We start from the raw sequence: 60,948 nt of genomic DNA on the forward strand, positions 1-60,948 counted from the left end.
ATTTCGGAAGCAGGTGCTACCAGGGCCGTAGCTAATGGGGTAAGAGGTGGGAAAGATTTCGGTGGCACACAGGTGCAGGGGGTCCACAACAATTCCAGTAGGATCATTAATAAAATGTATTTTACATCACAATAACAAATCATTAATCAACAAATTCTGCTGTATTTGATATGCTTTAATATTTCAACCCGTGGACACCCCACCCTGTCCAGAAATACGTATTCGCACATTCACAAACTGAATAGATGAGAGAAGTTCACACGGTTCGAAAAGAAATAATGACCTTACGAATCTATTCATATTAACTGGGAAAGATGAGTTACCATTCAGGTCACGGAAAGAATGGGTTTACCAAACAGATTCATACGTAGATTATTGTTCATTTGTAATTGAAAAACAACCAGGAAAAAACGGTTTAGACTGTGTCACTAAACACGACTTTGATAAAAAGTTTCTAATACAGTATAGAATCCATTGAAGCTTATAAATAACATGGAAACATACAATGTCATTCATTTCATATAAAAGTTTTCTTCAATGAACGAATACACTTAATTATCAATTTATAACATACTGCCACCAGTTCATCTTCATATCTACCAAATGTATTTATAATTAAGGTTACAATGCGAAATTACAAAACACCATTGAACCTTACATTCAATTTAGAAGGGTCATATCAACATTATAATATAACTAAAAAGATTCCGAGCTATAGACACACCCATGAAGAGTACAACATTTGACAGACCTGCCAACATTTCACTCTTTTTATTAATATTTATAAAGTTAGAATAGTGTTAGGCGGGCCAAGTCTCTGAATACCTTTGTTGACGTGAGACAAGTATGGGCGGTCATGTGTTAAAATTAATTCATAAGTCTGAGCTGTTTTGAGCTCTAAAAGTTGTGTTTTCATAGCACAATAAACTTTTTAATCTCCAAAAATCCAGAAAAATTTGATGTGATGATATGACCACTTTAAAGTTGCTCAAGTTATTCAGCTAAATGTATGGAATGGTTCCTCTTTTTCTAACATTGTTGTTGGATTAATGTTGCCTAGTTACACTGTTATGATCGTGGAAGGAGAACCCAAGTGCAGGCAGCGGATGCAAGGGGATTTTATTATATAAAACAGAACCGAAAACAAAAGCCCACAATGGGGTAAAAGAACCAAAGGAGGACTTAACTAAAACAGACTAGAGCTAACACTGACAAAGACTAACTAATACAAAACACTAAGACTAGACTGGACTTTACTAAACTATAGCAGGTTTTAGGTACAAGGTAACACGTACAACGAACCAGCACAAGACAATGAACACGAGGATGTTTTAAAGGGAGACAGACAAAGGATAATTAACAAGGGTCAGGTGCGGGTACTGAAACACTCAGGGAAGGTTAACGAGGAAACGAGATGGCGGGAAACACTGACGAGACACGAGAAAGCACATGTCTTTCTCACACAAAACCTAAGGCTATGCCATGACTCCGCTGCAAGACCAAAAATAAACATGACATGATAGCGGAATCATGACATAAGCCCCCCCTTAAATGAACACCTCCAGGTGTTCATCAAGGGGTAGACTAACAAGACAAGACAGACTGGGAACACGACAATACAAGGCAAAACAAAGAAAACAATATCAGGGGCAAACAAGCAAGCAAAATCACAGGGTTGGGGTGAGACAATAAAAATAATAAACATGGGAGGGGGGGTGGGAGAACAACAAAGTTCGCGGGAGGGTGTCCAAGAGGGTAGGGATAGGGTGGGACAGTCCTAGTTCCCGGGGGCGCTCGCGAGCGTGGAATCCCCGGGGACTTGATGGGAGAAGTCCTCGGGGGAACTGTTCTTGTTCCCGGCTTGAAGGCCGGCTGAGCCACAGGCTGGAAGGCCGGCTGAGCCGCCGGCTGAAAGGCCGGCAGGGCAGGACTGGGTGCAGGACTTGACGCCGGCTGGAAGGCCGGCAGGGCAGGACTGGGTGCAGGACTTGACGCCGGCTGGAAGGCCGGCAGGGCAGGACTGGGTGCAGGACTTGACGCCGGCTGGAAGGCCGGCAGGGCAGGACTGGGTGCAGGACTTGACGCCGGCTGGAAGGCCGGCAGGGCAGGACTGGGTGCAGGACTTGACGCCGGCTGGAAGGCCGGCAGGGCAGGACTGGGTGCAGGACTTGACGCCGGCTGGAAGGCCGGCAGGGCAGGACTGGGTGCAGGACTTGACGCCGGCTGGAAGGCCGGCAGGGCAGGACTGGGTGCAGGACTTGACGCCGGCTGGAAGGCCGGCAGGGCAGGACTGGGTGCAGGACTTGACGCCGGCTGGAAGGCCGGCAGGGCAGGACTGGGTGCAGGACTTGACGCTGGAGTGGACGCCTGGGCCGGACTTGGGACCACCGGACTTGGGACCACCGGACTTGGGACCACCGGACTTGGGACCACCGGACTTGGGACCACCGGACTTGGGACCACCGGACTTGGGACCACCGGACTTGGGACCACCGGACTTGGGACCACCGGACTTGGGACCACCGGACTTGGGACCACCGGACTTGGGACCACCGGACTTGGGACCACCGGACTTGGGACCACCGGACTTGGGACCACCGGACTTGACGGGACCACCGGACTTGACGGGACCACCGGACTTGACGGGACCACCGGACTTGACGGGACCACCGGACTTGACGGGACCACCGGACTTGGGACCTCAGGAGGCCCGCTGGACGATCGGGCCCTCCTGCTCGTATGGCGCCCCCCCAAAAAATATTTGGGCTGAGTCCCGGTCTCCTCCTCTGGCTGGAGCTTCGGCTTGGACATTACGCCCCTCCTCGGCTTCTTCTTCGACCGGCTCACGGTGGGTGTAGCCGGTTGTGGAGAAGCGGTGGGGAGCATGACTAGCTCCATGCTGGAGGAGTCGAAGGGTGCAGAGGGCGAGGAGAGGCCCACAGCCCCGATTCGCAGGGTACGGCCCTCGGGGATGGCGGCCAGCGGGGAGATCGGTTGGGGTGAGACCCCGGACTCAGAGCGAGCATTGACGTACCGCCACAGGTCGTCGAGTTCCGGAGGTCCCAATGACCTCATCTCCGCCCGCGAAAGTGGGTCCCTCAGACCGGCATTAAAGAGCACCGCCAGCTCCTCTTCTCCTATGTCCACATCAACTGCGACATCCAGGAATCTCCCAAAATAGTCCTGCAGGTTTGAGTTCCCTTGCTGGATGCCGCAGAGTAGACGAGGCTTCCGGGATCGTGCCGAGGTCATAGCTGCCTGCTGGGTTCAGTTCTGGCTGGTTCGTTCTGTTATGATTCTCGAGTGGTGAGACACGGAGAGAGGACCCAGGTGCAGACAGCGGGTAAGGGGTTAACAAATAATTTAATAAATAATAAAACAAAGACCCACGAGGGGGTAACAGAACAAAACATGGATACATAACATGACAGGACTAAGACTAACTACACTGAAACAAAACTTAAATTAACTCTTTGACATAAACTACACATGACTAAACTAACATAACACAGGAACTCACCACACAAACCACAATGAACCAGCACAAGACAGAAGACACAAGGGCATTAAATAAGGGAGCAAATCAAGAGGGAAACAGGTGTAGGCATTAATCAATAACGAGGTAACAAGAGGATGGGAACAATGACGAGACCGGAGAGAGTATGGAAGGCCATAAGAACAATAATGTCTCTCTCCACATTTAACATGAGGTTCTGTCATGATCCTGCCACTAAACCAAGAGAAACATGACATGATGCAGCAGAATCATGACATACACATTTTGTTATTATTGTACAGCAGGATAAACATGACTCTGGATTCCTCCAGAGACCACGTGCCGCCCATGTGCTCTCCACGGGTATGGGTAAACAAATTAAAAAAGGTCGGGATGCTTTGGTCATACAACCTTTGGTTTAGGCTATGACATCAGATTTCACCTAACTGGCAGACCTCATGTGGACAGGCCTTGATTTCACACCATCTGCTCTGAGATACGGTTATAGTTGTCGATAGAGGTGCCAGTGTTTCATTGTCTGACAAGCGTACAGCAAAGCGCTTGTTCTTCTGCCAGCAAACAAAACAAAACGCCAATAAATCTGACAACTGAATTTTTTGTCTCTTTTTAAAAATTTTGCGGGCCTGGTAACCGACTTTGCATTGATGTCCTCTGGCAAATCACATTATTCATAACGAGTGACTCATTATTCAAAATCATTACCACGCAGACAAGCAATTAAAATGCACCCCAGAGTTTTTTTTCAAATATGTCAATTCCAGGAACGGCTGTGCTACCAAAATGCATATTTCACAATTTCACACTACACAGATTTCAGTTTTAACATGAGTTTGACTTCTGTCACAGTTCTTCCATCGTGCAGTTCTTAATGTGCACATTCAGAGCATTCAAGATTCTCAATAAATAATCAGGGTAAGAATAGCAGTAACTAATCAACATTCAAGGTCTCAACTTGTTTTTTCTATTTTTATGGATTGCGCATCTTATCTTTCGTGCAAGCTGATGATGGAAGACTTTTTTTATGTAGTTTTATTTTGCTTTCACTTAACAATTATTTACAGTTAGTTTCACAATTTGAGGCAATTATACAGTACACTGGGTTGCTGGGTTATTTTCAATAGCATTGGGTCAAAAAAGGACAAAACAGTTAAGTTAAATTAACAGAGAAAATGTTTACATTAGACATAACAAAGTGTTAAAATTACCCAGCATTTTGGGTTGAAACAACCCAGCACATGTTAATTTACAATCCAACGGGTTGGGTTTGTCCCTTTAGACCCAATGCTATACAAATCGCTCATTCTAAGATAACAAAAACATAACGCCGCATTATGTAAGGTCTTTATACACCGCTGAAAACACAGTTATGTATATTATTTAACACGGCATTCTTAAATCTGATTGGCCAGTCGCCACATTTGCAGGTCCGTTATTCCCAAATAACAACCTCTCAAAACTAATAACACATGGTAACCCAGATGCAGCAAATCATTTTGACAGGTTTTTTGACAAATCAAATACAAATATGTCTTTTGATAACATATATGACATTCTATTTACAAATGATTAAACCAAATTGCCTGTTTGTGAGAGTTGAACGTCGTTTCTTACCTTAAAACCAAAAGTAAGACGCCTTTTTCTTGCGGAAGGTCTGCATTCAGTAAAAATGCAGTTTTCACGAAATCACATTTCATGTCCAGTTTTTTTTCATGTGGCAAGTCGCCGTGTAATAAGTGGGATAATGTACAAGCAGCCAGATGTTCCTGCGAAATAAGCCCTTTTTTAAGGCTGATACAAGACCCCCCGGCTGCCTGTACATCATCCCTTTCAAATAGCAAAAAATGACACACTGGACCTCTAAGTCGTTATTTATGTACAAAGCTACAGTAGCAGGTGTTTTTTTCTGAGGTTGTGAGCAAAAGAATCATTTCTTGGTGTATGAATATCATTAAAAACTAAACCTGACAGAAAGTGTTAATTCTTTTGTTAGACCCTTCTCTTTGATAGACGTCTAGCCTTTGTCATGTTTAACATTTTCCTCTCTTATAACACCTTTTATCAGGCATATGAATTAGACAGTTTAACAGTTTTAAATATCATTGCTCATGAACAGCAGTCAGCACAAATTTCTCTTTTCTGTAGAAAAACTAGTCTACTTAAAACTCTGTGTTTATGTAGCTGATTAATACAAATGCTTATTTACACCTTAACAGCAAGACATTTTCCACTCACTATCTTCTGCATTTGATTATCACTCTTTTGTCATGTCGGTTTGTTTTTCACAGTAATTATTTTATTATAATAAAACAGGTGTGAATTTAAGCAAACTGGCTGCGTTGGACCACTAGGGAATTGAAATCCATCTGGCAGCTCTTCACTTATTACTTTTGAAGAGTGTGACAGCAACAACTCTAACGCATCAACACAGTGCAGGCAAAAGAAACATTTTAAGCTCACTCTTCTGACATGAACAGTATTCTTTTCACCCTACAGTATAGGTGTAATGGTAGAGACTTGCCACCCCCACGAGTCCCCCTCAGCACTCGCTCTCACATGAAGCACTTTGATATAGTCTGCTTTAAATGATATCAGGCATACTACATTGGACAAAACCGCTTTAGCGAGGAAAGAGGGGTATAAGGAGGGCAGGAGAATAAGCAGGAACTTGAGAAATGGCTCTTTTATCAGCACTAAAGCGCCGGTTGATCGATGGGCTGAGATTAAAGACACTACGGTGCTGGCCACGCTTGAGAGAGACGTCAAGAGAACCTGCCAGGACGGGTTTCTCAGACGTGTGTTTGTGTGAGTAAGCTTATAACAGATTTGGTAACTGGGTTCAGTCAAGGACAGAATTGAATGAGGATCCGGGCCAGAACATTCCGTTGGAGAGAAGACGCTATCAAATTGGCCTGTGGGAAAAGAATGAGATTTTTGGAGGGTGCAGTCCTCAAAACGCTAGTAAACAATTTCAGAGCATTTGAGTTTGGTTCTCATTTGCATTTTGGGGCGAAACAAAATACCAGTTATGACCACAACTGGTAAATCAACAGCTTTTAAAGTCATATTGATGATTTTTATCCTACAAATGATTAAAAACAGCAAGTTTGAATGTCCGCCCATGAGCAAAGAAATGCACTTAAAGGATCCATTCTCACCTTCAAGAAGCATTCTGCACAGTTATGTGAATGAGTTGATAAATCACTGTTTCGCCTCCAAGAATTTGGCGTTTACCTGTAAGCCAGTGATTCATAAAGTATCACAGAGATGATGTATTTTTGTAGGCCAGCCCAGAAGTTAGTGGTGCACTGGTTCCCTCGACCAATAGCCTATGCATTTTATAGACTTTTGGAAGATCCGAATTAAATAAGATCTGTGATTAACATAAACAGACTACATCCATCATGGTCGCTCGACATCAACGTCACATACTTATTAAAAACGTGTTCCCTTGTAAGAAATTTTTTAGAGATGTGTACCCATATTGCATTATTTGTGAGATTTACATGCGCAATAATACTTCTAACATTAGCAACTAGTTCGCTTTTTAAAGATTTAAAAAATCACAAGCGGGTTATATCTCATGTCATGGATTATATCGTTAAATATTTAGTGATTTTGTTAATCACAGACCTTATATTTAGTAAATTTACCAAAAACCCATTGACTTTGGAACCAGATGGAACCAGAACTGCTATAATGCTAACTTACTTCCAGAGTTTGCAAAAATACGTCATCTCTGCAATTCTCTATTGAGAATTATACACACAGTCAGTGAGTTCCGATCCATTTTCAAACTCAACAACACATGTACATTATAGCAAGTATGCTTATATGGTGCTTTGACAAGAATCTAAACATCTAATATGAGTTCTTGGATAAGCAAGCACCCTGGCTACCATGAAACAATGACTTACCATCAACAAGACCACTATAGAAACCACATTGCAACACGCTAAAACAATTCTGAATGCTTTAGCATTAATTACTTATACTTTGGCAATAATAAAAATACTGTATTGTTAAGTTTTGCACAGGCAAGCAGCCCCCGCTGGAAATGAACATGTATTTTTTTCTGGACGAATCAACAATGATTTTGCGTTCCTTTTCTCAAAGTGGAAGTGCTAATAACATCAAGGTCAGGGGTGTGATTGCCAGGGAATGAAATACAAAGCTGCTAATCCATTTGAATAAAAGGTTTTGTCAAATGTAAATGTTTTCTGTAGATAAATTTCTCTAAATAAAACTGGATAATATACATATATATACATATAATATATATTCTGTATGTATGTACTGTACGTATATTATCAGTCACTAAAAACTGGATAGCAATCCACAGTAAATTCTCTGTACTTTGTGAAACAACAGAAATGTGACTGAGGGCCATTCTGTATAAGAGCTTCTCTTTCATACAATCTGTGCTTTGGGATCAAATGACAAACATATTCTGTTGGTGTGCTTTAATGGCATGGGTCATATGTCTTTTTACAGGCACCCACAGCTATAAGCTCCTCTATGCTACAGATCCCAGCATGAGTAAGTAATATCAGTGACTGACATCATTACTGCTATATTTGTGGACCTACTGTTTGTACCCTTTATCATGTTACAGTACTCCCGACAGAATATGCCACTTTATATAAGATGCAACTAAAATAATAAATGTTAACAATTATTTTCACATCACTCCCAAATTCTAAAAAGATTAAAGGTGTTATGAGTACAGCCTTCAGACAAACAGCTTTTGAAGAATCCAAACACAGCAGTATAAGTTCATAGTAATCATGAGCTGTCAAGCTTAATATGGAGAAAAAGTTCCTTCCTGCTTCAAACGCTCCACCATTATTCCCATCCTAAAGAAATCCAAAATCACTTAATGATTACAGGCCTATTGCCTTAACATCCGTTGCCATGAAGTAATTGTGAAGACAAGCTTACTAGAAAGACATCACGGTACCTTTACTGGATCCCCTGCAGTTTGCTTACCGAGCAAGCAGGTCTGTGGATGACGCAGTCAACATGGGACGGCATTATACCCTACAACATCTGGACCGACCAGGGAATTATGCAAGTATCCTGTTTGTGGACTTCAGTTCAGCCTTTAACACCATTGTCCCAACACTCCTCCAGACTAAACTTACCCAGCTCTCTGTTCCTAGCTCTGTCTGTCAATGGATCACCAGCTTTCTTACAGATTGTTAGAATTGGTAAATTCACATCCACTAGCCGTACCATCAGCACATTTTGATGTGTGCTCTCCCACTGCTCTTCTTTCTGTACACCAACGACTGCACCTCTACTGACCCCTCTGTCAAGATCCTGAAGTTCGCAGATGACACTACAGTTATAGGCGTCATCAAGGATGACGACGAGTCTGCTTACAGAAGTGAGGTTGAGCAGCTGGATGTAAGGTGCAGTCATAACATCCTGGAGATAAACACCTTAAAAACAGTGGATATGATAGTGGACTTTAGGAGAAACCCCCCTGACACTCCCCCCACTCATGAACAGCATTGTTGACGCAGGAGAGTCATTCAGGTTCCTTCAGGACCTGAAGTGGGACATTCACCTTGACTCTATTGTCAAAAAGGCCAAGCAGAGGCTGTACTTCTTTCGCTAGCTGAGGAAGTTCAACCTGCCACAGGAGCTGTTCTTACAGTTCCACTCAGCTGTCATTGAATCCATCCTCTGCACGTCCATAACTGTCTGGTTCGGCTCAGATGCAATAACTGACCTCCGAAGACTACAACGGATAGTCCGTACTGCTGAGCAGATCACTGGCAGAACCCTCCCCACTCTTGAAGAACTCATCCAGAGTGAGTAAAAGAGTAAAAGAACGCTATAGAGCACTGAGTACCAAAACAGCCAGACAAAGGAAAGTTTCTTCCCTTAGGCCATCTACCTCATGAACAGTTAAATGTTCTACTGTGCAATAAATACATGTGCAATACACAACTATAGTGTATATACTCATATTTATTACACATATTCAGTTATCCACATTCCCCTATATAACCTGTATATAACACAGTATAATTTGTATATAGCACAACTGTACATACAATATACTCCCTAAAGTCCTTTTGTCTAATATTGTCCTTTTTGTCAAATGTGTATTGTCTCCCACATATTTATTTTTACATTTTGTTACCTGTGCCTTGTCAATTTTTAAAGTGCACTGTAAGCTTTTGTCACTATAGGACTAATTCCTTGTCTGTCCAAGCACACATGGCAATAAAGCGCTTTCTGATAAGGGAGCCAATGTTCTTCTTTATTCAACAGAAGACAGAAATTCATGCAGGTTTGGAATGGCATGAGGATGAGTAAATAATGAAATAATTTCTATATTTGTGTGAACTATCCCTTTAAAGAGCTTTGCAATAATTTGCATGACTGGTTTTACTTATTTTATTACTTTTATCGCGCTTTCCTGATAACTGAATTTATTTGCAAAATTATTTGTCCCTTTACCTTTCTCAATATAAACAACTTACAGCATATAAATATTATTTTAAAATGCACAATATTATACAATAACATATTTGTTTATAAATATAATGTTTATATAATGCAAAAACAGTATAAATCCCTAGTCCCCTAAAGCTTTTTAATATCCAAGATCCAGTCCATGCAATCGTGAAATGTACAGAACCAACAGGAAAAGCAGAGGAGGACTAACCCGTTTACCAGTCATGCAGTGGTAGGGTTTTTTTTCTTAGCGGGCTGGACCCATAAAGAGTCAACACCGATAATGGTGACGGAGAGATCAAATGAAGTGGCTTTTTAATTGCAGGAGAGAAGCTATTAGCGATACACCCACATAGAATCAGCTCCACTCTTCCTGCGCTAGCACATTTCACTGCAAAAAAATCTATATAAATAATTAAACCGTTAGAAAAGTGGAGAGAGAAGAAGAACAGATGAGGAAAAAAACTGCAGGGAGATACAGTCACTTTCAGTGGACGTGATAAATACAGAAAAGGGCAAGATGAAATAAGAGCACAGGACGTGGTAAGGGTCAGACAAACAAACAAAGAGTCACCTTTACAAAGGTGAAGAAAGGTGAACAAGAAGCTGCTGAAGATGTGAGATTTATTTATGACTAAATTCATACAAAGATTTTTGAACAATTTTCCATCTTGCTGCCCAGAAACCCTTGCTAAACCATTTTATGAGTTGTCTGGAGATTTTCTGTAAATCTAAATGTGTAGTGTAAAGATTGCAGTAGGTTTTAACTGGGGGGATGTGCAGTACCATCTGTGCAGTGCATTTGAAGGTCATTGGCAGGCCCGCAAGAAGGCTCTGTCGATTCCCGCAGAATTGGAGCACCCATATCTCCATATATATTATGAAGTCTACATCTCCCCTGTCCCTTACATATTTGTTCATTTAATGTTTTGGTTTATCTTAGTACACTTTAACACTAACACATTGTACCATGTAATCCAAAATTATGCAGATCTTTTTCAAATACATTCAGAAAAGATAGAAAAAGTCAGCAGATTGTGTCATCTGCTTCTCATGTTGGAGACTTGATGTGTATTAACATTTGTGCACTTGGCAGACACTTTTCCCAAAATGTTGCATTAAAGGGATTGTTCACCCAAAAATGAAAATTCTATCATGAATCACCCTCTATTGTTCCAAACCTGTATATATCCTGTATATATACTGTATATATATATATATATATATATATATATATATATATATATATACATATATATATAATTTTGTTGTTGTTGTTATTGAACAAAACAAATATATTTGGAAGAATGTTAGGAACTGACAGTTCTGGAACATCATTGACTATCATAGAAGAAAAACTTAAAATAGTGATCAAAGGTGCCCTTGAACTGTTTGCTTTCCTAAATTCCTCAAAATATATTATTTTGTGTTTAAAAGCAGCCTTTGTGTGTTCCCTGGGACTTGATCTCATGATTTTTACACTGCTAACACAATATGTACAATGCCCTTTAATGGAGCTACAGGAACAACAGATTAGCTCTGAACCTTAATATTGGCCTACAACTGTATATGCATGAAAAACCTATGCGATCACAACAGAATCCTGAATTTCCATGATTAAAGTCATGATTTAATACTGGTCATAGCACACATGACCACCACAGACATCGCTGAAGAAAACTGCTTTAACCAGATCAAGTAAATCAAGAGAACTAGGCCATTTTAAGCCAGCTAAAATCTGCTAAGAGATTCTGTTGGCTGGTTGTTGTGTTTTAACAGCAGATGCAAAGCTAGATATGAATAATGTTTCCTATTCACTACCCACTACCTATTTGTCAGCCACAAACACCATATCCTCTAGTTACAAGTAACATAGTTTTTAATATTAAAAAGCATTACCTAAATAGAGCATATAAAAAACGTAAAATAGTGTGCGGTTTTATGTTTAATGCTTTTTAATATTATAAGTCATGTGTAATATTTGTCTGACTCAGAATGGTGAGGTCTAAATATGAGTCTGACTCTCACATGATGATATACGGTATGTGAAGATTACGGCAGAATGCTTCTGTGCCTGAAGACTTTAGTAATGTTGGGTCTAAAGGATGTCAAGAGGAGCGCTTTCTCAGGTCATTTAGTCACAACACCACCATCCCTGCAACCAGTAGGTAAGATATACACAAAAGTGACCCCCTGCCGGCATGCCGAGGTGTGGGGCGACACAGCAGCAGGGGGGCAGCTCGCAACCTTTAACGCCGGAGTAGATCATGTAAGCTCTCCTTGAAAGTCACGCTGTCAAAACTACTCTGGCCGATTCCAAATGTGAGTTGTTTGAGTTTTAAGTTCATAGCAATAGCCAATATGCGCAAATGTGAAGCTACAGCGGTTTAATACACAGGTAAAGATGATCATCTCTGAAATATAATTGAATGGTGTATTAGAACCTTTGATGTAGTTAGATTTAGAAGGATTAACAATGACGATTTATGCATCCGGTTTTACAGAGATTATTTTGTGAAGAATTTTTAATGCGCTTTGCGGTATTGATTATTAAGCTGTATTGATTCTGTTCACGATGATGTCATTATTATCAGGATGGATTACAATCTGCTGGAGGGCTCTGTGTAACCAATCACTCTTGGACAAGCTGTTAAAAAGAACCTGGAATAATTATACTAGTAGGAGACCATTATGTCACAAGGTTAAGTTATTATGTTTTTATCATTCGACACATATGCGCTTAATAGAAGCGCCCAAAGGAAAGAAATAAGTGAGTCACACATTCCTTAAATGTCTTAGTTATTTCACCTAGACAGCAATGAGAGTATATGGAGAAATATAGACTTTTGCTAAGATTTCTTGCTTTTCGTTTATCTCAGCCCAATGTCAGAAGTATGGGTGTCATGATATCAGATATTCACTACACGATTATTGTGGCCAAAGAAATTCAGTCTATATTATCACAATATCTTTTCAGGAATAATACCAATTAAATTCATCTATCATTTTTATTTTATTTATTCTTTTTTGGCCAATAAATCAGATTGTAAATATGAAGTTAGGGAAGTGGAGAAGGTCAGTGTATGAAATTAAGCAGCATCTATGCTTCTATAAGCATCACGGTGGCTGACACAGGACTAAGATGTTGTTGTGTATTTACGAAATGTGCTCTGTGCTCTGAGAGTTGTTTGTCCATTTAGAGCTACAGTAGAATCAACATGCCGAATTACATGTCAGGGCACCCACATGTAAGTAGAAATAGCTCATTCTACGATAATAAAAATATACCGCTTCATTATTTAAGGTCTTTATACACCAGTGAAGACATGTATATTATATTGCATTTCTTTCAATAAAACTTACACTATAAGGCAAAAATGTATATAGTTGCAATGAATAATACCTGATATTATCATACCTGTAGTATTAACAAAATATCAATTATCATGGTTTTCAATATCAAAGCATTTGTCAACATTGACATACAGTATTGCGACACAAGAGATTTCCATATGGATTCAAACACTCATAATACTTCCAAGACTGAATTATCAATCTTGGACAATTGTCCTTATTTGTAACACATTCTGAACATTTAATACAAACTTGACCCTTCAGTGAAGTCAAACTCAGAGCGCTCCAGAGCTACAGTATGAAAAAGTAACCTATAAGCCATTAAATGTTCATCTAGATAATTTCAAGGACACACAAACAATAATTAATTATGCCTCTTACAAAAACATTTTTCAAGATCTTCACTGTTTTTCACTAGCAATGAACATAACAATGAAGTGAAGATGTCCATTGGAACACTGTGTCTAGTGACAGACGCATTCATGCTGTGAGGAATTTATCACTATGGCTCCATTGCTCTCTGTCCAGCCAAGCTGCCAGTCTTTGGATGGGACCCCATTTGGCATGGGCCACTAGCTTTGATTTCAGACACACACAAGCCGAACCAACAGAGAGTGAAACCTGCAGTTAGTTTCTCACTAAAGGAAACTCTGAAGTCTTCGTGACTGTCTTATAGCAAGTATACAGTTAAATATATTTTAATGTATCCATATTTAGGAATTAATGAACCATGTCTTGCTAGCAAATGCCAACAACATACAATTATATAAAGACAATCAGAATGGAGATTTAAGCAGATTCTTTTCATTTTTAGCAATATTCATTGAACAGTTAAACGTTGGGTGTGCGTGTGCCATCTCAGGCAGAAAAGAGCTGCAGCTGATGATTTACCTAAACCTCATAAGCCGTACATAAACAAAATAAAAAATGTCCCTCATTTTACTAAAATGAAACCGTTTTCTTCTCTGCTAAACTTGGCCACCCTGGCTCCAGCACACCATGAGCTCTGACCCTTAATGAAAGCAGAGGCTATAGCTGGGTAAATGTGAAGTCAAACTGTGGGGTGTGCAGGCTCTTATTTCACCATATTCTGCATCTTTATTTCTACCTTTTCAGGAGCTGTTTTATCCTCGAGGCGAAAGTCATTTTTTCCTTCTGTGTCTGTGACCCTGAGGCATTGATTCCATTTAAGGAACTGAAAGTAATTAAGAGCTCTCGCTGTCTGCTTTCATGTGTTTGCTGTGAGGCACCAGCCTCTCCATGTGCCTTTCAGATTCATTAAGCACACATCCACACTCCGGAGCCTGGCGGGACAATGACAAGGTCAGTGAGATATGAAAAGGGATGGCAGTCACATGTGTATTTCATGAAAAGGCCTCAAACCCTGACTCCATGTGTGTCTGGGGCCCGGTCGTGTTTCATGCCTCAGGGTTGGAACATTGATATGTATCATTTAAGTTTTAAGACAGTAAATATACCACAGACGGCACATGACAGTGTTTCCATTTATGTGGTAACATTATTGAAACACATCTGAACGCATTAAAGTGAAAATTTTGACTTCAATTACTTCGAGGGATAGTTCACCCAGATATGAAAATCCTGTCATCATCTACTCAAGTATTTTCTGGGGCCAAGAAATCTCAGTTGCAAACATTCTTCCAAATATCTTTCTGTGTTCAACAGAACAAAGTAATTTATACAGATTTGGAACAACTTGAGGTTGAGTAATTCAAGACAGGATTTTCATTTTGGGTGAACTAACCCTTTTAGTTAATGCCATTCGAAACTTGTCGTGACTTTTTTTCTTTTGTGGAACTCAAGAGAAGAAACTTTTTAATAATGCTTATGCTGCTGTTTTTTTTACATACAATTAAATAAAAAATGATCCTGTTGGACTGCTGGAAAGTCTTCGAAAAATGTATGACAATGCCTGTATGACTGTTTTTGTTCTGCGGGACACAAAAGAAGATATTTTGAAGAACGCTGGTGACCAAGGAACATTGCCCCCAAGGCATGTTTCACAGAAGAACATCACTCTGATGAACATCACTCTGGTTCTGATGAACACAGAGAAAGATATTTCTATAGTAGGAAAAATTGCAATGGTAGTCAAAAGTTCCCCAAATGGTTTGCTTTCCTACATTCTTTAAAATACTTTCTTTTGTATTCAACAGAACCAAGAAATGTATATAAATATGGAACAACTCGAGGGGGAGTACCGATGACAGTATTGTCATTTTTGGGTGAACACTTTCTTTAAGGTTCATTCTTTCCATTCTCGCAGCTCACATGCTCAAGCACACCCAATGATACATTAGAGAGATTAAAGCTAATTGGGCATGTGTCACTTCAACCCAGGTCACTCAGGTAATCTCCAGTTACCTTTAGTCTCCGAGATTGCTACACTCAACCTTAAGCCTCTGCTCTTAAACCAAATCTGTGCCCACTATAAGCAGCACACACAGGTTAATCTCTACTCTAACAACAATCCTGCGTCTTTCCAGATAATGCTGGTCAGTTAGATCGACCAGAACCAGTTTTGCATGCATCTCATGAAATCTATGACAACATAACAATAAAGATGCCTTATTTATCGCAATAAATTCACCACAACTAATTTGAAATTAGATATCAAGTGTGTAAAATGCAAAGCAAGTCTAAAGGTTGTCTCTACAGAGCTTTCACATCTCCCTTTAGTAAAATATCCATGTATGCCCGCATGCATTTTTAAATGTTACTGTCTAATAAAAGGTAATATATTCTCCCGGAGACTGACAAAGAACGGCACTAATGGAAAATTACTTTCTTGTTATGCACAGGGCCTTTACCATAGCGAATGCATGGTTCACCGTGGAGATTTCAAGCATACATGTATATCATACATAAATCATGTTTTTTATTCCAGGGCTGCTTTCATATGTTTGTAGAACCATTATCCTTCAACGCTGGTCATTGCAATAGCTATAAAAAAGCTATCATTTAGCATTTGACTTGATTACAGCTTTAAGAGATAAACGCCTCATTAAGACTGCCATAAAATAATTAAATCAGAGAATAGAGAGGAAATGGAAGATGATGCCTTGATTTGCTGCTGTGGTGAATGAATATGGGTATTCTTGCCACGTGTCAAGGCTCAGCATTAATGTGCTTTAAGAGAACAGGATGTAATGTGATTTGCCAGTGCTTAGGCTCTGTGCTTAGCCACGAGCAGGAAGAGGTAATATAAGACGTAAGAATGTGGCTTAGTTTTTGAGAGCACATTTCGCAGGCAGGGGTTACGTTCGCATCCGTTTTAAGTTTTAACTTAACCAGCCATCCAATCTTACAAAACAGATTTGCTCTTTGAGACAGTAATGGACTTATTTTATTTATTATTTCTTTGCTTGATGTTACCACAGATACGTGCACAGGCCTGCAATTGAGATTTTACACCTGATCATAAATGGCTCATAATTAATGGCCATGTACACACCGCACCAGGACTGATAACAGGATTTAAGCGAAGGAACAATCCCCTATGCGTAGGGGATGCGTAGAATGCAGAAGTCATTCCTGATGTATCTGATAACTATGGTAATGTGTTGTCCTGCCTCTGAAATGACTTAAATAAACAGCTTTGGATCAATGTTGGCTACCAGGTAAGTATTATCAGCTGGCAGTCCCATAAGTAACTGCACTCTTAACTTTATGTTAAAGGTATAGTCCACCTTAAAATGAAAGTTCTCACTTTTTTGTGGTTTCAAACCGGTATGGCTTTCTTTCTTCTTTAGAACACAAAACATGATATTTTAAAGAATGTTGGTTCAATGGCGGTACCCATTCACTTCTATTGTATAGACACAAAGTCAATAGGTACCGGTATGTTCTGCAGAAGAAAGAAAGTCATGCAGGTTTGAAATAACAAGAGGGTAAGGAAATGATGACATATTTTTATTTTTTGGCAAACTATTGCTTTAAGCCCTCAGAAGTGGAGTGACTACCGTATTAAGCTGCACTGTGGGCAGCGACAGTGGCACAGAAAGCATCATGGGAAATGTTATTATGCCACACTGAAGAACCACACGTTGACCCGCCCAAGGACGCCCGGTCTTAAGGGGATGACAAGCACTGACAGATGCGCTGCCATTTCACACGATCCCTTTGAAATTTATCAGGATAATCTGTGGCACGTTTAGAACTTTGATTAAAAGTTAATGAACTCAGGGGACAAAGTATGTTAGGCATCTGCAGAATTCTGGAGACAAAATATTCTTCATGGTTCAGTAGAGAGAGTGTGCGCATGCTGTCACTGAGACACTTTGATGACAACATGTCAGTCGAAGTATGTGTTAAGTATCCACTCGGGCATTGTGTTGTGTGAGCGATTAACTTAGCAAAGTGGCTCCTGTGTGCCACACAAGGTCGATTAAATGGTTGGATATGAGCATGTGAGGGAACGTCTTTTAAATGTGTTATTGTAATGACCTTTATTGGGAGTCTACAGCTAAATAAATACATGGTTTTGTTTAATGGTATAATAAACTAGAACCATACATTTTCCAATTAGCTAAATTGTTGTTATTGAAGTTAAAAACTTAACTAACTTATCTATAAAACTGTATTGGTTTGCCCGTTTTTATTTTTAAAAGAGAAAGAGCAGTTGTGGAGGTTGGTAGAAAAGAGCGTTCTTCAGCATTCTCTCGGGTTTGAAATATCAGGAGAGGGAGACAAAGTGCGGTGGGCACTGTCATTGATCACATGTCTTTGACCTTCACAGTAGCTTAGTTAGGATATTTCCAAAGTCACCTCTGGTTGGTGGCAATTGACATTTCATTGTGAAATATGCTGCAAAGTGCTCTTTTCATACTTTTAGCTTAAAATCATGTTCAGGCGTTTCACTGCAGAAACCGAATAAAAGAAGGACCTCAACAGAGCTTTAGATCACTGCAGCAATGGAAAAAAAGTGCTTATGATTAAATAGGGCATCGGGATTATGTGTGAATATTTGTGGATCAGATTACATAGGCTGCATTGGGCCAGGTTGAGAGATGCTATTATGTTACAACGAGAGCAGCAGACAAATCACAAAGAACAGACCTCTGTGGAGACCTTGTGATGTAGATTTGACATCTTTCTCAATTCAAAATATGAAATTTTTAGTTAAAAGGTATGGTAATATGCCTGTTTTGTGTTTCTCGTATGCCAATGTTTTATTGAAACAAAATGTGATGGTCAAGAAAAACAGCGGTCACCACTTGCCATGACAACACATCTACCCCACCGTCTGTTTAGCAGCCACGATTGTATACAAGTTTGAGTTTCAAAGCGGTTTTACTGCTCATTTGTGTAGAAATCACATTTTTAATGCAAGTTTAAAAGCATTTGCACTTGCTCCGTTATAAATTATCTTGTGGGATTTCCTAAATTGACAAAGGACTGAACTGAGGACACTTTGTGGGATTTTTGTTACATTTACAGCAAAAGACAAATTGTTAATGTTAATTATAGATCATCTTTAAAAAATGATGAATTATAGCAGTTTAACAACAAGAATAAGTGAAGTCATTTGACTATTTTTAGGAAAAGTTGCATTCATTTTCATGAACTGAAAACAGATCTATACTATACCAAAACATAGACTGAGAATTATTCTGAGGTCCATCCTGCAATTGAATTAAATAATTGTCATTTTAGATAAGTTAGTGGTTGTTACATCACATATATGATAGCAGCCTACACTGCTATTAACCTAGTGACTATATCTAATAGGCAACATTCGGAATGCACGTCATACCACTGCCACACACAAACCCCTCACAAGAGAGGGCTGGCTTTATCTGGACCCAGCCGTCTGATTGGTTAAAGTATTTGCATCCAGTTGTCTGATAGGCCAAAATGCTTGTAAATCAATACGGTTCTTCGCCGACGTAAAAATGGGCGGGTGAAGGCAACGGAGGGCAGAAAAAAACAAAACAATCCGCCCGGGCGTCCATCTTGAATACAGTAAGCCATCGGTGACTGACAGCCACGGAAAGGCAAATTGCGATAAAGTGAGTTCAGACCGCCCTGTAAAGTCAAGCGACCGCGACAACCCGGCCAATGCACACCGAAGGATTATACATTTAACGACATTATCGATCAATTCCGTCTTGCTTTTTTGTCCTATTCCCGGCGGGGCTGATGAAGTTATTTCGGAGGTTGTGCGTGCTTAGGTTTATTCAACTGTCGACATTTGTTAGTTTATAAGGATCGTTTCTTATATCTACCTACCCTGGTTATTCTCGAGACTCTTTCTGCTGTTGTTCCGTGCAGCCACGACTCAATAAAATACGGCGGGAATGTGGATATAACACGTTTGTCCATATAGTCCTTCACTGTCAACTTGAGCTTGCGCGGAGCTCTTTTGCGTTCGCTGAATCGTGCGCGTGACCCCGTTTATTTCAGTTTATAAGCGATCTGTTATAGTACACAGATACTATATACTTCATATATATTCCGTCGAGTAACAATTATGTGGAAACTTAATCTGGGAGACGGCGATTCCGTGTTTAGAACCGCGAACGTGGATTCATTTGTTGTACTGCCTTAGACGTTTCAAATGGAGTGATTTGGAGCCATTGCTTTGATTGAAATATTAGCTCCATTGCACCACTAGGAATATATATTTTATGGCAGGTTTTATGCATAGGCTGGCCGGTCGTTCTGATCATTGGGGATGGGAGCTGGCCCACTTACTGAAAGAGCGTATCGAACGGGCTCTTTTATTCTGAGCGCGCGACGGTGCAACATTTTATAGATACAGTATTCTTACGCATTGGCATTTCGTCGTTAATGTTATGGTCCTTAAGCGGGACTGTATTTCGAAAATATCATCGACTTTGAATAAACTGTCACCAGTGGACACTTTGTTGCTGTTTTTCAATCACCGAACCTAAGGACTATAAAACTGACATTGGATTTGTGCATTGGCATATATCACTGAATCTGTGACATGGATGTGTTTCGCTGACTGTCGATCAATAGTGTTTTGAGGAAGACTTGAATGCAAACACGCTTGGATTTTGTGTCAAAAGGCAGTAGATTGAAAAAATGGGACCTGCAACAAAGCTGGCGTTTGGAGTGTTCCTCATCTCTTGCTCCTCAGGTGGGTATTCATGTGTGCGTGAATAAATGTCAAAACCCTTGCAACTTAAGTCCATGGCATCAAACAGGGCACGCAAAGTGCTTCTTGGTACCATGCAATGTATTTGTTATGCGTGTATGTGCCAACGGTGGATGTTTCTCGTGTTTCTCCGCATTGAGATCGAATTCTCTGGGTTCTCGTAAAATAGCCATACACCGCCGTCTGAATATAATCTGAGCATGCACGGGAGCAACAGTCATTTACTGTCAGGATTGTGCAATTCATTTTCACAATAACTGGTCTGACGAGTCCACAACACGAATCCCTGTTTTGTGGAGTTGTGAAAACACACTAGTGTGGAGCTTCTGTGTGTAATATTGACGGATTATTGTGCATTTGCATATATGCTTTATATGTTGCATGTAAACCCCCTCTACTGGTTGCTCTCTTTTATAGATTATTCATTTGTATGAGTACAAAACTGATGTTAAAAAGGTAAATCATTAAAAATCCATTTGGTGAGGCAGGCTGGACCAAAGGTCATATTTGCATGTTATAACATTAGATAAGATATCAGTACTGAAGTAACATGAGCATATTTGATATGCATCTTAATGATTATCTTTGTTCAAAAGCGTGCCCGATCAAGGAATAGAACAGACTGCAAGAATATTGGAGGATATTCCATGACAGACTTCATAAGATCAAAGTCTGAATTCTGCTTTTATTGAAGATGCATAAGAGGCACAGTTTGTGCCTGAACTCCATGTTCCCTTATACTGGATTGCACTTGCCCACACAGTTCTGCGCTCTTTTGGATACAGAGACAATCAATAAAATGTTATATTTAAGCACATTGGTTTGCAATTTATATCAGTATAAAGGAAAATGCATCCAGAACGGTTTATGGAACATTACCTTTTGGGTCACATTGCACATGCTCTCGGAGGATTCAGTGTTCACTAATGGGATGAGCTTTTAGACCTCTTGTAGATCTCAGCTTGAAGTAATGTGAGGAACGTTTTACCCATTTGATATTTGGATCTTGTGTGCTCCTCTAAGAGCATCAGTCGGACAGTTTTTAAGTTCAAAGCCACATGTAAGATTGCAGTCAGTAAGTTCTCCTGTACCAAGAAGTGCTTGTTACACAAAGGTGTTTCCATGAAACAGTGACTTACAGTATGTTGCTGGATGTCTTGTTTGGCCCAGATGGGTCACATATGTTACAGTAAATAAGTGAATGGTTTGCCTTATTTGAGCTTTATGGAAGCTTTCAAAGTAAATAGCTCAGCCAGGTTGTTATCTGAGTCGGAGAGAATTTAGTCTGAGCACTTGCCCAGTCAAAGGTAAATTATGCCTTAAACCTCACAACTTTTACAATGAATAGCATTGGCAACTGGTATCATCTAAACCATATAAAGAAAAACAGGAACCTTTCAAAGAAAACCCTGACAACATGACTCTGTTTGCCATATACACAGATTTTGATGTTAAGCTTTTCCAGGTACTTGTTTTTTAGACTAGTAAAACCGGTCGTTTGCATGTCCGAAATCTTGCTTCATCCCAAAACAGATAATAGTAGCAGACAACTGTTAATGTGAAGCCTTGATATTGGAAATTCTGCAATGGACTATAGGTTTCTCAATCCAGATTAATTATTGTTCTCGATTGGATTGCACAAGTTTAAACAGATCAACATTAATAGTGGGATTTTTCAGTTTCTAGTCTAATCCATTTAAACATCATGCGTCACTTCAGATTGTAGTGCATTAGATGAAATCAAAGCATTGCAGTTTAAAGCAAATGTTCTCTTCTAGTATTATTGTACAAAGCCACACTTGAGTTTTGGTGTTGAACAGATCACCTTATCAGTTTTCTTTATCCCTCGCGGTGCATGGTGGTGGGATTTTGAAGGTCAGATATGATATACATTAAATGATAAAAATTTAAAGGGTACTTAAAATTTAATAGGTGATGTAAGTAGATGTAAAATATCAAATTTTATTTGGTTAACAAATGTCAGTATGTCAAGCCCAACTATTTAGTTTAACCTTCCCAACGGCTGTAATTTAGTGACTCCTAGTATCTGCTTTTTGTCTTTAGTTTGATATTGGAAGTACAAACCAGTTTTAAGTTTAAAACAAGCACAACCAAGAGAGTGTGCATCCTCGTGCCAGGATTCTATACAATAATGCCTTTATGCTCTATGTTTTCTGTTCTTACGAGAGTGTTACAGTGTCGAGTAAACCATACTGTAAATTCATAATGGAAGTATTACTGTTTCCACTTGTGCTATTTTTTTCACTTAAACATTTCTTTCCATTTTTACACCCAAACAGCGTAGCAAGGGACTAGGTTTTTTATCCAGTGACCGCACCTCTACGACAAGTCCCCCAAAATAACGGTCTTCTGTGTCGGATAGAATTGCTGTAATTCCTCTTTTGTACAGGCATTTTAAGCTTGCTAATGGCCATTTTGAACTTTGGGCATTTACACCAGGAGTTTTTACTAGATGTGTCAAAATCAAGACCATTTCCAAAAATATGTTTTCTTCAGCACAATTCTCTTTTGTGTGTTTGAGGTGAGTGAATGTACTAGTACACAGCTAATTACTGTTTGTCATGAAAGTACAGAAAGGAAGTGACACAAACTACTCTGCCTTTATTTTTCTGTAGTTTTTTTTGAGATGCTGTGCTAATTAGTAATCTTTTTATATGGTAATTGGAAAGAAACAAACATAAATTAATGTCAGACATAACCCAGATGAAGCCTATTACACTACAGTACTTAATGTAACTTATCAGGTCCATGCTTTATTTGCATTTAAAAGGACTGTCTTCCAATAAATGAAAGTTCTGTCATCATTTACTCTAAATATCTTTGTTCTGATAAACACAGAGAAATATATTTGGAAGAATGTTAGTAACCAAACAGTTCTCAACCCTCATTGACTGCCATAGTATGGGAGTCAATGGGGAATGAGATCTGTTTGGTTACTGACATTCTTCCTAATATCTTCCTTTGTGTGTATCAGAACAAAGAAATGGCGACAGAGTTTTCATTTTTGGGTGAACTTTCCCTTTAATAATAAATACTGATTATGTAGATTAAATTCATATTTCTCAACTTTTTGAATGTTATTAATTCATATAAGGACTTTTATATATTGAACATCAAACTGGTGAAAGTGTTAATGTCGATCGTGAATATCGATACTGATTATTGGCTGATATATTGGTGCATCTCTATTCACAGTATGTTCATTGGGGACAGTCGTATTTTATGTATGCATTCTGGGTGCTTGAGGAGGAAAGCATGGGAAACAACTTTGTCTTAGTTTGACTTACTTTACTGAAAAAAAAAACACAACTAAACTATCTTTATCCAGATGCAATCAGTGTTCTCGGCTGCACCATGTTTCTTTAATGACAATTGGATGAATGTTTTTCGGCCCTTGTATCAGATGTCGATATGAACCCCTCCCGTGCGATGTCACACTGTTAAAATACAATATTTATTCATTTTAGTAAAAATCTGCCAATATTCAACCATAAGGCTAGACAGACAGGGATATAGAAGAAGGATGATTGTTCATAACCATTTTGCATATCTTCATAACCCTTCATAAAAGTCCTAAATTTAGGTTATTTCTGTGTTTAACAATGTCGATCATGCAAACACATTTCCATTTGATTCTTGTGTTTTCTTTTGTTTAAAGTGCCATTTTGTGATTGATAGCTTGACCTTCGGTTGCTTCGCAGTGTATTTCGATCCTCACCAACTGGACTTCCATGACATAGGCAGGTTGCAGCCACTGCTGCCCAAGATGCAGATGCCTTCTTGAATAATTTACAACCACAGTTGACCACTGCTGACGGAAGGGCTATTTGAAATCAAATGTGCTGCCTTTGTCCTCTAAAGGTTTGCTTTGACCTTTGGCGTAGTTTTCACATTTTCTTCGTGACAGATGATTGTGTGGATAAATCAGGAAAGAGTAAATATTGAGTTATGCCACGTATATTAAACGCAGAAATTCCTTACTGTAACAGTAGATGTATTGGAGGGTTTATATATCTGTTTTGTCCAAGTATACAGTATGAGAGGTTTTCAAAACCGATTACACCTGCCAGGACTAGATGTATTTTTAGTAGGTATTTAGTAGGGCTGTCAATAGATTAACATTTTTAATCTGCATGAATCGCACCCTTTTCGTGCAATTAATCGCACAGGTATTGTGAAATTAAACATACTGAATTTATTTTGTTTAACATGTATATTTTAGTAGTGTCAATAGATTACAAAAATTAACTAGATAACCATGCAGCTTTTTTTAATATACCTTTACATTCTAATAATTTCACATCTATCTCCAAATTATTGTAGAATGTATTTCTTTAACAGCATCATTTTATCAATGAAAGCCAACATTCCAATTTTGTGGGCTTTGCAACTGATGTCTTAAGTAAATAACACTTTACTGCGAAATACAGAAAAATCCTCATTAAAGCTAGATAATCACATTGATTTCTTATGTTCTTTTGTTCTTTGATTAACATTAGTGACAGGAGTCACATCAGCATGTATACTATTGCAGCACCTTTAAGAGCTACCACTCTAAACAGGTCTAATGCGCTTCCTATTTTCACTACTCTTTGCATTCGTTCAAGACTTCATTTAACTCGTTAAAGACCGCCGTCGCATTGCGTTGAGCTGTGTTCCACAGCCAGAAGCTTTGAATCTATACCTGACGTGTCAATACAATTATTTCAAATCACGCCAATATAGTTTAAAGGCCTTCATATGAATAAGAGCGTGATTATATAATGTCAATGATGACAGAAAAACGGATGTTGCGTTTAATGCCGTTAAATATTTTGAATGCGTTAATCTGAAAAAATATATTGCATGCATTAATGTGTTAACATTGACAGTCCTAACTTTTAGTCTTTAAAACAGGTTTGCAAATGTCTCCATAAATGTAGTTGTTCATTTAACAAGTCAAAAGGAGTCAAAGCCGATTATTAGGATTTACAGCATAAAACGTGTTAAACGCGATTGACTTCTGATTCACTGTTATACATCAATATTATATACATTGTTGGGACAGTTATGTGAATCATATTGCGTCTGAATGTTCTTCTTTAATCAAAAACATTTTAATTCAATAAAAAATCATACAGATAGTGACATGAATGAACACTTCTCATGTAATGACCTACTTTCTTTTTCGTTTTTTAAAAATTCTTGATTAAAAATATGATTTCAGCATGGTCTTGACATTGGTTTTATGTCCAGGACATCACTGTATAACAAAGAGATGAGTAAGTTAAGAGTTTTCCTTTTTGTATGATAATTACAATTAGGATAAAGTGGAGGGATCACTGTTAGTCATATTTGTCTCTTAAAAGTATGTCCGTCTTTAGTTTACTAGTTGAAAAGAGATGGTTTGATAAGGAACAGATTCAAATGTTTCCGGCACAATTAAATCTCTAATTTCCGGATCTGAAAAAAACTTCATAGATATGACTGGTACCATAATATGCAGTGAAAGGCTCTTTGAATGACTTTGTAGGACAGGCTATTTTTCGACGTTGCCATTCCATATGAGATTCAGATATATTTCTTTGTCTGTGGTGAGAACACAGGACATAACCAATTCATTATGAGACGTGGATAATGTCATCAAATGTGGAACATCACAGGTGCCAGTTGTGAGGCCGTTTTTCTTTATTATTAAAATACCCTCAAAGTAATTGGATAGATATCAAATTGCAATCCAGTTGTCCCAGACCACATAAAAGCACTCGGGTGTGTTAACATGGACAATTTATGCCTTTTGGACTAACAGAGTAGCAGTTCTATAATCTGATTGCTTAAACTTTTTATTGTCTAATATTACAAGGTCTTTTGTTGCCTGATGTGCTGTATGAGTTTAGCAGAGACACCATGATAAATATTTACAGTATGGTTAAGACTAATGGCCTCTTTACGCAGCAAAGGCAGCACAGAAACCATATCTGAAGCGGCATAAAACCACGAAAATGTGTATTTACACGGACCGATAATGCAGCTCTAAAGCAGTATAAATGCATTTACACAGGAATTAAAATTATGCTAAATAATGCTGAACACAACCGAAAAAAGCACAGTTCTAACAATATGTAAAAAAAATAATGTCTTTAATGAAACGATATAAAAAATACTGACAATAATTATAACAATTCATACTATAAAAGCAATATTTGGATATAAATGCAACATTTTAAATGAATTTCCTTACAAACGCTCCATAGACATTTGCTGTTATCAGGCACCTCACTGCATATTGAAAGACGCCAAAAGTTGTTTTAAAGAGCCAGAAAGTACTGTCAACCAGGTAAATAACCGGTTCCGGTGTTACAGCAAATGTTATCGTTGTCGTCTATCAAATATTGTCCTCAATGTGATGCGTTTGGAAATATAAAGAAAAAATCCTGGATCTCAATCCTAGCTCGATGAGACCTAAATCATTTAAGCTCCTAGGGCCGGGCATCTGTGCACAAGCGCTAACTGTTCTCACTTTACAGTCTGGACCAAAGCACATTTACATTATTATAATGCAACTGTTTTGAGGTGAACGGTAAGAACAGCACACACACTCATCACAAAATGATTTAATGATGTGATTTATTAAGTGTTCGACTTCATGCGCGTGTTGCGCAGACCCATCTGCTTTACACAAGAGCTATTCAAATAACTCCTGCTGTACTATGCAGCACTGCATCATTTCCGACAAACCTAAAATTTGAAGCAGTTTGATACTAGTTGACAGAGTAACAGAGGTCTGCATGTGATCATGTCACACGTAATGTTTTTTTCCTTACGAAGGAGAGGAGCTAAAGGAGGAATTTGAACAATTCATAACATGAGTTCAAATAAAAAAATCTGCATTCTGCGCCTGAGTCACCAACAATGATACTCCTAACATTTTTCTTAATTAACTTTAAAAAGAAAAGAAACTAAATAAATTGAATTTGATATTAAAAACTAATCGAAAGTATTTTAATAGCTGAAAACAGTCTCAAAATGTACATCATGCATTCAAACTGGACAGCCTGCCTGAGTAAACAGCCACAGCACAAACAAAAGTACTCCATACATTTTTCCTTATTAAATCATTATATGAAGAAATGAAAAGAAAATCGATGTTTTAATTTTTTTTTTAAATCTACGTTGTTATTATTAGCCTAAAACAAATGTCGTTGTTTGTTTTCACTCTCTGGCTTTCTGCTGACATGGCAGTGAAGTTTAGAGCGGATTTAATGCGCCTTCATTTACACTAAACCTGACCCGCACTAGAGTGGCCTTTGATACCAGGGTCTGAGGAGGGTCAGAACCGGCATATTGTAGATCGGCTTTCATGCGGCATTACATCTTTACACAGAAATGTAATCCGCCACAGAGACGCCTTAACTCGCCTGTGTAAAGACGCTATCAGGCCTTGGTTCCTGTGGTCTGCTTCTTGCACAATAGGGGTGATTCTGAATTATCCAGTTAACTGCACATTTGTAATACAAAGTATCTCATATTTAATAAGACTGAACATAAATGTTACATTTTGTAATTTTCCTTAATGGATGTGTGTGTGTGTGTGTGTGTGTGTGTGTGTGTGTGTGTGAGTGAGATGAATGAGAAACTGGTATAACATATATAACAAATAATGAACTAAAGAAATTGTGCTCACAGAGGTTTCTTTTACTTTCTATGACAAAAGTTGCAACAGTCGGATTGTGTGTATATAGATGTCTTTGTGTATTGCTGGTAGGGGTCTGACAAGACACTCATCCCACGAGAACGAAACAAGATTACATTTTTAAACTTTTTTAAAGAAATCCTCAATGATGAAACATATAGGGAAAAAGTATTTTATATATATATATATATATATATATATATAATTTTCACCTTAAAAACACAAAGTGCAAAAGAAATTAGCATTATACAATCATCTTGTACTTTATGAAAACTTCTATTTTAATGAATTATATTATGCAGTAATAGACAATATGTAAACAACACAAGCACTATCATATCACACTGCCAATCCTCCTTCCTCCACTTACTGAACCCTCGTAGCCTTCAGAGAAACAGTTAAAACTACATGAACGCATCATGTTTTTTGCTAACATTTCACATACTGTATGTACATGTACAGATAAATTTTTTTTGAAGAGGCTTGCCTTCAAATGTATTAAATAACGCAATAGCGCTCCCAAAGTGCTCCTGGCTGTAAACACTGGTGCTAATGTGCGAGGCACAGGCTTACATAGAGAAACGGTTGGAAAGTAGCTTTTCTGTGGTAGAACTATTTTAAGAGCTCACTGGATATAAATGCTTGTAGCCATAACTGTAAAAACAGCAGCAGCTGTTTAGCCTGCTATAATGGGACTAACAGCATCTTCTCTCAAATGCACAAAAGCCATCATGAGCATTACTTAACCTACACAAAACGATAGATAGATAGATAGATCTTTCGTGGTTTTATGCCGCTTCAGATTCGGTTTCTGTGCTGCCTTTGCTGCGTAAAGAGGCCATTAAGTATGAAGTATATTATGCAGTAATAATTAATATGTAAACACTGCAAAATGTTTTGTCACAAACTCAAATGACCACAAAATGTATGCTTATTGCTTTGTTTTCTTAACAGGCGCAGCTTTTAGTAAAGTGTTGTGGTTGTTTTCTCTATATGCTTTTGCATAGTGCTCGTGTTAGCAGAGGTGGCACACTGTCAATCCTCCTTCCTCCACCCTCATAGCCCTCAGAGAAACAGTTAAAGGGGCCATATGGGCGAATACATGTTTTTCTGTGTCTTTGGTGTGTAATAAGTTTCCCATGCATGTATTAGACATGTAAAATTGCAAAAATGTAAGTGTCGGAACAAAAGATACATTCTATCTAAAAGCGAAAGATCATCATTTCATAGTATGATTTGCACATATGTTAGAGACAGATGATCTGTTTTTGAAGAGGTTTGGCGTTGAATGTATTCAAAATACATAATGTGAACTTGCACTTGTCGTTCTGTACATGTACTGTACTCTACTCAGTCACGCTGCTCAGTCACACAAAGAAAATTGTGTTTTCGCAAGACCATTTGGATCTCGAGATCTTGTCGCACCTCTGTATACTATATATATTGTTTTTGCAGTCATGCTGCAGATCAGTTATATTTCTTATTTTAGCTGCGTGTGTGTGTTGTAACTGGACAATTTTGTGGTAATAAAGAAAGTGCCATGCAATAAAGCTCTTGTTGGACTGAATCTGCGGCGTTAGAGTTCATTTTATTGTGCACTAGCTCATGATAAACTGAATTTCTGCAGAGAGAGATATGTTCGCAAACGGCAAGTGTGACCTAAGTATTTTTAGAGTGTACCGCCTGAGGTGCTTTTTGTGACATTTGAAGAATGCAACAATAATCTTCCTGTTACGGCTTGATTTCTACAGTATGTTCTGCACACATTTCTTGTCGGTTTCTTTGGAGTGTGGGCAGGCGCTGCCATCACTTTTTTTAAAGGTGTGCTGCCACTTCTCAGATACTTGACCTGAAGCATGAGCTGTTTCTTGTAGCACAGTATACAAATGTCATCTCAAATGTTAAATGCCATCTCCAGTGGACAAATGATTTCTTTTGTTGCATTCTCACGGCGAAAGAACTACTGATGTGTCCTTGCTCAGAGATTCAGACCGTTTTAGAATAATACTGGTTTGTCATTTAACATTCCAGTATGCTACAAATAACCACAGAAAAGACTGTAGAAGAGACTGTAAAGTTCTGCATCGTTTGATTCACATGGTTGTGCATTTGTGAACAAATGATAATTTCCTGCCAACAAAATGTCATAAACTGTTTGTATGCATGGAAATATTTCCAAATTCACCCTGCTTTAATAATCGCATGTCATCTTACAATCACGCGTATCCACCTACAGAACGCCCACACATCATCTTAAATGGTGAGAAAGAAAAAATAAATTAAATCAAATTTGCAACCCTGCCTCTGAAAATCCAGCTCAAGTCTTTTTTTTCGGTTTGCTGTTTTCAGGAATCTACAGATTGCAAAGAATATTGTACGAAAATACAACCTTGTCAAAGGGGCCATGTCAAAGATTGCAATCAATGTTTAGGAAAGTTTGTATTTTATTTGATTTCAAAATAATAAATTTAGTGACAATAAAATCATTAATTTCAGGATTATTTATGAAACTTAAATAATGTATCTTGCATTCTGTCTATCATTTACACCGATAACATGCATATTGGCACAGTATGACAGCTTTGATGCTCCTAGAGTCATTATAAGATTGTGAGACTTCAGCCTGGATTTTACAGACATACTTATATTTATAAAGGAATGAAAAAATAAAGTCACCCCAGTGATGTACCAAAATATTTATATGCATGCTATGAGAACAGCGTATTTCTCAGTATCTTGCATTACGAGTCCCTTTCTTCCTCTGTCAACGCAAGATCAAATCCATGAAATTTTAGGATCAAATCCGTCTATACTGGTATTTTACAACTGAAGCCGCTGAATCCACAATTAGCTCTGCATTCCATTACAATGATGCAGTGCTCACTGGTTTTGTTCATTAAATCCTCTAGATGGTTTCCATCTTGTGTGTTGAGTGAACATGGTGTGTGTTATTTCACAACATGCATCACATCAGAGCCGTGTTCACACGCGATCTGAATTGCGGTTGTTTCAGGAAGTAGTTGTGTAACCGCCCTCCACCACATCCTGTTCTAGAACGTCCCTTCAGTCTTAATCACAGTCACTTCTCTAAGTTTGTTTTGGTTAACCACGACACGCTTGTTTACTTTCTTTCTTAAACATTAGTAGCACATGAGCAGTTTGAGGTCACGTCTGTGGATTTCACTTTCATGGATTGTTTTAACCCCTCCGTCCCCTAGTATCGCCTATATGTTCTGTTATCAATGTTTTACTAAATCAGGCTAAATATTCAGTTCGCTGCTGTACATCTAACTGTTTTAGACCTTCAGCATCTTCCGTGATTGACATTCATGTGTCAATCACCTCGTGGCAGCTTATTATGGTTTGCTTTATGAGTTTGGTGTGTCTTCTGAAGGGTGTTTTGAGTCTTAATCTCTGTCTCCTGTGCTTCTGGTTTCAGGTGCCATTCTCGGCCGCTCGGAGACAAAAGAGTGTGTGTTATACAACTACAGCCCACCCAGCGGCGAAAGCCGAGGGAATCGGAGCGGCATTGAGACGTGTGTAGTTGACAAGGACAAGAGAAGTCATTGCTACGCAACTTGGCGAAATGTGTCTGGATCTGTGGAAATAGTAAAGCAAGGCTGCTGGCTTGATGATATCAACTGCTATGACAGGTAATCTATAGTACTCGTGGCTATTTTACAAAACTAGTGAGCCATATGTATATATATATATATATATATATATACAGTAAATGCTTCCTTGAATGTAGCTACTCAAGAAGAACTGAATAGACACAGTCATTGTTTTTGCAGTAACAATTTTGCTTTGCCCTGTAGAAGGCCTCTGTTCTTTTTTAAAAAAAGACAAAAGCATTCCTATAGGTAAAGGAAACAGGTTTTAAGAGGAATAGTTCAACCAGACATTTCATAACCTTTATGACTTTCTTTTTCTGCAGAACAGAAAATAAATTATATTTGACGAATGATGGTAACCCAACAACGTCGATACCCATTAACTTGGGTTGGTTTTGTTCAATAGAACAAAGAAGTGTAATGGTACCGCTGGTCGGTTACCAACATTCTTCAAAATATCTTATTTTTTTTATCTGCGGAGGAAAAAGTCATACGAGTTTTAAATGACAGTAAATAATGTCAGAATTTTCATTTTTCTCTTAAAAGGAAGTCAAACTTTGTTATTATAGCACAAAATTTTCACAACCGTTGTTGATCATAGAACAAAGACTATCTGCTATAATCAATTACCGCAACAGACTCCATGTGACATTGCAACGCATTTTAAAAAGTATCTTTGTTATTTACAGTTTGGGGCCTAACCAGCTGTGCCAGCAATTTGCAACAAACAGAAAAGTTTTTTTTAATGTATGAGTGTCGAATTGCATCTGTCGACGTGTCCACATCAGACGCAATGCAGGACTGTGACAAATAAAAAAAAACGTTCTTTAAGACCACTTCGGAAGATATAAACAACACTGGTGCAACGCTGGTCAAGAAGAACTACCTGAAACTGGAGGTGCTTCTGGACGACTTAACTAAAGCTTGCGAAGTGGTATATATAAAATGCATAGCAACAAGCCATGTTTTTCCAGCGTGGCTAGATATGACCAAAACTATCAATAACATGGAAAAGATACTTTTTGTTATGTGTTGCATTGTCGCGTCGTGTTTGAAGGGGTAATCGTTGATACTTTTGCGCGTTGTTCCAGCCCTAGACGATATTTAACATAAGATCAAGGTAAAAGTATACAAGCGATTTACACACTTTGTAAATAGTTTGTCCTCTGTGCTGTGCACAATTCAGACAGAATACAACATGTAATGATGTACACATTCACCATCACATCCTTCTGAACATGGCACACTTTTATAGCAGTCTTTGAAATAAGCCCTATGTAAACATGTTTTTATGCTGAAGTTTATTTGTGAACCTTATGACCGCTGACTATAATAGAGGAGATATTAAAGACGCTCTTATCAGCATATCTTCCCCTATGCAACAGGTAGAGCTGATGGCAGATCAGAAGGATTTTTTTATTTAGCAGAAGTGTTTTGATAGCGTGCAAAGCCAGCAGCACTTGTCCTGTCCTAGCATGCTGCTGAACCTGTTTACCTATCTCTTGAACCGGGTTTCTTTTTTAAACGTCCGTTGATATGCCATTAGGGCTTGGCTATCTTCCCAAAAAAGCATATCACGATCTTCATAACAAGGAATCTCGATTCACCCTCTGAATTGAAAATATTAACTTTTTTGCACATGGCACTGGTTCTACAGGGTTTTAAAGTTTTGTAGCACATGCCAAACAGTTGTACAGGTAGCACAAGTATAAAAGCTCTGTCATCATCTTTGAAAAACACAAATGGGGGTCATCACATAAATAGACTGGTTAACTAGAAAGGAAATTAATGTTATATAAAAATGTATCAATTAGGGCCATATCATTTTAAGTTTACCAATGTTTTTATTATTCTGTGTTGTCCATTTTTTTCCATACAATAGTAATATATTTCTCAACATAAAAATACTGAAGTATACTCTAGTATTTACTAGGCCTAAAGTAAAATGCAGTAAAATTCCTAGATAATATAGTGTTTTTGAACCTTACTATAGTAAATAGTAAAGTATACTACAATTTCTCAATTTACAACAAGAATAATTTGCTACATCCGATACTTTAGAACACTACAGTATTTTTTCATTCGAGTATTTAGGTTAACCTGTGTTATTTCGAAGGGTCGTTGTGAAGACGCTCCCACAATAGACACTTGAGTTTCAGTCAGTCTATGTAGTCCTGAAATAAACTCAGGGCGACTCTGGACATGATGTTCAAGTGTTTATGTCCTCATACAGTGAGACACACACAAATCCATGACTGGCACACGTGTGGCATGTTAAACACTGCAACACTTTCACTCATACACGCAGAACCGGCAGATGACAGATTTAAATAGCAAGATGCGTGTCCTCATCACGGAAATGATAGGGCTCTAGATACTCAATGCAGCCGGGAAACGATTCCCAAATAGACTAAAACTAAGTACAGTGCACATGGAAAAATCTGAGGCAGACACGTGATATATTTTGGACAATCAGCACAGCCATCTAGCAGAAAATCTTTAAGCTGTTCACGTGACGCTTCGCAGACTTGCAGCACGGCAAGAGTGATTCGAAAGCATACAGAGCTCTCTGCTCTCGCAGTGCTTCAATGTCATACGCCAGTGGGTCTGTGCAACGCTGAATGATGTCGAACACACCTCTTGTTTTAGACGACAGACAATATCATGATCCTCTGGATTCCGTTGATAAGTGGATTGAGGACGCCTTCAAGATCGATCTCGATTTAAGATGGTCAGATCGCCCACCCCAGCTGCCGTGTCAAGTATTTTGGTAGCTCGACCACCAGTGTGGGTGCCTAATGGCGCGTGAATGTAGCATATATAAACAACGGCAAGATTCGTTTTCCTTTTGGCGTTTTTCCAGTTAAAATGCTCTGGAATGTTATCCACTCCACTCCCGTTTGTTCAGTTGTGTGTGTGTTTGTGTATCTTTAGGATTATTTGTGTTTTGCTAAGCTTTGTTTATCTTCTTTAAGCCAACCTGAAAGCTCAGCTTTGATGCGGGCTGCTCAAAGTATCTCTTTGGCAAAGGCGTTTCCGCCCATGTGTATTTGTTTGCTCGCTGACCCGGGCGTAATCTAAATAAACCTGTCATGTTTGAGCAAACGCACATCTTAATTATCTTTCAGAGTTGTGCCGTCTTTGTTTCAATGTCAGTTTCGCTTTGATTCGGAAAAGAAAGACCTTTATGTGGCCTTGGGTGCTGTAAGAAAACCCAAGGTCGACAAACAGGATGAACGACAACAATGACAACAGCGATTTGGTTTGCAAAAATAGTATTTGAATTTGACGTGAATAACTATTTTGTGAGGGATGGAGGTACGGTGCGTTCGGTATGTCGTTTTATTGTGTGCTTGAGTGACAAAAAATAGGTCTCATTCACGTGGCCTATCCATTGCACGTCAATCCATGTTTTCCATTGCAACTGAATGAGCTCTTTTTGTTTTTGCTCTTTCAGCACCGAGTGTGTGGAGAAGAAGGAGGACCCGGACGTGTTCTTCTGCTGCTGTGAAGGCAACGTGTGCAATGAGAAGTTCTTGTACAACCCCGACCTGCCAGTTCTGAGTAAGGCCTCCTTCAGCGACACAAACAGCAAACTCTTTAAGGGTACTGGACGTTTTTCAGTTCTGCCCGTGTCCCATCACCCCTTCTGTTGTAATTGTGCTGGTGTTGATGTGAAGCCATTTGGTCTTTGTATCTCACCATAATCCATATTTCCCAACCTCATCATGAAAATCATTATTTACCTTGACATACCAGTCAGGTGTTTTTCGTGACTGTGCTTGTTCAAAGTCGAGCTCACTGCTCACTGCATTTTTCTTACCTGTTTCAAACCGCTTTAGTGTTTCTATGTGCTGATTTGTGAACAGCGCTCCCACTGCGCTGTGTGTGTGTTTGTGTAAAGATGTGAGCTCCCACGCAGACGGATAAAAACTCATACCCAAAAATGTGTGGAAAAAAGCTTGGTTTCTCCAGTCAGAGCTTAGTTAAAAGTGTCTGTGGAAAACTCATAGGGCTGATTAGAAAGATGAGTCGGATATAAAGGGAAACTGTCAGAACGGAATGACGTATATGTGGCATAAATACAATCGGGTTTACTAGAGTGTAACTCAATACTAATCTTAAGAGTATGGGAATGGACAGTAGTGCTTCAAAGCGAAGGTTAATTTGGCAACAAGCCTAAATGTTTCATTTTAGGAGCAAACATTTCCAGGTCTTGCCTGAAACCCTGCATGCAGTCAATAAGCAGGGGATATAGTTTCATGGATGGAAAGAAGATGCCGATATGGTCTGCTTAGTGTGATTTTTCTTTGAGTTGCTTCAGCTTAATACGATAGTTCACCCAAAAGTGAAAATGTAATAATTTACTGTTTCTTCTGCAGAACACACTATCCCTTTAACTGCATAGTCTACATGAGGTCATGGGTTGGATTCCAAGGGAATACATATATAGTGATAAAATGTATAGCTTGAACGCACCATGGAGACATCGCATAAAGTCTCTGCCAAATACGTGTAAAAATGTCTTTCAACAACAACAGCGTGCTACTTCAGCCCCAGAACGGACTGTGTCTTTTAGATTACCAGAGCTGATCTGTTGGCTTCATCTCCTCTGAGTAAACACTGACATCAACATCCTCTTAACTAAATGAGGGATGGAGACATGTAAGCAAATACAGACCCAGCGCTGGTGTTGGCTGTTCTATTCTGGTGACCTGCTGCTCTCTTTTTACATTTCAGCGATTGTGATTTATTGTTACGAAAAGGTTGCAGTATTGCTTCTGTGCAGCCTGAGTTTCATAAGCCGTGCCTGAAGAATTTTCACACTACAACTGAGTTGAAGAGAGTCTTCAGTACTTCAGTAGCAGAGGATGTGGGTGAGGGTGGGTGTTGGGGGGGTCTCGCTCGAGCTTATGTAATAGGTCTATTTCTAGCACTGACTCACTCCATATGGAATGATCTGGATGTGAAATGCAAAAGCCCAAAAGGACGCATTGAAAGCGAACCAGTTTCTCTGAACATCCTCTCTTTGAATACAGAGTAGCGTGTGTGTTGTGATCAGGGTGCTTTAATGGCCTGTGGCCGCGTGTCGTGTCGATGCCTTTCCGAACAGGGGGAAGGGTGGGATGGATAAGAGCGGGTTATAGGGGGAGGATGTGTTTTTCTATGCACATGCTCTAATCCGGAGTCCTTAACCCACTTCAAGCTTTAATTCCAGAGCCGGCACGAGAGAGCAAAGATACGTCACAAACGGGATCTCTCTGCAACCACAGCAGGACCAGTGCTAATACGAGTTCAGATGAGGTTCGGTCGGGCGGATTGCCCTCGTGGCTGGGCAAATGGGAAGTGCTCTGCCATAACATAGGAGCGAGAAACACTGCATCGCTGGCCAACAGCCACAGCACAATCTGATCTCTGAGTGCAGCATTAGAGCCAGCTCGTGTGTGCACTGAATGAGCGTGCACCCTGTTCTGTGTAAAGCACATGCACGAATACACGCGTGCATTTTCATTGAACTGCAAGAATTTGCATTTGGATAGCAGCATGTACATGCACTTGTATGAGGGCAGCCTTAAGGATTCAAGCCATCCACCTCATATTTTAAGACCACCGTTAAATAACTATAATGGGCTATATGCATGCGTGACTTCCGCGTTTCACAGGAAGAACCATGGCAGTTTCCGGTTGGGGAGACTAAACACAGAGAAGTGGAAAAATGAGAAAATAATTCAATTTAGCAGATGCTATACATTGCGGCACACAGCAGTGCTGTTCTGCCGTATTTGAAATTATACTTTCATAAGTGAACATTTCGTTATAACATTAAAAAACGTTAGAAAAGCACTTCTATATACCACTGCATGTGCAGCATCTACTTGATTTAACTTTATTTCAAAATTTTTAAAAGTCTACCCAAACGGACACTGCCTAGGGTTCTTCATGTGTTCTTCAGGGTTCGTCACGCATGCATAGAGCTTATTAGCAAGTTTATAAGGTGCTGGTAATAAAGTATGCAGCGAGATATTCAAGCGTATGGCGCGTATCTCACTAATGCGACGTATAGCAGGTTTGTGGTAGACTTGACATCCGTCATCTGTTGTTCTAGTGCCTCTGAGGTGTTTAAGAGCAAGCGCACGTCTGATGTTCTGCTGAGTAATGCTAATGTGAGATGATGTCATTCTGTAAAACGCTGATGCCACTTTTTCATATTCATATTGCTTATTAAACAAGCAATCGTAATAGTATTCTTCAGCACCCTGTTCACTGTTGAACGCAAGTTCTTCACAAGAAGTTTCAGTGCACTGCCAAAAACAATTCTGCCAATCAGTATTTTAGTCTGATTCAACACAGTCTCACAGTAACAATTTTACGAGGTGGCTAATTTTGGGTCATTTGTTTGAATTTGTACAATCTAGTTTTCTCATCTCGTTTTGCTTTCGCGCCAGTGACAGTTCAGGGGCCTGGTTGGGGTGGGGCTTCAGTTTTGCCCTTTTTCTAGTTATCGTGCATTTCTGGATGATTGACAACGTACAAATTCAGACGAATTAGCAACCTAGTAAAATAGTTACAAATTCCCATGAGATCAGGTTGTCTGATTTGTTTTCTGTGTCTCTAAACATATATAACATTTTATGGATTTATTTGCAGTTTTTTTGTGTTGTTGTTTGTTGCTGCACTTTTGGGCCTCAAGTAAATCTACCTTGTTTGCTTATCATGTCAGCTTGTTTATACTAAATTATTAATCTTTAGGCTTTTTATTTTAATGGAAAACAAGTAAAAAATACAGAATTCTGTTAGAGATATGCACCATTACAAAATGTCTCCACTGATCTGCTGATACCAATTCTGAAGATGAAATCAATATTTCTTAACTTGAATGTTATCAATTCATATAATGGCTATAAATATTGAACATCAAACTGGTGATGGTTCTTAATACTTTCTTAATAAAGATTTTTCCTCGTTTGATGATAGGATATGTCGGACCTGATCATGTGATGTTATTAACCGATGCATTTATCGGTCAAAACCGATTATTAGCTGATATATCTGTCTATCTCTAATTTCTCTGTTTAAGCTTGATTTTTATGTATACGCTTCATTTGTGTGTATAATAAGCTTATGTCCTTTATATTTCTCCAGCGACATCGAACCCCTTTACACAGAAGCCTCCACTGTTCAGCACCCTCCTCTACTCCATCGTGCCCATCATGGCCATTGCTGCTATTGTTCTTCTCTCCTTCTGGATGTATCGGCATCACAAGCTGGCATATCCGCCTGTTCTGGTTCCCACACAGGTACTATTATATCTGTAGTATAACGTGTTATTGTGCAAACGAGAAGTTCTGGCATATATTCTTCTTTATTTTATTTGTTTGTAGTATACTAATGTCAGTGAATCACTCATACACAGCAGGACGCTGTCAAATCCCTCCGTCAGCATAGCTCACTAAAAGGCAGTGTCAGAACACCTTCATGCCACGAGTCTAAGAGAGAGCGTGCTATGGGGAGCTGTTATTTTCCCTTGGGCGGCACCTCCTGTTGACGTGAGTGACAGTGATGTCAGCGATCTAATGTGCTCAATATCACACTCGCTCATGCTCAAACACGCCGTCAACTGGAAACAGAGATTTCAGTGGCTGAATCAGAGATTTCAGAGAGCAGCGAAGACGCCATTCGCTGGCCTCCTGTCCCACCATAAACACAAGATAACAGAGTTGACATTACACAAGCAATCGGTTGACCTTTACCCTCGCTGTTTGACTTATGTTAACATTCACATCCAATGCTGAGCTAGAAAATGGATCTTCATTGATTCAGTTGCAGAAATCAGATTTTAGGGGCCGGTTTGGAGTGAAGAAATATTGGATTGGAAATTGAAATATAAATGTTATTGTGGTTGACAGTTGCATGGGGAAAAAAATTAAACCATACAAAGGTAAAACAATTGACTTTTTCCAAAATTAGTTTTAAGGCTGCTTCTTGGCTCAATAAAGTTAAACATGATATTTTTTGTGTTCGACAGAGATCTTACAACCTGAATTGCCTTACGAGAAATGGTGCAAGCAAATTAAGTATTTAGTCAATGTGACGTTTACGTCCCAAATAGTGCAACCCTACCCAGGACATGTATATCAGTTTAGGACAGATGCGTTTACAGTGTGTACAGGTCGTGATATATGGGGAATATGTAATGGCTCAGATGGTTACCTGTGTGTCAGGTGAGCGTTTGGAATTCCCCGATTGAGTTTCAGCATTATGTAGGGCAGATCTGACAGATGAACCGGCTTCACATTGCTGCTGATATCAGATAACAAGACAGGCCCAAACTTGTTCTTGATATGTAGGAGGCCTTATTAGCTCTTAATGCAACAGTCAAGGTCTGTAGGGGCTTTTAAAGGGTCAACGAACCCATTTTGCAGTTGTAATGTGGGGTATTTCTGATTGGAATGATTTTATTGGGAATTTAAATTGGTTAATGAAAATTGGTCTCTATATGACAGGTGAAAAATAGCAAGGGTTCTAAAGTCATTTCAAAGGCGAAGCATTTTTTTTTTGTTGCAATTTACAAGTCACAAAAAATGGTATTAGGCTATTTGATAGACCCTATTTTTTTGTTTTAGGCCACGTTTACACAATGAAAAACGGAAAAGGTTTTCTTTTGGGGTTTTGAAAAGTTTTTATGTACACACGACAACGTTATTAAAACTATCCGCGTTTACACAGATCTGCAAAAATGACTAAAAGCTGCTGTATTACGACATAACTTTGAAAAGAAAAAATAACCGAGTCCCTGACGATTGATTGACGGTTTATTGGAAGGCGGACATCTGTCGCTAGAGAGACTATAATACGGAGCTCTGCATTTCTCCTCATTCATAGTGAAGAGAAGCGTGCGCACATAAACAAGATGGCGAAAAGTTTGCACACTCGAAAGGTTTCTTTCCATTGAAGCTCGTCAACAACGACATCGACAAAGTTGTACCACCATCTACTCGTCCTCCCGGGTCTGATCCAAAAGCGCAGTTTAAAAACCCTTCGTCACCGTGAATGAGTGTTAAGATTTTGCCGTAGGTCTCTGCTGGTGGTTATAGCACTGGTGTAGTAAATCTACACTTTGCTGGAGAAGCGTTAACAAACTATTTCGCAGAGCAAAAAAACCCATGTAATCCGCCATTGTTGTATTTGTTTCTTCTTCTTCGTTGTGTTTGGGTGTACATGCGCATACCACACCCCCACACCTAATACGCATGCGCACGATGTCGTTTTCTCATTCTTGCGTACTTCGGGGTTTACACGGAAATGAGAACGCCGTGGTTTTCAAAAACGTACACTTTGAAACCCGTTTTAAAAGGTTTGCGTTATCAGTCCCCTAAAACGCAGTTTCCGTGTAAACGCACAGCCAAATTGCATAAATTGTTTTGCGCTTTCACTTTAAAACGGTCTTGTGTAAACGGCCCAGGCCATTCTACTGCGTCACAAACGCAGATTGCAAGAAATTCTTTTGTAACATGTTGACTGGAAGTGTGACATTTTGCAAGCGCCACAAAAAAATCAGCTTGTTTTGAAATGCTCGAAACAGGATTTATATGAAATAGTTGTTATTTCTGTTCACGTCATTGAAAACATTCAAGCGCAGGAGAAAATGTCTTTAGTTTTCCCTCACATTCATCACTGTCTCACAACTTGCTCATTGTGTCTTTTTTATTTCTTCTTCTTTTTTTTTTTATTTAGATAAGCTAATTGCAGGGCTGCACAGTCAATTGCAATATGTTCTGCTGTTATTGAACCACAAAGGCTGTGATTTAATGAAATAATGATGTCGTTGTCAGCATGCGCCGAGTAATTCAAAGTGAATAGGCAGCATTCTGTTGTGTTATGTGCTCCACGTGCCGTATGATCTGCATCTGATGCTTAAAATACAGGGACATGATCTGTTTGAAAAATTCTGCCAGGTAAGACCACTCTGAAAGTTTTCACGCTTTTCACTCCGCTTATGTTTTTTTTGCCATAAGCGTTAAACATTTGAATTTGTCACAACTAAAAATGTGACACATTTCTTTACAGAGTGTTGAAAGTGTCTGTAGCAAGAATACACACAGTGTGAAAAAACCTTCCCTCAGTTTTACATTTGAAGAACCTTCAGTTTTAAGGTTGCAATAAGTTTGAAGCTTTAAAGGTGTCATGAACATTATTCTTTTATACTGTTGTCTGAGGTCTACTTCTGACGTTCACGTGGTTTTTACATTCAAAAACATCAAAATCAATAAGTAATAGGCTATTTTTACCCTGGTTTTGCGGCCGGGTGGGCCGCATTGAAGACTTGGAAGTAAACGCCCACTGCGATGATTGGATAACTTTTCCAAAAGACAGCAGTGTGCCATGTGATGTAAATGACTGTGTCTGTTTGACAAGGTGCGTGCTTAGTAGGAGCCTTCTGCCTTCTTGGTTAGACATGTAGGTTACACATAGCAATAGTGATGCTTCGTACATATATATTTACTCGCATAAGATTCCGGTCGGATTCAATATTGACAGCACAGCATTGCTTTTTAATCTCATTCTGCAAGTCCAGCATCGTCATGTGCCCTGTTTACAAAGGAATCGAATGAAGCGAACAAACGCTCAATGTTTTACCGACGTGAGCTGGAACGTCTTTAAAAATACATTTAAGGCTATTAAGTAAATAAAGACAATACGAAAATAAACCTTAAAATGCAAATTGCTACTATATTTTAGAAGACCAAAAAATCTTAAATCTGCAACTGACCATTTATTAAGACCTAAGTGCCTTTGATCGAAGACAAAAAAACAAACATTAAAGCACTTATTAATAACAAACATGGCAACTCTGCAAAGAGCGCTGTGTGATGCAGCCTTCCGGGCATAAACACAACGCAGCGTGTATCAGCGGTTTAGTTTAAACTGATAGACAAAACAAACCTTTAGCTGAAAAATATGACCCTATGGATACTAGTTTGTCAATCATCACAAATGCAGGAGTGTGTACTATGTGTACATGGCTTAAGTCATTCGCGAACCAGTGGGCGGGGCTAGAGAATTAGTCCTTGATTAGTCCTTCATTCCAGGACCTGCCATTTGCTGGGCCTGGTGTCAATAACAGTTGTCATATCAATACCGATGGACTTAAGTTCTGATACTTACAGGGTGTTCGTTTGAATACGATGAGCTTTTATATAATAAAATCTCAGGTTAAAGTTGATTTCTTAATTCATGACACCTTTAACTGAAGCTTTGCATTTATCAAAAGAAAAACGTTTTTGACCAGATGCTAAATGTTTATTGTAAGAGCTGTCTTCATCTGGCTTTTTATCAATACTTAAAGGGTTTAAAAGCCTCTTGTTTTCCAGTGTTCAATTTAGATAAACGTGTTTATTATCATTCACTCACAGGTATTACCTCTCAAAATATTTACGCCACAGAGGAGACATGTGAACTAAATCACAGTTTCCCAACATCGTCTGAGTTTTTAATAGCGTTTGTTGGCCTGATAACAATTAACTTTAAACTTTTGAAAAGACATTTCTACTAGTTGCCTAGCAGGATTTCCAAACCCCAGCAAAAGATGTAAAATCACATCAGAAATGCAGCAGTTTACATTTTGACAGTTTGATGTGAATATTTTATGCCCTCAGCAATTGGCAGTAGCAGGAGTTCATTGTTGCAAAAGATCCAGACTGAAACCGTCACCATCATGTTTCGGGCGGTTTTAATACATTTAGTTACATTCATTTTGACCCTTTCGAAACGCTTGGCGCCCAGCCTCCACTTAGGGTCTCGTGCCGTTGAGGTGGTTCCTCGTTATTTAACTTTTACTTTGAGGACCCCATAGCCAACATGCCCTCAGAGAGAGAGCGTGAGAGAGAGAGAGAGAGAGAGAGAGAGAGAGAGAGAGAGAGAGCATTTAAATATATTAAGTGTTTGGCTTCACAGTGAGCAAGAGTTTTAGGTCTTCAGAAAGATGTTGTAGCTGCGTCGGTCAGTTCCGACATTCACGTGTGTATTTCATAGCCTTTGTTCAGTCACATGTTAATCTCTTATAAACCGATTTTACATATATGAAACGCTATACGTAAATGCTCATTTCTTCAGGAAGATTACTTTGTGAGGTTGTTTGGGAAAAGTAAATAAGACAGGAGAGACAGAGGTGGGTCACTCCACTTCGTTACTTAACTCCCACTTATGTTCAGTCAACCAAACTTTTTGGCTTTATTATGCGAACAGTATACAGTGGCATTCAACCTTTGGGTGGAGATCTGTATGGTGGGGTTGTAGGACTGACTGAAACTCCCAATGAGCTTGACCTGTCTTCTCTAAAGCACCACAGCTCTGATAACAGTGTTTTTATTCTGCTGGTAACATTTTGAGAATCACAATGTATGCACATTAAAATGTTAAGGTATAAGGGGTTCCCTGCATGTTCATTGTAACAAAATGCTTTTTTGTATTAACTATATAGTGATTATTTAATGATGTTATATCACTGATGGAAAATATTTAGGGAGTTCTGTCAGTTGTTGAGTTTTTACTCCTTGACAGCTGTGATTCAGCTGTTAATTATCTCTTTTTTTTAGGCTTCTCAGTATCTTGTTGAATTTTAGCATTTGCTGTAACATGCAGATTTGGCCTCGGGTGCAATGTTGACATGTGTCCTTGGGCCAGAAATTTCCTTCATCCCAGTTGCATTCGCATTAAAATAGTTGCACTCACACATTATTTGATCTACCAATTTTTCTAGATAACAATATTAAAATAATGAATATAACTAAATAAAATATAATTAATCAAATTAATTTCACATTGAAGGAAATCATGCGTATCACATTACAGATTCAAAGTGTTCCTTCATTTCTGCTTTGACCTACATTTTTGGACTGACATAATTGGCCTGACCTGTAACAATTTACTGTGCTGGCCAGCACATCAAAGTTCCAGCTGGGATATTCAAACAGTTTCACTCTTTTATCCAGAAACCGTCAGTTCCCCATCTCGTCTCTCCATCTCATATACACTAAACTACAACTAACACTTGATTTCCTCTTTCCTTCTTCAACTAGCACGCCTTTCATATAATGATAGAGGTAAGAAAAGCTCGATTCATTCATCTTATTTATTTATTTATTCAAGATCATATTAAAACCTAATTTCAAACCCTTATTTCAATGTCTCTAAAAAGCATCCCTTTGTTTTTATAATGCACATTTTCACCTACAATTCAAAATCCCACTAATTTTACTTTGCGTTTTTCCCTGCACATTGCCTCATCGATCTGTGATGGTTTGACTTTCAGTGCACGGATAAAAAAAGAAAATTGAAATGCTCCCTCTTTCAGGGGATTCAGGCACCGATCCCTTGCTTTAGATGCATGGTAAACCAGCAAATACGGCGGTCAAGAATGCATGTCTCCAAGCATGCAGAAAATGTATGCAAAGATGAATGTGGCAATGGGGAACATCTTAAAAGTGCTTTTGTTGTAGGTGAAGTTTGAAACATGTGTATTTGTGTTGAGAGATTTCTGGACCGCTGTATGTCAGTTTTTCTATTTCGCCCCACACAAAATAGACTATTATATAAAAAGAGCTAGTGTCTGGAAATTCAGGTGTGCTGATCTTTTTAATGGAAGTTTAATAGCTTGGTAGTCATATGCAGTTTGTTTCTTTCATAGCAGAAATGAATGCACTGGAAATAAGTCAACATAAGTTTAACACCGTACCCGACTGTGGAAATACAAGCAGATTTTTCGTTTTGATGTCTGTGTTCCTATGAGCTTCGATGAATTTAATTCACAAACCATGTTGCGGCTTTGTAAATCACATTTGTAAAGCAAATTTGAATAAATCAATATAAATATAAATTATATTTATATTTATATTTATATTAGAGATGCAAAAGTACAGTTAAGCCACGGTTCAATGCGTACCTCGGTTTCTCACCCACGGTTTTCGGTTCAGTTCTGATGGCTTGGCACATTAAAAGTGTTTTTTCATTATTCTATGCTTGTTTGATATGAACAGTACGAAGTTAAGAAGAATAAAACATATTTGATTGCAGTTATCTTTATTTGACATGATGTACAGTAATGTATTCTCTTTAAACAAAAATCTACTTTTCCTGGTCTATTGAATAATATAAAATAAAGTTATATTAAAGATTTACACTGGCAGCTCACTGCAGTACTTTGTTTACCATTCATCAACATGCAAGTAAAATAAGCTTATTGAACAGGTTTAGTACATCAGTGTATTTGAAATAACATAATACAAACTTGCGATTGCTGTAACGGAAGTAAACAGACATTTAACACTGCAAACACTACCGCTCAAGGGGCTATGGCCAAAGATAATAGATATTAACAAGATGCGTCACTGCCATTACAAATATCTGCCTGTTTTCTTGCTATGACACAATTACTGCCCCAAAAGCTGTCGTAAAACAGATTTTGACACGTCACCGTAGACGCTCTTGTCTGCCTATGCTGGGTGAGCAACGCGAATGTTCTGCTTTCGTATGCAGTGTAAAACAGATGAAATACATTGTTAATTTGCTAAATTTGGACATTAAGATTTTGGTACAATGGGCATACAATAAACCCGCTAGGTTCCGGTGCTTCCGATGGCCAGCATCGTCTTTCCGTCAGCTGGTAACAGCAAATTGCTTCTCATGCTGCAGGCAACCTCACTTCACTGCTCCACTCGTGTGAAATCTGTCACCAGCATTCGCTTACATGAATTTACTTCATAACAGATGCCATATCTTAAGCCTAATAAATCTACAACTGCAAATATTAGTCAAAGTTAAAGGGGCAGTGTCTGTTTATTCCCACTATAGGAAAGTGTGGCTGAATCTTAGTGTAGGCTGCAAACCTGTCACAATATAATGGATACTTTTTAAAGAGACTGTTATAGAGGGATGGGGCATCACAAACTATAGACCTTTCATCTTAACAACATAAACAAAGGTTACAACGCATGCGCACTTTTATGACCCTAACTGAACATCCGGTACACATTCACAAACAATAGAGGGCCTGTAGATTATGTTTGATAACGATCAAAAGAAACCGAGAAGAAACGTTACTTTGCTAAACTTGTCTCTCCAGTATTTTGAATTAAGACTCCCATACCAAACTCAACCACTAGATGTCAATTTACCATAAGGTTTCTTTAAATGCATCAAAACTACAGGACCGATTCAACAAATTGTTTATTTAATAAAATGAACATACAACAAAATTCAACAAATCGTTTATTTAATACAGTTATAATACAAATGAATATTAACATAAATTAAATAAAAGATAGGAAGTTATTTTATCAGACACTAGCCAAACACAAAATGGTAAGGCATGGTAGTTTTTTGCCCATTACCCCGATTTCGCACTGCCTGTAAACCCTCTACCGGTTTTCTATGAGTTTTGTTCATATTCGCATGCCTGACGCCATAATAATAAATGTCCCAAACAGAAGTAACAGTAAAATATTGCATAAAAGTCTGCTCTCAAATTATGCAGTTGATGTAGAAACGGCTAAATTAAAACTTTTGTTGCATTTGCAGGTACTGCAAGCACAAGAAGAGATATAAAAAATACAGCTTCAGTACGATTTCCTGTAGCATTTTTAATGACTAGATGGATTATTGATGGTGGCGTCACTGCACGCGAGAAACCCGAGACTAGTATCAAAATTCTGCGTAGCCAGTATATTAATATGCATATAACAACAACAGGAAAACAGATTTGTTTTATAAGCTGATTTTTGATAGATATTGTTAATGATTAAGTATGTTTCACATAACCCTTAAAGGCAGAGTAGATCATTTGGAAAATGCTAACGTTTGCCTGCTAGCAAATCACCATCCAAAGCCACGCCGCCTCCAAAACACATGACCGCGCGCACAGACCAGAATCCATTGGATCGGTTCCAGTGAAGTAATGTCACATTCACTGGTGAGAAAACATTGCAGTACAAAGTGAATAAGATTACTACAATAACGAACATCTCAAGGTACCTGCTCTCTCTCCGCCATTCTTCAGCTGCCTGCACATCGCACATGACTGCGCTCATGACGCATGATGTGAAAATGTACACACCTAAGTAGTTGGTCCAACGTTTTTCCACAGACGATATATAATTATAAAAATACCAATGTTTTACTTTACTTATTGATTGCTATAAGGATATTCCAACCAGCATGAGAAAAAACTTTTCTGGAAAGGATTACCTACTCTGCCTTTAACAGCAAATACAGGCTGTGTATTTTTCAAGGCCTGAAAAGGTTTTATAAATGTCGTGAGAAACTAAATTATGATTGTTTTCTTCCAGGAAACATTGGTTATCCACATAACTAGGCCACAGGGAAAAAATAAATGCTACCAAAGTATAGAAATTGTCCATATCAAACCGTTTTTGACTGCTTTATGTTTTTAGAGGGTGATGAAATGCTAATGTTGACCAGCAAATCACATTCTCATTTAGAGCTTGTGGAGCCGAAGATTGTTGCCCTATCCTGAATGTTAAATAGAGACCAATATAGATGTTTTTCCATATGTGTGTCGGCACTGAAAAAAAACCATTTAGGATTTAGTGTAGCACTGCATTATATGCTGCTTGTGCTTTCATATGTTACAACAGACCAATGCGTAGTCTTACAAATGAATAAATGCATGCGCATAATTCACAAATAATCCTAACATCTTCTAAAAAGCCAGCTGTTTAAATGAGGCTATATGCATTTATCAAAGTTAAGATTTGTTAGGTGCCAGAAGATTTTCTGAGAAATTTCCAAAAAGCGTCTTGATTGAGTTAACAAGGAAAATGAGCGCTTTCCCACTATCGTGCCGAACCGTTCTAAGCTTGGTCTGGAACAGTTACAGTTATGTTTCCACGTGAGCCTGGTTCGACACGGCACGATTACGTACTGTTTCGGCTCAGAATGTTGTCTGACAGCACGGTTTTCTAACTGTTGTATCACGCTAATAAAATGCGTGCAGAGACGTTATACTGTAGCTCAGTCTCTTGTGTTACTAAGAAGCGCGGGACGTGTTTGTGTTTACAGTCTGGTTATCAGCCTTGCGGTGGAAAATGAAACCATTTCGGCATGGAGTACGATTTGGCACAATGGTGAAAAAGCGTTTATTGTTTTATATTAGTTTATTTAATGATTGAGCTTATGAAACATTTCAAAACCTTCAATATTTACAGTGTTGTTTTAGAATCTCAAAATGTTCGATTTAAATTATATTTGAAATCACTAATATTCTGTGTGTCTAACTACACTTACATTTACTTCTCCGGACTGAATTTGTTCAACTTTCTAAATACCATTTACAGTTTGACACTAAATATGTGTAAAAAGACTTCACACCCACACACACACTCATTTAAAACAAACATGTCTGCTGGACTTTTTTCCACTGGTCTCTTTATTTTCAGACATGAACAACACAAACCCCAGTAACCCTCACGCTGACATTCTATATCTGCCACAGGCGTCTGGGTAGCCGGATAAGCCTCTTAAATTACCTGCAAACAGTTCTTAGTTTTTGTCTATAATAAAAAAAGGAATGCTTTAAAAACGTCCCTCCACGTATCCGTGCACGGCCGTCGCCCCAGGAAACGAATGCTACCCTAAATCCTCATTGTTGTTATGTTTATGACTTGTGTCTGCTTAGTGACTGACGTTTGAGCAAATGGAAAAGTAAACATGACCCTGACCCGTGTAGGTGTATGAGGTCAGGGTGCGGGTTGTTTTCTTTGTGTCCCCCTCAGGAGCCTCAGCCCTTCTCATACCTCCATCCTGCCTCATTACATGTCAGCCTTTTGGGTTTGAGTAACAGCAAAGCAGATGTATTCTCTTTCCCGTCTGCACCCTGACCGTTTCGTGTTTTTCTTCTCTGCATGATGGATGTTGCAGCCTTTAACCTTGTCTCGTCCCTCACGCAGTCGTGCACGGCTTCTTTCCGTTTGTTTCTTTGAGGACTTGGGAGGAGTTTGTTAATATTCTTTGCTCGAACAATCTGTGGCCCAAAGTTCGGTTTGAGAACATGTAGGCCACGTATTAGAATGTAGCTGTTCTGCATTCAACCTATTTTTGACTCCAATCCAGCAGGTGCTCTGCGGACAGTGTTTCTTCATTCTGCTTACTTATTGAGCATTTGTTAAAAAACGAGGCCAAATGGAGATGTTTTTCCTTTTTCAAGCACAGAAGACTAAAGACGGGTTGTTCAGGAGTGTCTGGGTCAATCTTTTAAAGTTGTATACTCTAAATATTCTGCTTTGTTTTCAACCCATGGTTGGGTAAAAAATGGACAGAACAAACTTAGCCGTTGGGTTATAAATTAACTTGCTGGGTTGTTGGTACCCAACCATTTTGGGTTAAGTGTTTGGTTCCAAGTTTTTAAGAGTTTATTAAAAATATTTCCAAATTCAATAGAAAAGAACAAAAAGTTTTGCCTTAAAGGTACAGTTCACCCAATGATCAAAATTCTGTCATCGTTTACTCACCTTCGAGTCGTTCCAAATCTGTATAAATGTATTTTTTCCGATGAACGCAGATAAAAATATTTGGAAGAATGCTTGTAACCAAACAATTCTTGGCCCCCATTAAGTGCCTAAGAACGGTTTGCTTTCCTACATTCTTTAAAATATCTTCTTTTGTGTTCAACAGAACAAATAAATTGAAAATTGAAAAATCTTTCCTACTATGGAAGAACAAAGAAATGTATACAGATTTGAAACAACTTGAGGGTGAGTGCATGAAGACAGAATTTTAAGTTTTGGGTGAACTGTTCCTTTGAGAAATTGAAGGCTTTTTCATGAAAACTATTATTAATATATTGTTATATTACAAGTATTAATGCCACATTGTAGTGTTGCGTTGCTTAAATTGTGCATCTTAAAGTAAAAAAATCACTGCACCACAATATTTGTTTATTATATACAGTAAAAATATGAATGTACTACATAAAATACATTCTAATGAGAACTAATGAGATGGGAATTAGAGGTCTTCACGGGTCCACTTAGATCCGAAAACCCGAGGTCCGGCCCGAGACCCGCGCGGGTTCGGGTCTAAAAGATTAACGGGAGCTTCGGACACGGGTCGGGTATATTATTAGTGTCCTCGGGTCTTGGGTAATATAAAGTAAAAATAGTTTTGCTTAATTGACCCGAGGAAGACCCGAACTATCCTGTACAATAACAGCACGTCGCTTGTGTGTGTGAGTGTAGTTACCAACTCTCCTCCAACCCTCAGCCGATCGGTTGAAAGCCACGCAAATCTTCAGAAAGTCGCGGTGATCTGAAATCACCTTAGAATTGAAATCCCGAAGTTTCCAACGCTGCAGGGGTTTGCACTCGATGTAGTTACCATCGTATTCAGTAAAAACATACTTCCACCAGGCGACCAGAAGTTGAAATTAAAAGACGCGCACATTTCAGTACTACGCGGTTTGGAACACATTGTTGAGACAGAATGTTCGCGCGAGTGGTTGCCATGTCGTCACTTATTTAGATTTGATTCAGCTAAAACTGGCACAACCCATTTAGCCTCAGTTTGCGCAATTTGCCAGAGCAAAACAAGAGGATCAACGTGTTCATTGCCATATCAATTTTATTAATACACGTCGGTTTACATTCAGGTCTAGTCGGGTTTAAAAAACATATACGATGCGTCGGACTCGGGTCTAACGTTATCGGGTCTGCCTCGGGTCGGGGCTTTAAAATAAAAACGTTATCGGGTCTGTCTCGGGTTCGGGTAAAAAGTGATTCGGGTCATTTCAGGTCGGGTAAACATCTTTGGACCCGAGAAGACCTCTAATGGGAATTAGAATGGGAACTCTCAAAGGTAAAATGTCTTGAAAATAATGTGACATAATTCTCATGCAAATAATGGAGCAAAACGGTACAAGAAATAGTCGTTTTCTTAATGCAAAACCTTTTTTAATTTGTATTTTGTGGTGCAGTGTGACCTAATGTAAAAAATACCTTTTTTTCTTGAGGAAGGGCCGGTGTGATGTCCTGATGCACTCTCTATCTCTTATGTCACTTAATAATTCACTTAAAAAAGGATTAGCTTGTTTGATAAGCGGGAAACAGTCTTGAACAGTCCGCTGATGAAGAGCGGTTGGTCAGAAAAGGTCATGTTGGGTGAAGACAGGCTCCTACAATGTGAACCGCACTATACTTACACAATGCATCATGAAAAAGTTCTCAGTCATTGTGACCGCCTCACTAATATATTACATCTAGATGCCATAATGGCCATACTCTCACAAGCCAGTCCATTTCACGACCCCCACATACTGGGTCAGCTGCTTATCAAATCTATGGTCCACTTCCAGAAGCAATGGATCATGTGTAACTAGCATTCAACTGCAACTCCCATAAGCCCCTTCTGTCCAAGCTTAATGCCGCTCAGCCGCAGTGCAATGCCCACCCTTACCCCATTTTAAAAAACACTGTGTGACAATGCTTGTATATTTGCATGTTTGTTTTTCAGATACTGTACCTGTTGCAGTAGTGTTGTCAATGTGTGGTTTCTGCACCAGCCACAACATTTGCATGGATCTGTTCCAGTATTTTTAAATCCTGGTGCAAAGCGCAGCTGTTCTGCCCTTGAGCAGTTCTTCTGCCGGGTTTACACACTATGATGTGTTCACTTCCCCTCGCCTATAAGAGTGGGTGCGGCCCATTGGAAAGTCATTATCACCATCATTATACTGTATTTCTTATTTCATAAAAAGGGTAAAGTTGGCGGTAAAGTTAATATCTTGAGACATCACTTTTGTGTTTGCTGACTCAAATTCAGATTATTAAAATAAACAATTTACATCAGTTTCCTAGAGCTGTGCAGTTTCTGTATTTCTTCAAACTTGTGTTTTATTTAAACAGCATAATGGGAAACTGACAACGTTTTCCTCATTAGATTTTCCGGGAAGAGGTCAATGTGTGACAATGATTGATAGAGGATCAACTCCAAATAACTAATTTGCAAGTCAGAGATCACCAAACATAAGTATAGTATGCAACGAAAGAGAAAGATTTGCATGTGCTTGCATAACCCATCTGCCTTTGTTTGCATGTCCACAAGTATCAGTGAATGGAACCGAGAATCTGGTATATGACTGACCTCAAACCCCTTTTAACTGGGATTTCATACAGCCCTTAGGAATTCATTTCATGACACTTTGATAAATAGATGGTTGTTGGTGCTTTACTATTTGTTTTGTTTTGTAAGCACGAAAAACTTTTATTTCGCTAATTGTTTGTTTGTTTGTTTGTATGTATTTTTGTGCATTGCTCACGTACCTTAATTTTTTAAGCTTGTGTTCTGTAAAGAGAATAATTGGGTTGAAGTGGGTTGAGAATAAAGTTTTTGTCATTTCTCATCCTCAAGTTGTTACAAATCTGTATAAATGTATTTGTTCCGATGAACACAGAGAAAGATATTGGGAAGAATGCTTGTAAACGAACACTTCATGACCACCATTGACTACCATAGTAGGACAAATGACAGTGGTAGTCAAAAGTGCCCCAGAACAGTTTGCTTTCCTACATTCTCCAAAATATCTTCTTTTGTGTTCAAAAGAACAGAGACATTTATACAGATTTGAAACAACTCAAGGGTGAGTAAAGAATGACAGAATTTTCTGTTCATTTAAATGCTCTTATACAGGATGATGCCTCTAATAACCTGTTAAAAAATCACATTATCTACAATCTATATTCTATGTCTTATCCACAAACAGCACATGATTATGCAAATAACGGCAAGTCATTAAGCAATAAATTGCCTTGTTAACTCTTAAACATGAGAATGTATTTTGACACAACTTCATCTGTTTCAGAATCTAGCCCAACTTAGGCAGATGTCAATATGGAAAGGATGTGTGACATGCCTTTATCCTTCAAAACTATAAACAAAGCCATGCATGTTAAAATAAAACTGGCCAATACCGCCAAAAAACTACAATTTGTTTTGGCTACCTATGCAGGTCACGGCAAAATTAATATAATTCAATGTACAATTTACTTGATGTTCAATGCAAAACCATCTGAGATCCAGATGTCTGCACCATCTTTTACTTACAGGTGGTCCAAATAACCATCCCAACCCTCTTTTATATTGTCTTTCAGGACCCTGGACCCATGCCACCGTCTCCCACCTTGAGCCAGAAGCCGCTGCAGTTGTTGGAAATCAAAGCTAGGGGGCGCTTCGGCTGCGTCTGGAAGGCTCAGCTGCTCAATGACTATGTAGCAGTCAAGATCTTCTCAATTCAGGTACCAGCCGGACTCCTGGCCTGAGAATCCTGCTTCTAAAGCTGCTGAGTTAATGTTACTGGCTTAAGAAATTTCTCAGCCGATTGTGAAGCTGAGCCTTGTGTCAGCCCTTAAACCCACAGATTCATGCTCCTTAGCACGCACTGCAGAGGTTAACGTTTGTGTCTTTCAAACCAAAAGCCAAATACTGTTTGTGATATTCTGACCGGTAAAATGATTGATCACTTAAAGAACCCAGGTTGACTGTAAATTTAAGGCTGCAATTTCTTAAAATGATCACTTGGAAGCTCCAATTTTGAGGGTTTTTGCCATAGCACTATTCTAAAATATTTCCCATAACGCTGTGCTTCACAGGACAAGCTGTCTTGGCAGAATGAGTATGATATTTACAACCTTCCCGGCATGAGGCACGAGAACGTTCTGCAGTTCCTCGGGGCCGAGAAGAGAGGAAGCAACCTGGACATTGAGCTGTGGCTCATCACTGCTTATCATGAGAAGGTTTGTGGTGAAAGTTCACAAATTATTTTTTTACAAGATGTCATATCTGTGTTTATTCTAACTGTATATCCTGCACTTGCTAACTGCACTTCTGGTTAGACCTAAACTACATTTCGTTACACTGTACTTGTATACTAATCTAAAATCTAATCTAATATTTTATTGCACTCATGTATAAATTGTCGGCACAATGTTTATAAATTAAAGTATTTCCTTATTTTATCTTTCATTTATTCCTCCACCAGCTGAGAGGTGTGAAATAAATATGACACTGATAAATGTTTAAGAGAAATATCGTGTGCTATTTTTATGACTGTTGGATCTATGGAAATATTCTAACCATCAATTTGTAGTGTTGTCTTTATTTAGCATTTAGTTGTGAAGGTCTTCTCTTTCAGACATACTTTACAATCAAATAGAATCAAGTGGCAGAACGTCCATTACATTAAATAGCTGCATGAATGGGTCTAAATCAGTGTATAAAATTTATATTATAAATAAGAATAAATACAATCATCTTTTCGCCAAGTACTGAATTTCAAAATATGCACAGTGTTATTTAAAGTGAATTCTGCAGACACTATCATAAGTGTTACTGCTTATGATTTTTTCTTATCTTTTCCTAAGAATTCAAGTGTTTTCTGTGTGTGCTGTATGCTTATGTAGAGCTGTGATTGACCCCTGAAATCTCTTTCTGCAGGGATCGCTGTCGGACTACCTGAAGGCAAATGTATTGACGTGGAATGACCTGTGTCACATTGCTCAGACCATGGCTCGAGGACTAGCTTACCTGCACGCTGACATCCCGGGACACAGAGACGGACACAAAGCGGCCATCGCACACAGGTTAGACTCCACCACTTTCCAAAAGCCTGAAAAAATATTGTTTTGATCAAAATGATAGAAATGTTGTCTTCGACACGAAACCACCATACTGGTGCATCTCTAAACAGTGTTGATAAATGATCCAAAGAATTGATAGATCGACTTTCTATTGTTAATTATTTCAAACTTATTCTTGATCAGATGTCCTTTCTCAGAATGTGGATGTATAGATTGTATCAATAATACACATTTTCTCAGTCACTGATCAATATTAGATCAGGTGCCAATGTAGTGTGCACCTCTGCCTGGATTCTGTTTAAATGGGCCTATGCGATTCATTTAAGGTAATGTATTGTAATTACATATGCATTACTGTTTATTTTGTGTGCGCAGGGATATTAAAAGCAAGAATGTGCTGCTGAAGACGAACTTGTCAGCCTGCATTGCTGACTTTGGTTTGGCTTTGAAGTTCGAGACGGGGAAGTCAGCTGGGGACACTCACGGTCAGGTGAGCTCTAATGAAGAAACACCTGTTCAACTCATCTGGTGTGCGTGCTGTTCCCCTTTAGGTGTTTGTATTTGAATGTGATTTATGTGTTCCGTCAGAGGCTGTCTCTTAATGTCATTGCCTGCCTATACCTTATTCAATTCTACTGAAACAACTACCAATGATACATGAATAAACACACCTAGTAAATATAACTTATAAAATATCAATATAACCTTCAACATAAGCATGAGCAAATAACAAATTGCCTAAGCATTGCTTTGTTATAGTTTGTTGGCTTATCCAATAAAGTAATTTCATTATAAAAAAGTGTAACAAGAGCTTAAAGAGTTTCTAGCAGTCAAGTTCATTAAAAGTCCGGATAAAGTGACGTACATTAAAATATGTATTCTGAGTTTGTCACACAACAGAAAAGTGTGCAATGAACCACCCAGCCAATTATGAATGGAGAATAGATCATAATCTTGGAAAAATAAGCAGGACTCTCAAACTCTGGGGTGTGTCCGATGTTGGCGCTGAAGCCACGCCCACTCACGTCGCTCAACCTGAGTCTCCAGGCTATATGTGAAGATTTTTATGGGAGGATTGTATACATCAGCAGACATAAAATCACACGCTGTGATCTTCCTTCCGTTCGCATCATTCCCCTCCGTGTCCGCGTCGTTCGCTTGTTATTTGGCGTGAGGTTTGTTTAGTTGGGCAGAGTGAGAGCGTGAGAGAGCCTGAAAGCGTGTGCATGATAGCTTGCAACCCCGAGGTCGTGATTGAGCTGATGCTAGGTGCTCTAGTGATAAAATCCTGAACAGAGAATTGGTGAAAAACTCCACAATTCATTGCCACATATTTGGTATCTTTCTAATGTGTTTACATTTCTAACATCCATAATGTGTTTAGAAACAATTCTCAGAATTCTTAAAAGAAAACTATACAAGTCACCACATTGTATTACTAAGAGCTACCTGCATTATCATTATGAACAAACACTACAAAACAAGATGTTGATCTCAAAACAGGACATTCAGACTTGATCAAAAAGTGATGTTTGTGTTTGTCAGGTAGGAACCAGGCGCTACATGGCCCCAGAGGAGCTTGAGGGGGCCATCAATTTCCAGCGAGATTCTTTCCTCAGGATAGACATGTATGCGGTGGGGCTGGTGCTGTGGGAGCTGGCGTCTCGCTGCACCGCGTCTGATGGTATGAACAGCTGGTCTTCTAAAATATATCATATTAAAATGATATCAAATGTATCTGTTATACATATTATACTGTACACACAGCTAAGCATGATTTTTTTACGGTTTCTGAAGGTCCAGTTGATGAGTACATGCTGCCTTTCGAAGAAGAGGTGGGGCAGCATCCCACACTGGAAGACATGCAGGAGGTGGTGGTCCACAAAAAACTTCGGCCCACCTTCAGGGAGTGCTGGCAGAAACATGCGGTACGTAACATCCACACCTCTCCCTCCAGATTTATTTTGAGTTGAGTTTTATCCCATACAAGAACATGTTTATTTCTCTTTCAGGGTTTGGCCATACTGTGCGAGACCATAGAGGAGTGTTGGGACCACGAGGCAGAGGCGCGGCTCTCCGCAGGATGTGTCGAGGAGCGCGTGGTCCAGATGCAGAGGCAGACCAGCATCTCCGCCCCGGAGGAAATAGTCACCGTTGTAACCATGGTGACCAACGTGGACTATCCCCCTAAGGAGTCTAGTCTATGACTAGAGGATTTCAGCATGTGAATTGTGTGCTGACCGAACAGAAAAGACACGTCCGGGATGTTTGACTGCTGTTCTGACCGGCTAGCTTCAGACATGCTGGGTGATTCTTTTGTGCTTACGGCTGGATCGACGCAGATGATGAACTCTACACCGAATCCCAGCAAACAGCTGTTAGTGTATGTGTGTATATAAAAACTACAATCACGGGGCACTGGATGGATGGATTATAATTCAACACGAGATCCCGTGTCGGAAACGAAACCGTTTGCTGTCTATACGGAGAAGAAACTTTGCCCATTTGAGGACGAAATCAGACTCCACGCGGTGCTCGCGGCATTTCAAAGGGGAGACGTCCATGTATAAAAGCAAACAAAAAAGAAACAAGGACACATTTGATGTGTTTGTCTGAATGACTATTGTAATGCCAATACGAAACAGCTTCTTGAATGTGTAGTGTGACGCTGCTGTACAGATATCAACAGAAAGGGTGACGATAAAACCCAAATCAACACATGTTTCCTCTGAAAGCTTCTCAGAGTTTCTGTCTGATAACCACCAACCTCTCGACAAGGTATACCTCAGTTTCTCATCCTAATAATGCGTTTGTTTTGTAACACTATATGATATAAAACAAGAGGCTTTTCGATGACCTCCGTTTGGCACGAAAGCTTTTTAAATACGGGAAAAAACGTTTTTTATATGACAGATTATGCCAAGAAACGATGGCCATTCATAAACCAGTGTTCTGCCTTCTTTCTTTGAGTTGTTTTCTATGTCGCCCTGCTGTTTATAATGTGATACTTTGTTTCTCCGCATTGTGACCGTTTGTTTGTTAATCAGTTTTTTGACCTTCATCCGAGACCTGATGAGAAGAAAAAATCCCTGGAAATATGAATTTTGTGAAAATAATACATAAGCACTTACCAATATAGTTTTGCAGTGTCCTCACAGCGTTGACGTATGTGCATGCCTTTGTTTTTCTTTTCCTTTCTTTTGACTCATTACTTTTTTAACCTGATCACGTAAGGCTCGTGCATGACATCTCATCAGCAGACATAAAACCCCTTTTATTCATTTTTGTATCAAAAGTCTTTTTATCTATCACTCTCCAGTTTTATTTCCATTTGCGTGTGGAATTGTCTAATCCTGGTCACAGTCCGCTTATGCCATGCAAGACACCCTCAAGCGCTGCGCTACAACCAGCCTCCGAACTCACAAGGGATGTTGTTAAACTGGTTTCAGATCGGCGGCCAGGCGACCTTCTACAAACATCTACAAGAACTGTATCTCCGTATGTCTCAGGAAGCGTTTCCCTTTGCTTTGAGCCCTCTGGTGCCATTCTGGTGACCCTTGTAATATTGTGTATGCAAGGGCCCTTGATAATAACACCTTATCAGTGCGGTCATATTTCGTGCAATAACATCACAAGCAGGGACTGTTTCACGGCTCACAGGCCACTTCCAATGTGGTAAAATACAAGCGCCTAGCAGATCGCTTTAAGACCATAAACGTGTATATCATGAACTGAAGTCGCTTATGACACTGCTATGCATATGTTATGGCGTCCAGTTGTCTGAGAGTATTAAACAAAAAATATGCTGTTAGGGGGCCGGACACATGCAGTTATCCTGTCTGCCGTCGGGTCAGCAAGTCTTTCTAATAAACCGCTTCTCTGTTGCTGCTCTTGGGCTTTGTTCATACAGCACATAAATCTGATTACTTTTTTAACTGGATGGTTTTGATCTTGAGGCCAAACATTTGAAGGCAACAGAAAGTGTACCTGCCACACTGCGGAAAGAAAAGGAACATTTTTAATGAATCATTAATCTGTGAATGGGGAATTGTGTCCTGAATGACCATTTTTTTCTGGGTGTATGAACAAAGCCTTTACACAATTCTCCTGTCGGTTTGTTTTGCTTTCATAACACCGCATGTGATCAGGTCCATACAACTGTATGCAATCCATTCTCTCTGTTGTAGCAATCTCAGCCCGCTTATTCTACTACTTCATCCAACTGGTCAAATAAGGGCACGTGCCATCTAGTAAGGGCCGAATGAGAGTGCATTTGATCTCAGAAGATGGAGGATTTTGTGAAATGTGTGGTTTATTTGCCGACTGGGTTAGCACTGATCACATGCTGATCTGAGAATGAATTTTCTGACATCTGTTATTCACTATAATAAACACTACAGATGATTCACTGAGCGTGAGCGATTGCTGCTGCCTATAGAGTGTTTTATCCAGGTGCTTTCTCATTCCCATCTGTTCTAAAAGTCTGGTTGCATCATTAGTTTAGTGAATCTGATCTAAAGGATGTTTGTTGGAACACACTCCCCTCACATGAACAGCCAAAACTTTCACGTCCACGTTCCGTACAAGACTCGATTGAAAATGCACCATATTGTACATATGAATGTTGTTTTAGATTGTGAAAAGAGCATGAGTTTTTTAAATGTCTTAAAGAAGAAAATCCTTTATTGATATTATTATTATCGTTATTATTAAACAAATATTTTAATGTTTATTTTGTACATTTGTATTTTAGTTTTATTAATTTATGTCATGCCCCAAACTTTTGTTTTTCTCTCCTGGATAAATGAGACATGATGCTTTCACTATTTATAAAAACACTACGAAAACAAATCAATCCTTTACCTCAGACTTTCACTCACAGTGTTCAAACGATTGGACGGAAAGTGTAGCACGATGCAAGTATTTCTCCTGCGACTCGACCAGCTTCTCTCTCTTCATCTTTTCTCACAGACACACTTTTGGGTGTTCGGTGACAACACTGCTTCTCTATTACAGCGTTGAGTGAATGTCTCTACTTTACCCAGACTCTCTATTTTGGGTGCGAGCAGCTGTATTACCGTCGTGCTGGACATGCCATTTTTGTCCACTCTTTCTCGAGTATTTAATGCATTCAGGGCCTGATCGGACGTAATTGTTACATAATGTACAGATGAAATTTTATGCTACTACTCCCCTCAAATAAAGTATAGTGACTGCCTCAAATGTGTGCTGCCTCACTTATCTGCTCATTTGCTTTCAAATATTACATCTTTTTCGCCATGCGGTTTTCTTGGAGACATTTTTACGTTCGTATATTTCTTACATTTTGTTTTATTTGTATAAAAAAGATTGTTATGCATTCAATTCTTCCCAGTCAATTCTATAAAATGATGAATTGATTGGAAAAGATAGTAGTATAGTTGAAGCAAAATCACAGCTGTGTTTTTAATCCAGGATAATGTGTCAGATGTAAAAGTTGTATTTATGTTGTGGATGTAATATAATCATCCCGCCTT

General features: G+C 39.0%; 1 protein-coding gene across 2 annotated transcripts; it reads left to right on the forward strand.

Moving 5' to 3' along the window:
* Nucleotides 1-19,256: 19,256 nt before the first annotated feature.
* Nucleotides 19,257-60,652, forward strand: acvr2aa (activin A receptor type 2Aa). 2 transcript variants are annotated; one of them, XM_079464676.1, is made up of 11 exons: nt 19,257-20,465; nt 31,616-31,829; nt 35,248-35,354; nt 38,934-39,088; nt 53,948-54,091; nt 54,446-54,589; nt 55,290-55,435; nt 55,808-55,922; nt 56,978-57,116; nt 57,230-57,360; nt 57,445-60,652. In XM_079464676.1, exons 1-11 carry the CDS (start codon nt 20,411-20,413, stop codon nt 57,637-57,639), a joined length of 1,545 nt encoding a protein of 514 aa, XP_079320802.1. In that variant the 5' UTR covers nt 19,257-20,410; the 3' UTR covers nt 57,640-60,652. The 2 variants fall into 2 exon arrangements, with proteins under 2 accessions (XP_079320802.1, XP_079320801.1); XM_079464675.1 differs by having other exon boundaries at nt 19,301-20,465; nt 35,248-35,396.
* The last annotated feature ends 296 nt before the right edge of the window (nt 60,653-60,948 follow it).

This window comes from Barbatula barbatula (genome assembly GCF_947034865.1).
Source record: "Barbatula barbatula genome assembly, chromosome: 9".
Lineage (NCBI taxonomy): Eukaryota > Metazoa > Chordata > Actinopteri > Cypriniformes > Nemacheilidae > Barbatula > Barbatula barbatula.

Bases quoted from the DNA above. Each gene is read 5' to 3' on its own strand.
- acvr2aa (XM_079464675.1), top strand. From the start codon at position 20,411: ATGGGACCTGCAACAAAGCTGGCGTTTGGAGTGTTCCTCATCTCTTGC. The intron at 54,092-54,445 runs GTACCAGCCGGA...TGTGCTTCACAG, and splicing joins TCAAGATCTTCTCAATTCAG to GACAAGCTGTCTTGGCAGAA. The intron at 55,436-55,807 runs GTTAGACTCCAC...TTGTGTGCGCAG, and splicing joins AAAGCGGCCATCGCACACAG to GGATATTAAAAGCAAGAATG.